The sequence below is a fragment of the Vulpes vulpes genome, chromosome 6, assembly GCF_048418805.1.
Source record: "Vulpes vulpes isolate BD-2025 chromosome 6, VulVul3, whole genome shotgun sequence".
Lineage (NCBI taxonomy): Eukaryota > Metazoa > Chordata > Mammalia > Carnivora > Canidae > Vulpes > Vulpes vulpes.
The window spans coordinates 1882567-1954655 of NC_132785.1; the positions used below are offsets into that span (position 1 = coordinate 1882567).

Genomic DNA, 72089 nt, shown 5'->3' on the forward strand with positions numbered 1-72089 from the left:
ATATTGCCCTGAACTGTATTACCTGCCCAGAGTAATCCAGGCTATTAATTAATTCAGGGCCAAGAATCAAACACAAGCATCCTGGCTTAGGGTCGAACCTGCTCCCCATTACACCACGATCTGAATTCCTCTGCGACTCGTTATTGCTGCATTCCATTGTCATAAACTGAACCCCCACAGTAGAGGGCTATATTAAAAATTGTGTTGGCTGTATTTCAAAACATCGCCTATTTGGAAGCTCTTGCCTCAGAAAAAGGCGTAGCAATAACTGCAGTGTATCTCTAGAGTCACTACATCTGAAGATCAGGGAAACATTCAGCTAAAACGTAACACATGACTTTTCTTTAGGGGCTGCACGAAACTCTGCTACTAATGGTTGCAATTCACTAAAATCAAAGTGTTAAATAAAGAGTGTTATTCAAGGCAGCCCAAAAGGTCACCTTTAGAGATCTGTGCTTAACACAAGGCTTTGAACCTCGGTCATTTTTTTTTTATTTAAATTTATTTTTTTATTGGTGTTCAATTTGCCAACATATAGAGTAACACCCAGTGCTCATCCCGTCAAGTGTCAACCTCGGTCATTTTAAACTCTATTGTATTTAAATTGCCATTTGTGGGGCGCCTGCGGGCTCAGTGGGTGAGCATCTACCTCGGGCCCAGGTCGTGTCCCCGGGGTCCCGGGATCCAGTCCTACACGGGTTCTCCCCCAGGGAGCTGCTTCTCCCTCTGCCTGTGTCTCTGTGTGTGTCTCTCTCTGTGTCTCTCATGAATAATAAAATCTTAAAAAAAAAACAAAAAACAAATTGCCATTTGTCACTTTGCATCTTCATTAGTCCGCTCTTCCCCCCTCCAACAGTGTCCCTTTCCCTAGGATAAGGCGCCCTGCACTCCAATCTTGGGCTCCCTACCCCTCCTCACTTAGGAGGATCTTTGGAAGCTCAACCAAACCAGACCCTAGTTACTGGAATATAAATGACAGTATTCTTTAACATGTTATCATTCCTAAAGGACTTTCTATTTTAACAGGAGAGGAAATCTACGCCAGCCAGTTTGAAAGTTTAAAGAAAAAAATATGTAAATTATTCATCTCTGAGCTCATCACACTAAATAAAAATATATGTGTTGTATAGTAGAACTTAAAATTCCCAAAGGTCCTTTACAAAGTTTCACCAAAGGAATTAAAGATGATCAAGGCACCAGATAATCTGAATTACGGTCAACCCTTGAACAACACGGGTTTGAACTGCAAAGGTCCACTTATACATGGATATTTTCAATAAATCCAGTACAGTACTATAAATATATTTTTTCTTATGACTTTCTTAATAACATCTTCTCTCGAGCTTACTTTAAGAATATAGTACACAGGGATCCCTGGGGGGCACAGCGGTTTAGCGCCTGCCTTTGGCCCAGGGCGCGATCCTGGAGACCCGGGATCGAATCCCACATCGGGCTTCCTGCATGGAGCCTGCTTCTCCCTCTGCCTGTGTCTCTGCCTCTCTCTCTCTCTCTCTCTGTGACTATCATAAATAAATAAAAATTTAAAAAAAAAGAATATAGTACACATAGAACATACAAAATACATCTTAATCAACTGTTTATGTTATCAGTAAAGCTTCTAGCCGACAGTAGGCCAGTAGTGCTAAGTTTGGGGGGGAGTCAAAGTTATACATGGATTTTTCACTATGTGGGGGGGTGGGGTCAGTGTCCCTAACCCCCTGTTCAAGGGTCAACTGCACTTTTCTGTGCTTTGAAATGAATGTCCTAAACTAGAACTGAGACAAAAATTAGTGCAATGATGATGAAAATTTCACCCTAAATTTTGACTAGTTCAAAGTTAGAAAAAGTCAGAAAAAAAATCTCTCATATGGGTTGGTGGAATGCAAAGCAGGCTGACCTTTCTGCAGGAAAATGTGCAGTACGTACCAAGAGTCACATGTATGTAACATTTGATCCAATCAATTTGCACCTAAAAATTTATCCTAGGAAAATAAACAAAGATGCACCCAAAGATCTGGACAAACTGTTTCTGCAACACATTTAAAAGCAAAATGAAATAATTTCTCATCAACCACAATGTCCAGCAGTAGGAGATGATTAAATAGAGACGGGCATCCAAAGATGGATGAGATGACGGTGTAGTCTCCGTGGTGAGGCAACTCTGTGTACACAGCCCAGAAAACACTCACCCAGTGATGCCACCTGAAAAATCCCAGAGTAGAAAGTGGCATGAATGAAATGGCCCTACTTAAAGGAAGAACTCTCACATATACAGATATTCATATATATTTACATACATTTTTTTAATGACCATAAGTATATAGCCCAAGCTTTAAGTGGACTCACTTCCAGGGAATGTGAATGACCAAGAATGAGTGAACTGGCAGTAGGGGGAAAGTTTAAATTTTTTTTTTTATTTATTTATGATAGTCACACACAGAGAGAGAGAGAGGCAGAGACACAGGCAGAGGGAGAAGCAGGCTCCATGCACCGGGAGCCCGACGCGGGACTTGATCCCGGGTCTCCAGGATCGCGCCCTGGGCCAAAGGCAGGCGCTAAACCGCTGCGCCACCCAGGGATCCCGAAAGTTTAATCTTCAACTTTATAAAACTTATTATTGCTTTAATATTTATACTTGGCAAGTATCTGCTTTATAGTTCAAAAATTTTTTTTAAAAATATAATTTTAAAAATCATGTTTCAGAATAAGGACATCAGAAGCAATTCATAGTATTTTCTCAAGAGAAAAAAAAACAAACAAGACACAAAATAGCTCAAACAATATGATCTTAACTCTGTAAAAAAGAATCATATATGGTGTAGAACATAAGAGAGATATAGAGTCAAAAGAAATGAAAATATATCCACTATTACTGGTTCGTTCTGAATAGTGAGACTAAAATTATTTTTTCTTTCTAAATTTCATGGATTTTCTGCGATGAAGACAGATTACTAGCATAAGAAAGAAGAACAGTAAATTTTGCTCTTAATACGTCTAATTTTTTCAATTGTCAGTTCAATAAGTTAATGGGATTTGCTTTTCTAACGTTATGACTTACACTTTCCACCAACACTGACATTCATTTTAAATTCACAGTGTTTCTCCGAAGCTTGAGATGTCAAATTTCTACAGATGAGTATCCGTGGAGCTCACTGGGATGTGCGTGTGCTAACAGACTTAAAATGTCAGATGGAAAGAAGGGACTTTATAGAGCAGACTGATGCAGCTGATGAAACTGAGGTCCGAAGAGTTAAAGTGGTTTTCCAAAAGTTCAAATCTTTTCATTTAACGGAAGAGCCGAGATGAGAATTGATTCTCCCGGTCCAGTGTTTTTCCATGACATGATGCTGCTATGTTTTGGAAGAGAATCAGCGAAACCACAACAAAAATAGCACTTTAAGAAATGTACAGCAAAATGGCAAATGCACAAAATTTGTATGTAGCTTCACAGAGAATTGTTAAATCCAGCAAAATACCAGATTCCACTCTCAAAAACCAATTGGCCTTTCGGAGAAACCTATCTAAAGAAATGGCTAGATTGTACCTAGAAGGAATCTTAAAGAAACTTGATTTTTATTTTAATAGTAACACAATTCAAAGCTTAAATGAAAACATCTGGTTTCACTTTCTTTACTGATTGTGATAGCTAGAGATTCTGAGACATCAAGCATGACTCTGTTATTTAATATGCAAATAAAATTTTTGGCTTGAGTGTAAATCTTATACTTTTCAGTTGTGCCCCTTGCATCTAATTATTTTTTTATATCCCCTCCTGGATCCAAAAATGCTTGAGGTAGAGTCATTCATTAAGAAATGCATCCTTCCCACAAAATGCCTACAGGCACAATTTCCCTTAAAAAGTAGGGGGGGAAAGTAGACCCTAATTAATTAGAATCTAGATCACTGGGATAATTGCCAATTCTGTCTTGTTGGGTTTTTTTTTTTTCACTCTTCCCTATAGGGTGTGACCCAAACTCAAGGATGAAAGACCAAATGGGGTTGGGAAGGAGGTGACCACAAGGCAAAGAGATCAATTTCTAAAGCAGCTATGAAGCAGACCCATTTATTATGAAAAAGGTGCTGTGCTCAAAGTGATCATCAGAGACTACCAGGTCAGATGAGAAAGTTGAACTGTTTGCAGTGGGAACAGACCCCCCAGAACTGTTCCCACACTGCCGGGCTCTCTCAAGCACCCTCTATACATACACACACACACACACACACGCACGCACCAAAATAAACAAACAAAAACATCCATAACTCTCAGTGCTCTCATTAATCAGATAAGTTTGATAGGACAGAGTTTTAGGCACTTTCACCCGCGCTAACAAAAACCTCGCTTTGGCTCAATGTTTCATGATACCAAACACGTAATTCTGGGTCTCAACAATGAACTACTTCTGGGACTTACTGCAACACATCCTCAAATTCGAGGGGCTTAGACCTATCTTTCCCTCGCAGGGCAGCCTCTCACAGTTGGGGACTACGAGAACACAGTCACTGATATTCACAGGGTCCCAGTGTGTGGTGCGTATTCATTCACGTTAGGCGGCGTGACATTTAAGAACGTGGGGGGGCAGCCCCGGTGGCTCAGCAGTTTAGCGCCGCCTTCAGCCCAGGGCCTGGGCCTGGAGACCTGGGATGGAGTCTGTGAGCATCTGTGCTTTATCTTGATTTGTCTCATGCATCCATTAGTAAGATGTGTCCTAAAGTATCAGAAAAATCTGAGAGAGGGGTGTCTGGGTGGCTCAGTGGTTGACCGTCTGCCTTCGGCTCAGGCCGTGACCCCAGGGTCCTGGGATTGAGTCCCCCGTCGGGCTCCCCACATGGAGCCTGCTTCTCCCTCTGCCTGTGTCTCTGCCTCTCTCTCTGTGTCTCTCATGAATAAATAAATAAAATCTTAAAAAATAAAAAAAGAAAAGAACATGTGGGACTGGGAGGCCCTTCTCCATCGGCGTTCATGCCACTGGGCCTGGAGGTAAAGTTGAGAACTCCATCTGAACCAGAAGGAGACACTAAGGAGAGAATCCAGGAAATGGGTACAGACAGGCAGCTTTCCACAGTCAAACGTCATAGTCTCACTTCACAGTACCCTACATTGGAAGTGGAGGAAAAAAAAATACAGACTATCCATTTATTTAAGCAAGTGGAGAATAAATCAAAGGGGGGAAAGAAATGAAACACAAATCACAATTAACTACTGCTTAGCTTTTTAGAAATAAGTAAATGAACCAACCAGTCCACATAGCTAGAATTTAAAATATATATATATATATATATATATATATGTTATGGGGCATCCTGTGTGGCTCAGTGGTTTAGCATCGCCTTCAGCCCAGGGTGTGATCCTGGAGTCCCGGGATCGGGTCCCACGTCGGGCTCCCTGTGTGGAGCCTGCTTCTCCCTCTGCTTGTGTCTCTGCGTCTCTCTCTGCCTCTCTCTATGTCTCTCAAGGATAAAGAAATAAAATCTTTAAAAAATATATATGTTGTGCAGCCTCCTTTAATAAGATGAGGGCAAATGAAGAACATTCAAAGTGGCAGCAGGAGAGTCAAACAGGCAACTGCCAAATTGCACCATTAAATTTGTCATCTACTAAGCCCAATCCCCACGGGTTCGTGTCTAATGCTCCATAGTCACAATTGTTATTTTTTAATCCACTGAAGGCCACGTGACTGTGATATCTTAAAATGCCTACCAAACAAACCAACCAGGTTAAGTTCTATTTAGTACAGTCACACTAACCAGTATATCTCCTATTTTTCTCATATTCTGATCGGTTGTAAACTGACAAGCCACATATGAAAACACAGTCCGGTGAGTCAAAAGATAGCCCAGTCCTGAACATTTAAAACCACACTTGCTCGACTTACTACGAGGGTGACAAGTAAAACAGAAACAGAGGCAGAGTTCACTGACGATCGAGGAAGCTAAAAACACTGCGCGGACTCGTCATCTGATATTAGATTGATATATTTAAGCAGGTCCGAATTTTTACATCAGTCCAGATCCTACATCTCTAAATAGACATAAATAGACATAAAGTATGTTCCAAGTTCAGAAATCACCTGCGTTTCTCTCATCCTAGCTTCCTAAATATTGACCACGGCCTACCACCACCTCCCTCCCCCACACGTACATTTTCATCCTCCTGAGACCATGAAGAGGGGGAGAAAGTGGGGAGAAAGAAAGAGAAGTCGCATGACTTCTGAAATTGGAAAGAGAAACTGAGTTTTGCAAAGAAGAAGGAAAATAACAGTTTTGCTTCAATTCCAGTTTTGAGGACTATTGCTTGGTTATTCCTCATGAGACATGCTAGATCATTTTAACCATTTCTTCCTTTCTTTAATTTATAAGAAATGAAATTCTAATGTAAAAAAAAAAAAAAACCTTCTTGACCGCACGCAGAAATCACTTTGCCCTTGGCACCTGACAATAGCTTGCATGGTAGTGCCCTACCTTGTGTGCTTAGATACCAAGCAACCTACATACTAAATAAAATGAGGAGCCTAACACAGCTGAGCGGGGGAAAACACAAAGTAGAAATTTATCCCCCTTAGAAAAATAAGTAAAATATATGTTAAGGAAATGGGTAATTCAGGGAACCAGAGTATTTAAACAAATTCCCAGATGTTTGTGCTGCTGTCTGAACATTTTAAAAAGGAAACAGCTTTTCATTACTTCATGAATCCTCTTTCATTGTGGAGACAATTTCAAAGCCCCCAGCACTCAAAAGAGAAAGCCTCAGGGTTGCCAGGGGTCCCACTGTGTCTTGGGCACCATGAATGTTCCAGAAACCCACAGAGAAAGCTCAGGCCCAAAAACATGTCTGATTTTGACCTCCCAACCCCCCAAGTCTGTGTTTATATAATTCATGATTAAGACGGATTTATGACGCTCAAGTAAAATCCCACTTCATCTTTCCCCAATCAATAGTCCAGAACAATTGGGCCAACAGTCGTCTTGACATAAATAGCACGAATAGGATGACCACAAATATCCCCACACCTTCCTCTGGACATCACGTGCCTTCGCTGGGCAGCTTTAGCTACGTCTGGCCGTGCCAATAAATGCGGTTAAAAATCAAGCAGGAAATGTCCGAATGTGCACACTCGGCTGCGTGATTTTCACCGTCTAAGACTCAAAAGAAATCCTCAAACAATTTTCACCCAATTTGGCTTGCCTTGCTTGCCTGTACGTTGCAATACTGCCAAGTGACAAATTAAACATTCTGCCAATTTTTCGATTTTGTGAGCAAAGAAAGAAAAAGTCAGCGTACTTCCCCTAAACGGATAGTGTGTGTGTGCACGCGTGTGTACGCTGACACTTGGTTGTGACAGTATGCTCTGACAACATATGGAACTCTTATTCTAATTTTCCAAAATAACACACACACACACACACACACACACACTGTATACAAATCATGAAAAAACATGTTAGACCCAGCGTGAACCGAGAGGGCCCAGGAGACAGTGCTGGGGCTCTGCCGGCCGCCACGACGAGGGCTGCGACCCAGGCAACTCACCGCACACTTCTAGACCTTCCCCCCGACGCGGCCCACGCCACGAGTGTGCTCAGGTGACTCGCTTCAGCCTCTGCACAGATGCGTGGAACTTCGATAAAAGCCCCCAAAGCAAATTTACAGCCCAAGAAAGACTCATCCCAGAAGTGGCGGTGGTCGCGGTGGCAGAGGTGCTTCTGGGGTGGTGTCTCACGTGGGCCCGGGAATGAGGCCTGCCCGCGGGAAGGAGTGCTCAAAGCCTCCCGCAGACACGGTGGCCGCCACGGAGCCCCCAGTCGGCGTCCTCAGACTTTGCCATTACAACAAAAATTATATATTTATAATTTTATATATTTATATATTTATAAATATCTTATATATTTATATATTTTATACATCATATCTATAGATTTGTAAATATTTTATATTTATAAATTTATATATTAGATTTATATATTTTAAACATATTTATATATTTTATACATCATATTTATATGTTTATAAATATTTTATATATTATATTTATATATTTTTATATTTTTTATATATTATATTTATATATTTTCTACATCATATTTATATATTTATATATTTTCTACATCATATTTATATATTTATATATTTTATACATCGTATTTATATGTTTATAAATATTTTATATTTATATATTTATAAATATTTTATATATTATTTTATATTTTATATATTATATTTATATATTTATATTTTATATATAATAGACACATATTGAGATAGACTTTTAATGGTACGTTCTGGAACACACCTACTCCCAAACCTCAAGCACCCGTCCTCCTCCCGGAGCCAGGAGGGCCGCAGGCTCCCCGGCAGCGGCTGGTCACAAACAGCCAGTGTCATCGGGACGGAAAGTAGCGCTCCCCCCGCGGAGAGGCAAGCCTGGCGTCCCCACGGCCATTCGGGAGGGCAGCGGGGCTACAGGTGTCCAGCCACAGGCTCCGGAGGCAGTGACATCCACTAATAGCTTTGAACGAGCTTGTGGGTACAACTGTTTGTCAAAATGCTCCCCATTTCGTGGGCTACACTTTACCCCACTCGCACCTGCCCGAAGACCCCCCACCTGCCCAGCCCCTGGTGTGGATCCCTAACATTCACTGGTGGAGTGTGACCTCATCCCTGTGCCCCATGTCAGGGGTTGGGGGGCTGGTTTTCTTGATGATTGTCAAGTGGCCTAGACCTTTTTCCCAAATGCCAATCTAGGCAGATTTTATAAGACCTTTTTTGGAAAATGTATTTAAAATGGAGACTAATGGGGGCACCTGACTAGCCCAGTCGGTAGAACATGGGGCTCTTGACCTTGGTGTGGTGAGTTCGAGCCCCACGTTGGACATAGAAATTAAGAAATATTTGAGGGGGGAGGGGCAGATGGGGGAGAGAGAGAGAGAGAGAGAGAATCGTAAGCGGGTTCCGTGCCCAGCGCAGAGCCCAACCGGGGGCTCAGTCTCACAACCCTGAGGTCATGACCTGAGCTGAAATCAGAAGTCAGACACAACGACAGAGCCACCCAGGCGCCCCAAATTTTTTAAGAGTTTTTAAAGGAAATAAAACAGAGAGTAAGGCCACGTCCCCAGAAAAATCTGACTCTACGAGAGAGAAGTATGATCCTACGTTTTTAACAAGCTGCTCAAGGGTTAGTCCTCGCTCGAGAAACAATGTTTAGGAGGCAAAGGGTCTGGCGTGGGCAGGGGAGGCTCAGAACGCTGTCGGCTCTCAGGGGACGCTGGGCATCTGCTATGGCACATTTTCATGCTTTACCTGTTTATGTGTCTCTTTCGCCCACTAGACTTGAAGCTCCTCTTGGCCAAAGAACTTCCCGTAACCTCTGAACCTACAGGCTCAGAACAAGTGTACCCCATCCAGCAAGCGTTTGGCACTGGATGAATCAATACAACACAGAACGATGAAAGTTCATCAAAATCTGATCCCACTGGACCACAAGGTTTTTTCCATCCATAGGTTATCGCAATAAACCCGTCATTAGAGTTATGCTGTTTATCCTGTGAGATTACGTTAAGCTAAACAACTAACTGCTTTTGGGTTTTGCTAGTGCTCCACGAGGTAAGCAGGGTAAGAATAATGATCTGCCTCAGGCGAGGAAACCGCATAGGACGGATAAAGTGAGTAGCAAGGACTCACAGCTGTGAGCGTCTGCATAATCAAGGATGCGTCGTGGGGCCAGGAAAAAGCATCAGAGTCTTTGTTGCTGGGTTGGAACTGGAGCTGTGCCATTCCCTAGTGTGATCTCGAACGAGGTATTTAGGTTTTCCGAGCCTCCCTTTTTGTGTATGTACCATATACGCAGGGGCAGACAGCAGCCTCGTCTGGAAGATTAAATGAGTCTAGAAGAGAGTTGGGCACGTTGTTTCGCTTCCTGCCTGATACACTGTCCACAGCCAGGACTCAGTTTATCTTGACCAACACTATATACTCAGTACCTGGCAAGTAGTATGGGTTCAACAGATACTTATGAAGTGATTGACTAATATAATCCTAGGATTTCAGGGACGCCTGGGTGGGCTCAGAGGTGAGTGTCTACCGTTGGCCGGGGGTGTGATCCCGGAGTCCTGGGATCGAGTCCCAGGGAGCCTGCTTCTCCCTCTGCCTGTGTCTCTGCCTCTCTCTCTCTCTCTGCGTCTCTCATGAATACATAGATGAAATCTTTAAAAAATAAAAACCTTTTCTTTACCTACCAAATACTATCGGTCTATAAACCTGTAATATTACCGTAATCTCCCCCGATCCCAAACCTCAGGGGGCCTACATGCTAATGACAAGCCTCCTCGGTCAAAGCCCAAGGGAAGTTACCTAGTGACTGCAGATGAGAAAACCAAAAAGAGAATTTCCATTTAAATGTAAGACTATACACACGTGTTTCTCTACATAATAAACTAAATTAACATATTAGCACACCTTTATCCTGAAATTTTTCTAGCAAGCAAAGGATGGTAAAGAGAGATTGGTCACATTTTTTTTTTAAGATTTTTTTATTTATTCATGAGAGACACAGAGAAAGAGAGAGACACAGACAGAGGGAGAAGCAGGCTCCATGCAGGGAGCCTGATGTGGGACTCGATCCCGGGACTCCAGGATCACGCCCTGGGCCTAAAGGCGCTAAACCGCTGAGCCACCCAGGGATCCCGAGATTGGTCACACTGTGCAAATTCAACTTGTGTAAAAACACTCCCGGTGTTCTTTCGGTGATCCCCTTAGTTTTAATATTGGCAACTCTAAAATATAATCTACAGGGATACTCTAAGTTCACCCAACCCTGTATTCTCCAGAAGGACTTAAAATCTCAAATGTGAATTCTCTTACTGTGATTTTCTTTTTTTAGGATCATCACCCTCTGGCTCAAAAGAGACTCCATGAGAAGAGTGAAGAGAACACAGACGTGCAGTCGGATGGTCCTGCCATTTACTTGCCAAGTGACCTTGCATAAATGCATCGAGCCTCAGTTTCCTAATCTATAAAATGGACATAAAAACACCTCCTTCATGGAGCTGTTATCAGAATTAGAGAAGGCAACATGTATGAACCTCGATGTCACACAGCAGGTGTTCAAAAACCGTTCCCTCCTGTCCCCACCGACAATACTACGAAGGGATTCAGCAGCTCTACTGAAAGCACCAGTCTAGGTGTTCTCATACTTAATAACTGTGACATCAAACTAACAGGTTTTTTTAAAAAAAATCTAATTAGTTGCAAGATCTAAGTAGTTTCTTTTGTTTCTCTGGAACAGAGTTACCAGCGGGCAGCACCCCTAAGACTCACAAATGCTGTGAAGACTCCACCATTTCCAGAGAAGATAAGAGCTGTGCTGTGTCAACCCACAAAGGCTTTCTCTCTTTCCTAGGAATGTTCTCTGGGATTTCCCCATGGGACTTCCCTGAGTTACCTTGAACTAAGTGCCCCACCCCCATGACCTGGCCTCCTGAGAGTTTAAAGCCTGCCTTGCCTGCAGCCCTTTATCTTCCAGGAGATGGTGAACTTCTCCTATGTATTTCCCCATGCCTTCCACTGGATTTTAAACTCCATGAGGACAGGGTAGCGTCTTCACTGTCTAAGGTTTGGTCTCAAATACAATTCTCTATTTGCAATATTTTCACAAAATTTTCTGCTAGATGCCTCTCTTAAAACTACTTTTTTATTTTTCCTCTTTTCAAGGTCTGAAGTGTCAATCGTGTAGGTATAACAGGGATAGATGTGTTTAAGGTATTGATATGCCTCAGTGGGCCTGGAATGGAAATACCGACTCCCTTTATAAAATGACAAGTGAGGGATCCCTGGGTGGCGCAGCGGTTTAGCGCCTGCCTTTGGCCCAGGGCGCGATCCTGGAGACCCGGGATCGAATCCCACATCAGGCTCCTGGTGCATGGAGCCTGCTTCTCCCTCTGCCTGTGTCTCTGCCTCTCTCTCTCTCTCTCTGTGACTATCATAAATAAATAAATAAAGATTAAAAAAGAAAAAGAAAAACATCCTCTTTAAAAAAAATAAAAAAAATAAAAATAAAAAAAATAAAATGACAAGTGAATCCTTCTTACCAGAAGAAAAACCTAGGGGGCATCTGCTCTACCGCAGCACCACAGCCTCCTCAGCTTTACTTTCTGGGCCACCCACCACCCTGAAGGCCCCATGAGGCACTGCTTAGCCTTTAGATTCCACTCTTGGATCCAAGAGAATCACCTGAGGCTGCCTCTCTACTCTCCCGCCCCTCCTCTGACCGCTGTGTTCCAGGGATGCTGACCTTGTAAACAGCCCCAAATAACCGGGCTCACTTCACCATGGAAACACAGTATTTAAAAAATGTTCCGCTTCTCACAGCGTATTTTAATTGCCGGGGGGTTGGTCCCCCCCCCCCCCCCCATAAAGAAAATCCGATTGTGAGGACAGGAACTGTCTTGTTCACTATCCCCTTCCTGTGCCTGACACACAGCAGGTTCTCAATAAATCTCTGTTAAGCGAATGACTTTCTTTTGCAACAGTTTCAAAATCACTAAAGAGTAAAGGAAAACAAATGGAAAGAATCTTAAAACACAGTACAAGAAACTCAGCCAGGAACATATAGGTTTCTAACACTAGCATAGTGTCTGGAAGCTTCAGTCTTGTCCTATTCACCTTTAGACTGGGCACATCCACCTTGTCTTTTCAGGCCAGACAACGAAATTCCCCAGGCCTCTGTGACATAGGAGAAAGCTCTCCTAACCAGGATCCTGGGTCCTGTCTCCTGGCCATTTTCCGGCCTTCCTGCAGCCCCTCCCAAACCACAGCCCTCATTCCCAGTCAGACCAGTCCTGCAGGGAAGCCCCCTCCTCAGCTCAGGGCAGGACCTCCCCTGGCAAGCCCAGGAGCCTGGAGAACACACAATGTCCCCAGAAGGAGGCCTGTACATGAACGGGGTGGGGGGTGAACTGTTCCTCAGCCTGTAACCCACCTTTTGTCTGTGTGACCAGCTCACTTGAGGGAAACAAGATTGTCCCCAAATTCATTTCTACAGGCCAAAGTACCTATGGGGTCCTAAGAAAATGGTCAGCCTTGAGTTCACTGATTGCAGACTTGGGAAACTTGTGCAGCACTTTCTTGGTGAAAGAAGAAACTGGACTCTGAGCTAGTTAACCCCTGCCCAGGGGCCCTGGGGCCTGCAAATACCCCAGGGGCTTCCAAGCCTCCAGGCCAGCCAGGGAGCTCCCTGCCCTCCGTTGGTGGCACAGGCCCACTGGGAGTGCTTGGCCAGGCCCCCGTGCCACCTGGGGCCAGGCTGTGCGGCACCCCCAGGCCAAGGTCCTACCACCCTGACCCCGAGAGTCCTGGGGGCTGCGGCTGGGCCCACCGTGGCTGCTCAGAGCAACCAGGCTCCTTGGCCGCCGCCCGGAGCGCCCCCACCCTCACCGTGGGCGCCCTGACCCTCGTGACTCTCAACTCAAGAGCCGGACCCTCGCCCCCAGCGCCCGGGTGTCCGCCTGCAGGCTGAGACCTCGAGAACCCCAACAACGAGCACAGTGAGTTCAGCCCCCCTTGGCCGCCACACTTGCCTGCGCCAGGAAGCCTGGAGGCGGTGCCCCCCACCCCGCGGCCCTGTCCCCCCCAGGCCCCGCTCCCCTGGGGCCCTCCTGTCCCACCAGGCCTTGCCCCCCAGCTACCCCAGGCCCTGCCCCCCCAGCTCTCCCGAGGCCCTGCCCCTGCAGGCCCTGCTCCCCCCAGGCCCCGACGCCCCCCAGCTCCCCCAGGCCCTGTCCTCCCCCAGGCCCTGTCCTCCCCCAGGCCCTGCTCCGTCCAGGCCCTGCCCTCCCTGCTCCCCCGAGGCCCCGCCCCTCAGGCCCTGCTCCCCCACCCCCAGGCCCTGCCCCCCAGGCCCTGCCCCCCCAGCTCCCCCTTCAGGCCCTGCCCCTACAGGCCCTGCTCCCCCACCCCCAGGCCCTGCCCCCCAGGCCCTGCCCCCCCAGCTCCCCCTTCAGGCCCTGCCCCTACAGGCCCTGCTCCCCCTCCCCCAGACCCTGCTCCCCGAGGTCCTGCCCCTGTCCAGGCCCTGCCCCCCAGGCCCTGCCCCCCCAACTCCCCCCCAGGCCCTGCCCCCCAGCTTGCCCCCCAGGCCCTGCCCCTCCAGGCCCTGCTCCCCCACCCCCAGGCCCTGCCCCCCCAGGCCCTGCTCCCCCACCCGCAGTCCCTGCTCCCCCAGGCGCGCTCCCCCAAGCCCCAAGCATCTCTGCCGCCGCCGCTCCGAGGGCCCCGGGCCGTCCGTTGGGGCCAGGCCCTGCGCCTGCACCTCCGAAAGCCCTGGGGTCACGCGGGGCCGCGGGGGCGGCCAGGCTGGGCGGCGCGGGGCAGGCGCGCGGTTCCGCGGGGAAGCAGCAGGCCGCGGCCCCGCCCGGGACCTCGGGACCCCGGGACCCCGGGACCGCGAGCCGCGGCGCCCACCGGCCGGACCCGGCGCCCCGCCTCGGAGGAGCGGCCCTCGCACCCGGGGCTCCCGAGGCAGGAGGAGGGCGCGGGGCGGGCGTGAGGTCGGGGCCGCACAGACTCCCCGAGGGATGCTCGTCCGACGAGGAGCCCGCGGGGCGAGGGGCGCGGTCGGGGCGCGGGGGCCGGGCCCGCAGCCTGGGCCCCGGAGGACGGAGGCCGCGGCACACGGACCCTGGGCGGCGCGGGGGCGCTCGGGGCGGCCGGGCCCGGGGATGCGGGGGCAGGTGCCGCCGGGAGCCGCTCCCCGGGCCCGCGACCGCGCCACGGCCACCAGGCGGGAGGGGCGCGCAGGTGGGTTTGGGCACCCGGGAGGCCGCAGACTCCCGCTCTGGGTTCCCATCTTATCTGTTAAAAGAAAAAGAAAAAAGGGGGAAAAAAAAGAAAAAAAGAGCCCCACTCTGCAATGTGGATAACTGAACAGGGTCCCGGTAAAATCCGCCCTGCGAAAAATGTGAAGTCGCGACAGGTCGGCCTGCGGGTGAAGGCTGCTCTAGCAGGAACGCGAGAAGTGAGCGGGAGCCCACAATTTTCGTTTTTACTGTAGAAGTCGGTCAACGAAATCAAATGGTAATGGTTACCTATTACAGCCGCTTTAAAGTTAGAAATAATTTAATGTATTTCGGATTTATATGTATGTAATCACCATACTTTTTATTTTGTCTAGCTATTTCCATTAAGTTTTAATAACCTAGTAAAGCTCCCTGGATAAATTTTGTGAGTTTTCTTTCTTTTTTTTTTTTTTTTTAAGTGAGTGGAGATTACATGAACCAGAAGCGAAGTTTGAGCATAATTTCCTTAACCACTGGGAAATCTGTACCGCCTGCCAAAACTTCCAGGGATGGGGAGAAGAAAGGAAGAGAAGGAGATTAAATATTCATGGAGTTCCCACTACGTGCACGCACCCTGTGGGCGCTAGCTTTACCCATTATATTCCATATTAGTCATTGTTTATAAAATAAGAGCTCTTTTTTTTAAAAAAACATGGATACCTCCTTCTTCTGCATCCGGACCTCAAATGGATAGCTTCCACAATTATATTTTATTCGCGAGAATTTCGTTTTTATTACTTCCTTCTTCGAAGTGACATAATTGCTGAGGCTAATGGAGAGATCCATGTGTAATGATATTAAAGTCTGTTTTTTTGTTTAACCGATTACATCGTTCAGTGTTCATCCTGGCTGGGGTGAAAGAAAAAAAAAAAAAGTGGAAGGTGAGTCAGCAAACGCTGAATTTCTGCTAACTCTTTAGGTCTCTGTAAAAATGAAGAAAGAGAAATCCCCGAACTGTTTGGGAGAAGAGGGAAGTTGTAGCTGGGAGGAGGGCACTGGCACTGAGCGCGCTGTGCCCTCCTCCCCACCCAAAGAAAGAAAGAAAGAAAGAAGAAAGAAAAGGAAAGAACGCGCAAAACAAAACTTTCCCGTCGCTGTGGATCAAAGGAACCGAAAACATGACCCACTTTGCGAGGGTTGTGCAAACACCGTGGCTTATATTGACCATTGATAAAGGCTGAGTGAGACCAGCCTCTGCGCGTGTCACAGTGGAGACAGTGGAACTGAGGGTACCCGCAGCTTAAGAAAAAGAGAAAGACAAAAAAAAAAAGAAAAAAAGAGTTGACAAGCAGATGAAGTGGGAGAGGAGGGGAGGAGCATAGCCCCAGGAGCCGCAGCAGGCAGGTAAACCCTCAAAACCTCAGCTCCAGCAGCTAATGAAAAAACCAAAGTCAGTCCAGTCCAGGGGAAATGGTTCTGACGCAGGCCTGATGGGGAGTCGTCGGTCGTGTTTCTTTTCCGGACTATCAGCAAAGAAAAAAAAAGGGGGGGGGGAAGGAATTTCGAGGTTCGGCCAAACGTTTGGACTGGGAGGCCGAGGACGGGACGGAGCGTTTCCTGCTGCGCCGCCCGGGCGGCCCCGCGCGCCCCAGCGCCCTGCGCTCCGGAGGGAGTCGGGGGCGCGCGCTCCGGCCCGGGCTGCCCGGCGGGGCGCGGAGGGAGGGAGGGATGGAGGGAGGGAGGGAGGGAGGGAGGGAGGGAGGGAGGGAGGGATGGAGGGAGGGAGGGAGGGATGGAGGGAGGGAGGGGCGAGCCCGGGCGGGCCCCACGTGCGCGGCCTGCGCCGGCCGGGAAACGCGGGATGCGCGGCCGCCCGACGGACGTGGGAACCGGGCGCTCCAGGCCGCGCTGCCGTCGCCGCGGAGGTGCCCCACGTGCACGCGGAGGCCGCGGTGGGTGGGGGTGGGGGTGGGGGTGGGGGTGGGGCGCCCGCAGAGGTCTCCCGCCCGCGTCCCGTCGGGGGCCCGGCGCGCCCCGGTGCCCGCGCCCCGGCCCTCCCCGGCGTCGCACCCTCCCCACCCGCGCCTGCGCCCGTCGGGGCTGACCCGGGCACCCCTGCGCACGCCCGCTGCGCCCCGGACCCCCTTGCAGCGCCGCGCACCCCGCCCCCACCCCCACCCCCGCGCCGCCTGGGGCCACCTGGAGGGAGGGGGCGGGACGCGCAGCCGCGGAGGGCACGGGTGGGGGAGGGGAGCAGGCTGCCGGTGCCTTCTCGAAACTTCGGCGACGCCTGGGGCGCTTGTGCTCCCCGCAGGACGGCTTTCCTGGCGTCGCGGGGAGCGCCCGAGTGGTGCCGGCGCTGCCTGCGAGGGGCCGCCCCCCTCCCGCAGCTCCTTTAAGGACATCCGATCTCAGCCCCGGGCCGGCGCTCCGCTCCCGAAGCCCGGTCCGCCGCCGCCGAGGGCGACCCCAGGCGAGGCCGAGGAGGGAGAGCGCCGGCGCGGGGCACGGGGCCCACCCACCCCAGGGCGCCCCGAGGCCGGCCGAGGCCTGCAGCGGGGAGGCAGGGAGGCCCCGGGGACCGCGCGGGGCTCGCTGCCACGCCTGAAGCAGGCGTTCCCTTTTCCAGATCGTATTCCCCATAAAATCTAAAGCCAGATGCATCGCTTGGGCAAGTTCCCATTTCACCGCGAAAAGCACAGATTTGTTTCCAAACTGGACTCCAAATCGAGGTTTCTGGTGCGGGTTCCAGGGGGAGTGCGCAAGGTTGGGCTTTCGATGGCTCAAGGGACTGCCCCGGGCTGGGAACGTTATTTAGGCGCTTTAGTTTCAGCCTAGACCGGGCGACGTATCATTTGCGTGTGCGGAGATTTAGGGGGGGTGGGGGGGAGGAGGAGGAGGAGGAGGAGGAGGGTGCGGAATAAAGACAACTATGGCTTTCAAACCCGTGCATGTACTTTTTTTTTTTTTTTTTAATTTAAGTGGGATGGAGAATAGACCAACTGCATGATTACAGACGCCCAGGTAAGCAAGATAACCTGAAGGAAAGTGGTTCACAACAGTAAGCTGCAGGGGGGAAAGCTTGCAAGAAAGTGAGAACGGCCGCCAGGTATGGAGCCAGAGGGCGAGCAGGGTGAAAGCAGGTATTTTATCAGTCTGCTGCGTCAAAAACCGCTTCTGCTGAATATATATATTATATATATATTTATTTATTTATTTTAAGAAATAGATGGTTTTCTACAAAAGGGTGGCTAGCCCAAGGGTCCCTAAGCCTAAGGGTCTGTTTCACCTGTAGCTCTCAACATTGCATAAAGAAATTTGGGTGGAGTGCGCAGGCTTTTTCACAGTTAGAACTTTCTGGAATTCGCAGTTGTGGTGGGAAGGGAAGGGATCTAAACGAACGACGCCAGCCTGGGATTGACTGGGGACCGTTAGCAGCAGAACGTTAGCAGGAAACCAAAACTGCCTTCCCAAGGCTCGCCCCAGCGAACTCCGTTTTTGCATCTTTTAGGATTACGGCTGTTTTAAAGTCACGTTGCTCAAGTGCACAGCCGGCAATGCGGGGCCGACACAGCGCACAACAAGCACACACAAAATCCCAATTTATTTGGAGAGCGAAGGCGCCTCTGACCTGCTAGAGCTGTACCAGCGGCGGGCGGCGCGGGGCAGTGGGTGCCAGCCTGAGAAAGCGCAGACCCCACGGCCCGCACAGAAAGCCGTGTTCCCACATTACACTCATTTAGGATCAAATGTTTTTTTTTTTAACACTTGCCACAGATACTGCTACAACCAATGTACCATTAAATGGAATAGAGTCAGTTGTTTATTGGGGTAAGGTGGTGCTTTCCCGGCGTGTGGCTTGAGGGACGTGCCCTGGCGTGACACAGCGAGCCTCTAGGCCAGCCTTCCAGGGGTGGGTCATTGCAGGGGTGCCTGGGGAAGCGAGGGCGCGGCTCGGGACTGGCCGCGGTGCCCCGAGGATGCTCCATGGTTGTGGGGAGGGTCCCTTCACCTCCTGAAGACATCCTCGAGCCTTCCCTTGGGTGAAACAGGCCGCCCACGCGGGGCCGCGCCTCCTCCCAGTCTGCGCAGGCCGCCTTTGTCCGCGCGCGGGGACAACCAGAGGATGTGCCACCAAAGTTTCCTGAAATCTTTAAAGCACGCGGCACTCTGGTGTTTGCGGGGAGCCCGGGGGCTTGTGCACCGCCCCCCTGGGCCTCTGCGGCCTCCGTGCGCCCTGGCGGGCCCAGGCCTCTGCCGGGCATCCGCCTCCAGGGGCCAGCGCTCGCCCCGCCACACTCCCCGGCCTCCGCGTCCCCTCGCACAGCCCTCGTCAGTCTCCGATTGCAACTCCAGACCCAGGCCAAACCTCCCCTTCGGGACTGGCGTCCGCTTCTCGCAGGGGGAGGCGGCGGGCTGGGGCCCTCGGGTGAGCACCGGGCGCCGCCTGCGCGCGGCTCCCGCGCCCGCCGTCGCCTCCCCACCCCGGGCCTGGCCTCCCGCGGCCGTGCTCGGGGAAGCCCGGGGAAGCCGCTGCGCCCGATGCGCCCGGGCGCTTTCGTTTTACTTTCGCTCCCTCCTCTCCGCAGCTGCAAAGACTGCGGGATGACAAAGTGGGGGTGGGGTGGGGGTGGGGGTGCGAGGCACGTGTCCCGACAGAGTGGCGGGGACACCGCGGCTTGGCCCGAAGCGGGAAGGGGGGAGGCAGGCGAAGGCTCAGGGCTCAGGCCTGGCCACCCCTGCCACTGGCAGGCGCGGGAGCACCAGGAGGCCCTGCTGGCTTTCTCCCTGCAGACCAACGTGGCTTGCAGGTAGGGATGCCACGGAATTGGCGCGGGAACGAACTGGCCTCCCTCGGCAGGCTGGGGCTTTCCCCCACGGAAGACGAGACGGAGGAGAGAGGCGGGGTGACAGGAGGCCTGGACCTTCCGCTGCGTTGGAACAGACACGGGAGGCACCGAAGCCCTAAGGCGTGGGGCGGCGCCCCCCACCAGACCCTGCGGCCCGTCAGGTGCCAGGGGACCGGCCGACGCGTCGTCCAACTTGCTGCGGGTCCGCTCGCCTCCGCGCTCTGCAAACCCGGCAGCCACGGCGCAGCTTTGCTTTATTTGTCCTTGCGTCCCTGCAGGGCGAGCGAGGCAGGCTGCTCGATTTTTAGACCCCTGGCCTAGGCTCTCCCCACCCTTGGAACAGACAGACAGACAAGGCCCAAACCTGCAACGGTTTGGCGAGCCCTGGCACCCTCCTCGGGGGCCCGTGCGGCCCGTGCGGCCGCGCTCCCGGGTCTGGGGCGAGCGCAGGGCAGCGCCTGGAAGCGCGGCTCGCGGGGCGGCCGGGGACAGAGGTCCCGCCCCCGCGCCCTGGGCCGCGCTGGGGCCCGGGCGAGGCTGCGCGCACGGGGACGGGCTCTGCGAACTCCTCGCAAGACGACACGAGCCTTCCAGGCTGTTTACCACCGCGCAGCTGCCCGGAAAGGTCCGACGCGTTTCCTGCGCTCGCCCCGCTCAGCCTGGGCTTCCCTGCACCCGGGAGCTCAGGGGCTGAGACGGTTTGCCCCCGCCTCGGGCAAGCTCAACGGCGATCTGAGTAAATCCAGACGAGGGGCCTTAGGGCGGGAGGGTAGAGCCGCCTGCAAGCAGCCCCTGGCAGCCGGGGTCGTCCTCAGCCAGGCCTCGCCCTCGTGTTTGCCTCCCTCTTGTTTACGCGGAGCTCGGGAGCGGCGGCTCCAGGCCGGCGGGGAGCTCGGTTTCACTTCGGGGTATGGCGGGGCCTATCAGCGGACCAGGTCTGGATGCAAAGTTCGGCCGCTTTGCTCCATCCCTAACTTCAACGACTCCCTAGGACGCCCCGCTCCGTCCGCCGCCGCCCGGGTCTGCGGCGCCCGGTCCCAGCCGCCCCGCGGGCGGGGAGGGAGTCGCGCAGCGCCTCGCTGCACCTGCGGAGCGCGTCTCCGCACGTCCCGAAGGGGCCGCACCGCGCTTCCCGCGCTCGGCGGGCCCGGGAGCCGCCGCGCCCCCCTCCGCGCGCCGCAGCCCCCGCCCTCCGGCGGCCGTGCAGGGGGCAGGGCGGCGGGCATCCCGGGGCGGCGGCCGCGCGGGGCACGAGTCGGGCCCCCGGCTCCGCGGCGAGGCCCGGGCGCGCGCGCCGGGCGGGGGAGGGCGCGGCCGCGGGGTCCCGGCCCTGCCCGGGGGGGGGGGGGGGGGGGGTGCCCACGCCGTGCGCGGTGCTCGGGCGGCCGCCGGGGCGCCGGGGCGCGGGTCCTGCCGGGCGGGCACGTGACGGGGTTGGCGGCGCTCGGGCCGGGCCGGGCCGCGGGGAGGGGGCGGCGGGCGGCGGGCGGCCGGGGGCGGGGGCGGCGGGCTCGCGGAGCACTCGGGTCGTGTGCTGGGGCTTTTCTCTCCCCGGAGCCGGCGGGGGGAGGGGGAGGGGCCGCCGCTCCGCCTTCTCCTTTTCGCAATGTTGACGCAATCTATAAATAGTGGAACAAAAGGACCAACTTCCTCGGAGCTTTGCTGAAACTGCACAAAAAATCGAGCCGGGGGGTTCCCTGGTCCCTGGCGACGGGGCGGGGAGCGCGGCGCGGGGGAGGGGCGGGCGCGGCGGCGCGGGCCCGAGGGGACACCTGGCCGAGCCGCCTCCTCCGCCGCCGCCGCCGCCGCCGCCTCGGGCCCCGCGCGCCCCGGTGCGCCCCGACCGGGGGTCTTGCTCCGCCGCCGCTGACAGGTCAGTGCGCACCGCCCCTTCCGCGCGGGGGCTCCTCGCCCTCCCCCGAGCCTCCACTTTTAGAAGGGAGCGGGGGGACGGGCCGCGAGGCAGTGACAGCCGCCGGCGCCAGCGCCAGCCCGGGGCTCCCGGCGCCTCGTCGTCCGGCCGGTCCCGCTGGCGGCCGCGGGGGCCGGGGCCGGGGCAGGGGCCGGGCAGCGCCAGGGGAGAGCGCGGGCGGCGGGGGGCGCTGCGGGGGCGCTGCGGGGCGCGGGGGGCGGGCTCCGGGTCGCCGCGCCCGCCCCGGCGGGGACCGCGAGGGCCTGGAGGCCGCCGGGCGCGCCTCGCCCCGCTCGGGGCTCGGACCGGGCGTCCCCGCCTCGTCCTGCGGCTGCCGCGCGAGGGCTGCGCGGAGGAGAGCGGGGCGCGCACCCCCGGCTGCGGGGCCCACGCAGCGGGCGCGGCGGGGGCGGGGCGGGGCGGGCGCGGGCGAGCCTCCTCCGGGCCGGGGCCGGGGCAGGGGCCGGGGCAGGGGCCGGGGCAGGGGCCGGGCCGGGCCGGTGCGCGAGCGGCCGCCGTGGCGGTTACTCGGGGCGCGGGGGAGGGGGCGGAGCTGGCGCTGTTGACAGCGGAGCCGGGCGGGAGGGCGGGGGAGGGGGAGTCGGCGCCGGGGGAGGGCGGCGCGCGCGGGCTCGGGCGGGGCGGGGCGTCACGTGACGGCCAGACGCCCCCGCGACGGGCGGCCGCGGGGTGACGTCAGCGCCCCGGCCGCAGGGCGGCACTTCCGCCCCCTCCCCCACGGCCGCCCGCCGCCCGCCCGCCCGCTCGCCGCGGCCGCAGCCCTCTCGGAGCGGGGAGCGGGGAGCGGGGAGCGGGGAGCGGGGAGCGGGGGCGCCGGCCCGGGCTCTCCTCGCCGCGCGGGGCCGCGGCCGCCTCCCGGCCACCCCGCCCCCCGCCGCGTCCCATTGTGCGAGCGCGCGGCGCGGCGCGGGGCGGGGGCTGGTGCCGGCCCCCCGCGGCTCCCGGCTGGGGGGAGGGGGCGGGGCGGGGAGGGCGGTCACGGCGGGGGGGGCGCGGCCGGCGCGGGGGGGCGGGGGGTCGCGCTCGGGCCGCCGCCGCCGTCCGCGCTATTCGGGGGAACTCGGGGTTTCGGTGACTCAGCGCCGCGCGCGCTATTTATAAGTCGGCGCGTTGCTGGAGGCGCGTCCCTCGGTGGGGCCCGGCCGCGGCGCGGCGAGCAGCCCGGGCTCCGCGACAGTTCAAAAGACCGTTCTTGTTGGGGTAAAAAGCAGGAAAGCCGCGGCGGCGAGAGCCCGTGCTGCGAGTGCAGCAGCCGGACGCGCCCTCACAGTCGCCGGGCCCTGCGGGGCAGGGGCAGGTGCGGGGCAGGTGCAGGTGCAAATGCAGGTGCGGGGCAGGTGCAGGTGCAAATGCAGGTGCGGGGCAGGTGCAGGTGCAGATGCGGGGCGAGACCCGGGAGCGGGAGGCGCCGTCGGCAGGACCCGCACCCAGCACCCAGCGCCCAGCGTTCTGCAGGCCCGAGGCGTGAACCCGGGGAAACCTGCCCGAGCTGCGGGTTCCCGAGGAGCCCTCTAACCGGAAGGGTGCGCGGCGCCCACCCAGCCTCAGAGCTCCCAACAAATCTGAATCACGCGTTCCTGCCCACAAAGTGCCATAAAAACGTACCCTCCAGCCCGGAGTTGTGCAGTGTGTAAGCGCTGCACACACACGATGGGCCATTGCTCGTTTTACAGGCTTTATGGGTTTTTTTTTTTTTTTTTTGGTTTTGTTTTGTTTTTTTTTTTGTTTTCTCCCATGCACCCCTCCCCCCACCCCAGTCGGGAAATCCGAGGGGTAAATGCTAAAAAGCAGCAGTCGCGAGGCTGGCTTCTTGGAGCCGTCGGTGCACACCCAGTGGGCCCGGCCCCACACAGTCTTCCGTAGGGAGTGCGACCTGGAGTGTTTCTTGAAAGGGAGAAGGCAAGGCGGTGTCCCGGACGGCGAAAAGTTAGGCCCCCTGGGAGAGGACGGGGCCTCCCAAGCTGAGAAAACGAAGCAGCAGTGACCAAGGCCTGGAACTAGAGAGGGAGAAGTGTGGGGGGGGAGAAGGGAGTGGAGGCAGGTGAGAAGCCAAGCCGGACAGAAGGCCACTCCGAACTTGACCCGGAGCCCTACAAGCTTTTAAACCTTTTCGTAGACAAATGGGGCCTCTCTCCAGAAACACGTACCTATAAATCTGGATTACAGTTTTGCACGCATTTTCAAGGAGTTTGTGAGTAAAGGACTACTGGGTCTCAGGATTAAACCTACACAGGAAAAGGAAAACCAAGAAAGGATTTTTTTTTTTTTTTTTTAATGGAAATGCATGGTCAGGTGTGAAAAGATTACAGGCCTTTGAAAAGATTTCATTGGTTGGGGGTCCTGGAGACTTGAAAATGGAATGTAAAACAGCCCGTAATCTAAGTAAGAATGGATTGGGACCACTGCTGTGTACCTAATGACAGTGGAGATAGAGGAGGAATTTGAGAAAAGTAATTACAATGAGCTGGTGGAATGGGAAACCGGTTGTGTGGGGCAAAGGCAGGAGATCCCCAGGTTCCCAATGCAGTGTGTGGACTAGGATGAGGAGTGGGCCTCAGGTCCAGGAGGAAGAACGTTCTTCTGTCCCTGTGGACTCTGAGCCATCAGGGAACTATCCCCAGGAGGGTTGGAAGTAAAGGCTGCCTCTCTGGAGTCATTACAATATAGACGGTAACTGAAATCATGGGGATGTATAAGATGGACCTGTGTCAAGTGAAGAGAGGCCTGCGAGGAGAACCCTGGGAAATGCCTATATTTAGGGGAAGGGGAGGAGCCAGACGAACCTTTCAAGGACAGGACACTGATGAGTGACTAAACACAGAATGGTGTCTTTAGTGTATAGTAACTTTGGTCAGTGAATCCTGCTTCCTTGGTAAGGAATGAAAGTACACGGTAGGTCTGGTCTCTTCATAGGATTTAAAAGTCTGTGTATTCTTTCAGTTTTGAAAAAGAAAGGAAAAAAGCACCTTTCCAAAGATTTGGATTCAGAAGAGAGATGAGGGCAGGAAATGATTAAATCTTGCTTTCCCTTCTTTTCTGAAACTAGGAATACCTTGGGGAGAAGAAAAGCAGAAACAGACTCAGCCTTTCTCTTTTCCCTGCTCACATACTAAGCCTTTAAGGAAAAGGAGTTTAGATAGGTCCCCATTATGGTATTTTTTTTTCTTCCTCACGGCACGTGAAAACCATACTCGATTGCCAACAATTAGTACTAGGAGGTGCTAAGGTCTCAGTCTGGCTAAGAAAACAAGGAAAAGTGGAGGGAAACCATTTTCTTTTGCTTCCTCCATCTCCCTCCTACTTGTTAGAGCTAACCTGAGCTAGAACTAGTCCCTACAAACAGGGACTCAAGCACAAAACAAACCACCCCAGAATTTACTACTTTACTTGGATATGCAATCTGGGGGAGGGTTCTGCAGGGGCAGCCTGTCTCTAATCCACTTGGCCTCATCTGGGACAGCTCATAGGCTGGAGGCTTGCATCATCCGAAGGCTTGTTCACTTGCGTGGCTGGTGATCAGTACTCACAGATGACTGGGACCTTAGCTGGCACTACAGGTCAGAACACCTGCACAATGTCCTCTCCTTCCGGTTTGGGCTTTCTCAGAGCAGGGTTGCTGGGTTCCCAGTGTCTCAAGATTGAGAGCCAGGTAAAGCTGTATCACCTCCTACAACCTATTCTTAGAAGTCATGCAGCATCATACCCATTGGATTCTGTTCGTTAGTGAAAAATCACTACTGCCATACACGTTCTAGAGAGGGGAATCTTATCTTTTAATGGAATCTTATCTTGTAATGGAAGGAGCATCAAAGAATTTGCAATGTGCTTAAAATCACCACACATATTATACAGATAAACAGATTTATAAACAATGTATTATGTATTAAAAATGTTTAAACATAAGAAACCAAATATCGTCTTTTGATATCAGAATGAGATACAAAATTGCAGACATTCCATTGTTACAGCAAAGCTAATTCTAAACCAACCCAAGTAGGCAGTTGGTCTCATAATCTTTCCTCCTCCTCCCTTCTGACCATTCTCCCCACTCCAGGCCAGGCCCCCTATACAAGATACCTCTCTCTCCCAATCCAGGCAGGACCCCCCCACAGTGGCTATACTTCCAAAGTGATGATCGGTCCTAAAAGTTTTGGCTGTTCCTTCCTTGAATTATCCCTGACTTTGTACCTCACTAGATCACTGGGAAGGCCATCTAGTGACATGTCTTTACTTCTCAGGGTTAACAAGCAAAATGCTATAGAGAGTATCCCAATAAAGAATTTTATAACAAATTCGTGTTACATAATTAAAACAAGATGACATTTCTTTAAAAGGGCTATGTTTTTAGGTATCAGGATCTTGACTTAGGCTTGTTTACTCATAAAACTCAGTAGTTCTAAAAGGGATGGTTGAGATTTTAGGTATCTTATAAGAATCTGCATGTTGCCTTGAAGGTGATAAGCCATTTGATGATTTTATGCAAAATTTAAATGACTCTTCTTCCATGTTTACAAGGCACAGTGCATTATTTTTCTTTAAAACCAGTACACATAATTATTTGCTTGGTAAAGAGGCTCAAGAGTTCTCTAAGGAAGTGAAAATACTACCTTTCTTTGAGTAATCAAAATAAAATAATCTTTTCTTATAACCCAGTATATTTTTAAATTCTCCTAAAGCTGATATTATAATTTATACATCTTTGATGTTCTCTTAGAAAGATTTCATTTACGACTTAGAAATAAATAGTGCTTTCTTGGCTTAGAAATAGAATTTTAATAATTCATGCTCTCCTGAAGGCTAATACCTCTACATGTTTTGGTCATTCTGCATAATTATTTATAGTTCTATTGAGTCAGAATCACATTGTGGGAATATATAGTATGGAATACAAATTTTAAAATAAGCACATCTAGATAATGAGCTAACATATATTTATGAACCCCTCTGTGTATGTAGATTTTTGAAGAAGCATACATGTTTTAAAAAGTAAAATGAATAAAATATGTCTTTGTTTTTAAAGGTTCTTATAGAGCAATGATAAAAAAGAAACTGACACAGCATTCAAATTAAACTAATAGACTTTGTTATCAGGCCCCAAACTGTTCCTAATTCTGTGACTTCATAGCTACCATGGAGGCAGCCCAAAGGAGCTTAAGTAAACATTTTTAAATTACGTAATGAGGTTCTGAGGGAGGAAGAACCCCAACCATACTGCGCCATATAGTTTTACAGATGCTATTTCCCTGCATGCCAGGATGCTTATTACCCTATCTATAGAATGACTTCATAGTAATGATAACATGAAAGAAAATTAATGTAGGCAAGCAAGTCTGTTTCTAAGGCATTGAGAATGAAAGCAAGGTTGAGGTAGTTATTTCAAAGTAGTTATCTAGTAAATGTTTTCCTTGACTATAAGCATTTAGGAAGCATTTTGGAAAGGGCTATAGTGAAAATGGCACATTAAGCAATAAATCCAATACGATTTCAATAAAAAAATAAATTCAATAAGTAAAATAGGATACTGCTAGCTTATAGTAATAATGCTCTATTTACCACTACATTAAGAATTAAATACAATCTCACCTTTTTTTTTACTAAGTAAAATAATTTGGATCCTTCCTTATACTATTTTTCTTCACCTTTGCATGTGTTCAAAATATAATTTATTTTAAAAGAAATATTGCCAAAGTCAATAAAAAATACATTTCTTCACCAGCTGAGTAAGCATCACAGAGAAGACAAAGAATATTAGATCTTTGGGGCAGTAAAGTTATTAATGTGAGTATATGAGCAAAAATGCAATTTTATCAAATTCAATTACACACGGAGTCTCCCCATCAGATTGACAAAGATTGAAGATAAGTGTTAGTAACCAGTGTTGCTAAGAAGGTGTTCAAATTTACAATCACGTTTATTACTATATTACCTTTCTTGGGTCTTAAAAATGTCCAAATCTTTGATACAGTAGTTCCACTTCCAGGAACCAATCCTAAAGAAATAAATACGAAGTCAAAGATTTATATATATTCACTACAGTATCTATATGGAGGAAACAATCTGAATATTCAAAAGTAACGGAGTGGTTAAATGAGACATGATGATCAATCTAATGGAATATTATGCAATAACTAAAACTACTTAGAGCCACAGAAAAATACTAATAGAGTAATTCAATGTATAGTTAAATTTTTTAGGTTATAAAACTACTTCTCATTTATTTGAAAATGCACTTATATGCATAGAAAAAGGATGGGGAAAATATATCAAAGTGTGATTATGGTAATTTTCCTTTTCCTTTTTAATTTTTTTTTTTTAATTTATGATAGTCACAGAGAGAGAGAGAGAGAGAGAGAGGCAGAGACATAGGCAGAGGGAGAAGCAGGCTCCATGCACCGGGAGCCTGATGTGGGATTCGATCCCGGGTCTCCAGGATCGCACCCCGGGCGAAAGGCAGGTGCTAAACTGCTGCGCCATCCAGGGATCCCTACTTTTCCTTTTTAGAAAATGAGCACAAATTATTTTTTAACAATCAGAAAAAGAAATCATTAAAATTAAAAGATCTCCTCCCAAATATGTAAATCAAATGACATACATTTATATTCTTATAACACTAGGATATTTAATAAAGTAACACATCGTATTAGTTACTCTTTATTAGTACTTTCTCATTTTGTATGTTTACAACAATGTCTACCAGTGAATAATCTCTGCTTTTTAAAATCAAATTAGAGGGGATCCCTGGGTGGCTCAGAGGTTTAGTGCCTACCTTTGGCCCAGGGCGTGATCCTGGAGTCCAGGGATCGAGTCCTGGGATCGAGTCCCACATCGGGCTCCCAGCATGGAGCCTGCTTCTCCCTCCTGCTGTGTCTCTGCCTCTCTTTCTCTCTATCATGAATAAATAAATAAATAAATCTTTAAAAAAATCAAATTAGATAACGTGTAGGCAAGTAGAGAGTATTACATGAATGGTATACTCTGAAAGGTAGCCTTTGGTGGAAAAGTTGATTTAAGAAAAATTTAGTATAGGGGAGCCTAGGTGGCTCAGTCAGTGAAGCTTCTGCATTGGGCTCGGGTCATGATCCCGGGGTCCTAGGATCGAGCCCCACATGGGGCTCCCTGCACAGCGGGGAGTCTGCTTCTCCCTCTACTGCTCTCCCTGCTTTGCTTTCTCTATATATATCAAATAAATTAAAATCTTTAAGAAAAAATAAAAATTTAGCATAGTCAAAATCCATCTGTAAAGCTATAATGGGTGGATCTATTTTATAAGTTTTATAACAGTATACTTAATATTTTTTATTCTAAATTGTGGTAAAAAACACATAGCATAAAATTTACCAACTTAACTACTTTTAAATGTACAGTTCAGTAACTAAGGAATTCACACTGTTGTGTATAAAAGTGTTTTTATAAAAATAATAAATGTTCATAAAAATAATACAGGTTCACTTATAAGTAATTTAAACAATAGAGAAAGTTAAAGGAACATTTAACAGATTTTACCATCAATTTTAAATGAATGTTGCTGTAGGCATATTTCTATGCATTTATACAAATATATTTAAGATCAAACATATACTATAAGTTAAAAAGTATTAAGTGTGAAGTAATTTGGTAGTGGTAAAATAAACTGAAGGAATTGCTGAACTTTTAGGAAAATGTTTCTTTACTACAAGAGATTTTATTTCCTAAAATATCTGAAGTTTTTTTTTTTTTTTAAATATCTGAAGTTTAAAAAAGAGTTTGGAGACCTTTTTTATCTATGTTTCAAGTTCAGAAATGCTAAAAGACTCTGCTATGAAAAATATATTTTTACATCATCCTTATTTTTACAAAGTCACGGTTTTAATGTTTATTAAACAAGGCTTAATGTTTATTTAATGTTTATTATGTTAATTATAATCCTAATTTCTTTGATGATTTGGTCTCGATCTGTATCTTAATCCAGTGCTTACAATCTGGCTTGATCCTCAATATCCTACTTAATTAATTTTGATTGATCAGTTATTTGCTCTTCACTAAGTAGTTGTTTTCTTTCTTTTTTTTTTTTTCCTACACAGATCCATGGATTCTGTGTTTGCCTTTTTCATCAATTCTCAAATGAACTTATTTAGAGGTAATGGTTTGGGGTCACGCTGCCTTTGCCTTGAAACTGCACAGACATTTTTCCTTTGTTTTCTGGCTTTGAATATTGCTTAGAGGAAGTCTAAGGCCAGCACGATTTCCTCCCTCTTGATAAGTTATTTAGCTTTCTGCCTGGAAGTCTGAAAAGTTTTTCCTTCATTCTTTATGGCTAGTAGCTTAACCAGGATATGCCACAATACTGAATACTACATGTCCATTATTTTTCTGCAGATTCAGTTCTTTCGTTATTTTGTGGAAATTCTCTTCTGTTGCATCTTTATGTGCTTTTTATGATTCACTTGTATTATGTACTCAGGGAGATGAATCAGGCTTATGTTATCTTTGTCTCACATATGATTTTCTTTGCAGTGACTTTGGTCTACTTTTCTCTTACATTCACTGCAATTTATTCAATTCATTTGTCAAGTGGAATTTATTGAGTGCTAGCACCAGTGGTAAATAAGATCATAATCCTGCCATGAATAAGCTTTCAGTTAAGGATTGGAGAGGGAGAAATAAACTTATAACAATGTCGAGTTAGTAATAAGAAGAACCCCTGGTAAGAAATTGGAAGGACAGGGGAAGGAATTGTGCACTTTAGATGGAACGTAAGAGCAGGCCTCTCTCTGTAAAATGACATCTGGGAAGAGCTCTAAATGAAGTGAGGCAGTAAGCCAGCGAAAGACCTGGGCAATCCAGATGCAGAAAAAGAGAAAGTACAAAGGTCCTATAGTGGGAAAGTGGTGTGTTCAATACAGAATCATTAGAACCAAATGAGTAACCAGAAAGTGGTGAGAGATGAGACAAAAGAAGTAGATAGGCCAGATCACAAAAGGGGTTGTCAGCCCTGGGGAGGAGGCTGAATTTTGTTCTAAGTGTGATGAGAAGCAGGGAAATGATGTATGCTTCAAAGGAGTTATTCTGGTTGCCGCTAAATATTTCAACAGCGATAACTGAGTATAAAGAATTGGTCAGATAGGTGCTGTAGAACTGAAAATGCAAAAAGGGAGCACTGAAATAAGAGCGTTAACTTCAGGAAGCAGCCACTACCCCTAGTACTGGATAAACACAAGGAAGACCTGAAGTTAATAGGGGAGACTCAGCAGAGCTGGAACCCTGGCCTCAGAAGACATAGGCTATGTTGGGGCTGGTTCTAGGAGAGTGTTGGAGCTGACTGCCACTGTGAGGGTGAAGGTCCATAACTAGGGCAACCTTGACAGGTGCAGAACGCCAACAAGAAGTAGTGAGTTCTTCTCCCTTCTCTTTTTGATTTTCAGTCTTTCTCTAACACACTTTATTACCAGAATGCGGCAAGAATTCAGCTGGCAAAATAGAAATGTAGTTGCAGAGTCCCATCCTAGCATCACAAAATGTATGAGTGTGGAAGGGTTTATTATTAAGAGATAACAGCTTAGTAGCTGGCACAGAAAGGAATTAAGGATGACTTCTAGATTTTTGTCTTGAGCAAAAGGATGAAAATATTGTCATTTATTGACCTATGGGAAGACTTGGAGAGAAATAAATTGAGGGGGAGAAGAAAATTAAGAGGTTTTGAGTGTATTAACTTTGACGTCCCTACTAGCCCTCTAAGTGCAGTTCCTAGGTAGGCAGTTGGACAGGAGTTCAGAGTTCAACAGTGATAAGAGGGATAGAGTATACATTTTAGGATTCCTAAGAACATCTGCATTTAAAAAAAAAAAAACTTGATGAGATGATCCAAGGAAAATAAATGTTGATGGGGAAGAAAAAAAGGGGTGAAGAATATGCTGGTGTCCCAAACACCTAAGAAAAAAATGATCTGGCAAGAACGTAATCAGTGATTTCAACAAGCGCGGTTAGGTGGGGTTGTGGAAACAGTACTTGTAATTGGAATGGACTGAAGGGATAATGTAAGGCGAGGAAGTGGAAACTACAAGCACGGTCTTTGAACAGTTTCGTTATAAAGGAGAATAGAAAAATGGGCTTAGTAAGGAGAGGGGGACATGAGGTGATGCTGTATTTAGAATGGGAAACATTACAGTATGTTTACTGGTTAGAATCATCCAGTAAGGAGAGAAAACGAGGATGCAGGAAATGGAGGAGATAATCACAGGACCACAACCATTGACTTTACAAGAAAACATGGAATGGGGGCATGGGGGGGGGCATGCCTTATTTAGGAACAGGGATAGTTAATCCTTTATAAAGGAAGACCGACTAAATACAGAGGAGAAGTTGGTAGACGGGGTTAGGAAAGAGGAGTTTCTTGTGACAGCTTCTATTTATCAATAAGAGTCTGAAGTCAAGAGCGGGGAGATGAGAGAGATTTAGAAGAGATGAGGCGTAATCATCTAGGAGAACAGAAGAATGAATGGACTAGGGGATTGTGCTGGGGTTGCCAGTCTTCCTTTATGTTGATAATTTGATTTCCAGCTATGTTTCATTTCTTGATATTCCAAGCATATTTGTTTTGTCTTTTTTTTTTTCGTATTTGTTTTGAAATAATAGTATTATTTTGGTCTTCATTGGCTTAGGTTGTGAACATTTTTTTTTTTTCAAAAGATTTTATTTACTTATTCATGAGAGACACAGACAGGCAGAGACACAGGCAGAGTGAGAAGCAGGCTCCATGCAGGGAGCCCGATGCGGGACTCGATCCCGGGACCCCAGGGTCATGACCTGAGCCAAAGGCAGACGCTCCACCTCTGAGCCACCCAGATGTCCTGAACATTTTTTGTTTTATTTATTTACTTTTTAAAGATTTATTTATTTATTCATGATAGACAGAGAGAGAGAGAGAGAGAGAGAGAGAGAGAGACAAGCAGAGGGAGAAGCAGGCTCCACGCCGGGAGCCCAACACGGGACTAGATCCCGGGACACCAGGATCGCGCCCTGGGCCAAAGGCAGGCGCTAAACCACTGAGCCACCCAGGGAGCCCCCATTTTTTGTTTTTAAAGGAATTTTTACTGTTTGCTTTTCTTGTATTATAAGATATTTGGAGAGGAAGATTTTGTGATCTGCTTTTATTCCCGATCTTTATCTGGAAGTCTAGAATAATATTTTTAAATAGATTGCACTTATTTTTTTCAGCTCACCCTATATATAAGAATGTAACAATAAGATGTCATGGTAGTATTAGATATCAACAGCCACAGTTTACTGAATGCCTATGTGCAATGAGTGCTAGGGACTTCACATACATGACTTCTAGAACTTATAGTAAGCCTACAAGGTAAGTACTATTGCCAGTTATTTCCACAAGAAACCTTTTTTATTAGTGATGTCAGATTACAGAATCTTACCTGAAGCTCACACTGACCAAAATAAACAAGGTAAGAACGAATTTTTCTCTTTTGTGTTTTTAAAAAATGAGCACATAAGAGACTATTCTTTTTAAAGTACCAAAAAAAAAAAAAAAAAGTTTGCAAAAGGGCACCACACAAATTAAGAGCAATTTTATGGACAGCTTTTTGACACTATATTATTAAGCTCTTGGTGGGAGAGGTGCTACTTAAGTGACGGATTCAAGGAACCTGGTAAATTAATTGAAGTGCCCTTCCTCTAACCATCTCCATCACCCGTGAAGAGAGCCTGCTATCTTAAAATCGTTACTAAATTATATTAAGCCATTATAATTTTACAACTCCTAGGAGATGTATCAGTATTCGCTTTGGAAACTCCATTATTTGAACTTAAGTAATATCAAACTTTTCTATTGGTCAGCAATATTTAAATTCATGTGATGACACTGAAAACATATCATTGGGATATAAACATATATCCATGACAAGTAATGGGTTTCTTTTTCTGATTATAAAAGTACATGTAAGTGAAGAAAATTTTGAAAATATGTAAATAAAGTAAACCTCTTTTTTAAAGGACAGCAAGAAAAAATAGCCAATAATTCTTTTATTTACAGGCAACTGACTATTGAGGTTGACATATTTCCATGCAATTAAGCTTAGGAAATTTAAAGTACTTGAGTATGCTGCTTTTTTTCATAGCAATATATCAGAAATATTTCCTGAAGTTATTTAAAACTCCTCAGAGACATTTTCAATGGCTGCATAACATTCCTTGAGTAGTATTTCCTTAAGCGCTCATTTAAGCAATTTTCCTTAGTTTCTTATAAGCAATGTTGCTATGAACTTTTTTTTTGCTATGAACTTTTTTTATGCTTAAATGTTTTAGCATTTCAGATTATTTCCTAAACTAGAATAAATTCCTAGAAATGAGCTTAAGAGGCCAATATTTTTAAGGTTCTTCATCTTGTAAAAAATTTTGCTATAAGAAATCTTTTATTTTCTACATACTTTTATACTGAAAATAAATCTAAAAGAAAAATTTATGTGGACTACCTTTTAAAATTAGGCTAATATTTAAGTTTAGGTTTAAATATTTTACCTTCCTTAAAGAAAGAAATTCATTCTTCAAAATATGTACTTTTGGCAGGTTCAAAACTTACACTTCATTTGAAGATGTAAGTTTAAATATATACTTATTTCAGCCTAATGTATCACCGTCTTTTTTCCTATTTTCAGATATGCTAACCCCACAGTGCCTTAGCCCAACTGATCACCAGTCTAATCTCACAAGTATACCACTATGATATAGATGCACACATTCATCTGTGGATAGAATCTAAATAAAATTGCAGGCCAAGGTCATTCCCAAACTAAGTAAATTTGGCACAAGAATTTTAAGAGTGCCTATATTAATGCTACAATTCTGTTGTTCTAGACTGAAATACATAGCCTGTGAACAGAGGAAGTTCACCTAATTTTAAATTAATTCAGCGGCACCTGGGTGGCTCAGTGGTTGGGCATCTGTCTGCCTTTGACTCAGGTCATGATCCAGGGGTCCTCGGATGAGTTCCATGTTGGGCTCCCCACAGGGAGCCTGCTTCTCCTCCCTGCTTATGTCTCTGCCTCTTCCTGTGTCTCTCTCATGAATAGATTTTTAATGAAATCTTTAAAAAATAAAATAAATAAATTTAGACTGGTGATGGAACTGCAAAACTTGAGAAAATATTAAGAAATCTAGCCTAATAAAAAATTATTGCTTTATAATAGCTATCATTTATTAATTCACTCACCAAATACTAATTGAACATCTTTTATGTGTCAAACACTTGTTAGGTGCTGGAGTCAACTGAAAAAAAGATATAGGCCTGTCCTCCTGGAAGATATAGTCTAGTGGGAGAGACAGAGAAAAGCAAATGAATAAATAGTCCTAAACTAAGCACTTCCCTTACTAATATTACTTATATGAGATAAAGAAATGATGTGGGTTCTACTCCAAGAGTTTTTGAAGTTGTATTACTGAGAAGAAAAAAGTTAGATTTAGAATTATTAGGAAGTATAGGTATCTCTACGTACATATAGGTATCTCTATAGATCTTTTATGACTAGTCATTAGCATCCCCTCCAAAAGAAAGGAGAGACCAGGATTCCTAGATTTCGGCCCTCCCTTCATTACTCTCTATACTCTGGTCTGACCCAATCTCCAACGTAGCATGTTGTAGTAGAAAGTAAAACATCCCAAATTTGGGAAATAAGAGAACCTGTTTTAGCAAGTGACGGTGCTAAAAGGATTGAAAACCTTAGGTGAGATATTTCATTTTCCAGAATATCAGTTTCCTTTGCAAAATGATGTATTTTGACTAAATGATCTCTAAAATCACATCAGGCTTTAAAATTCACTGTCTATGCATCTCTCTGTTAGACATCTCTTCCATGGGGTGCCTGCATGGCTCAGTTGGGTAAGCGTCTGCCTTTGGCTCAGGTCATGATCCCAGGGTGCTGAGACTGAACACCACATTGGGCTCCCTGCTCAGTGGGGAGTCTGCTTCTCCCTCTGCCCCCCACCTTGCCCGTGTTCTCTCTCTCTTTCTCTCTCTCTCTCTTGCTCACTCTCTCTCAAATAAATAAAATCTTAATCTTTTCCATTATGCTCCTATTTATGTTGGGGATGGAGAGAAATAGTTGGAAAGAATAAAGCTGATTCCTGTTCAATAGAGATAAAGGATTTATAGTTTTTAGTGACCATTTTTTCAAGTTATTGAATACTTTTTAAAATGTTAATATCTAAAATAAAATAAAATAAAATAAAATAAAATAAAATAAAATGTTAATATCTGCACAGCATCCCAACATAAGGATATACCAAAATGTATTTATCCATTTATCCATGCCTTCTTTCTGAAGATTTTTTCCCCAGTTTCTGCAATGTTGTAAAGGATATTTTAGAACCTATATTTGTCTACTAGTACTCAAAATACTAGTACAAGCTTTCTCTTTTGTATTATTCCTTTTGTTCGAAAAAAAAAATCCTTCTATCTACTCTTCTAAAAAAAATTCCTTCTATCTATTCCAGCCTTTACATGGCTTTCTGTTAATATAAAAACTCCACTTTGGACAATGTTATAGAGCCTATCCTTTCTCCTTCCAAAAATAGTATCATCCCAGACTGAGGGCCATATTTCTGCAGCTCTCCTGCAGTAAAAGAGAAGTAAAGCCAATTCCATGCCTGCAATCAAGTCTGGATAATGTATATTTTAGCTTTAACCAAAGTTGAAATCTGTAAGATTAAAGCCCCAACAGCAGACAGATAGGCAAAGGTTCATTTCTGTTAGCTATACCAAAAATGTGATTTAGTGTGTTAATTATGACAAAGATAACTATGAATTTTGGTGATTTTGCCATGATCCTGAACCTGCTATAATATTAGCTATTACTACATTGAAACATTAGAGCATAAACATACAAGTAGGAGAAATAAAATTTTAAGGTATAACTACTAAATTCAGTGAATTATATAATCTACTTTTTTTTATAATATGATACATTATTTCAATAGATATCACCTTATGCATTAGCATTGGTACTTTTCCACTCATGAGTAAAGAAATCAGAAATTTAAAATTACCCTAAAAAATATTCTGAGTTAAAAACCCTTTCAACTTAGTAATTATTGTTTAGGGAAAAAATGGAACCTCTGTTGTGCCTCTTGGATTGCCTCTTTGGTGCAAATATCTTTTTTAAAAACTTTAAGGACCTCTATAGAATCAATTTGGAATCCAAAGAACACTCACATTAACAAGTATTTCTACCAATAGCTCCATAGCTATTGACATTATATCAATTGTATCAAATGACATTATATCGACATTACAGTCATCAATAGGAGAATTTTAGTGACAGGATCTTTGAGGTCACATAGTCCAACGAGATCTCATCTTACATATGAGGAAAGTAAAGCCCAGAAAAGTTTTTATTAGTCATTAGCAGTAAGCTTGGAGTGGGCAGGGGCAGATGCGGGATCCTAACACTCTCTCTCAGCCTAATATATACCAGAGGGTATTATGTTATAAGTACAGTACAGCACGTAGCTAACAGATGAACAAATCTAAGAAAGAGATCTGATTTGTATCCTTCGTATATATTTTCCCCTTAAGATTCTTGTTGGATGATCCATTCCACCTTAATCTGTTAGCACAGACACAAAATTATACAAATTAATGCTTGTGTGAAATAAGACCCAAGAGAGTAGTTGGAGTTAATTTGCCAGAACTACATTGTTGCATAGGCCCTGGGGTGAAGATTTCTGTATATCCATATGTATACATACCTGGAGCTTCTTAATCCTGCTTCAGGAAATGCCATTTACATACATTACAATGTAAATAGTACCCAATGGAGTTGTGCATCATAGGGACACTGCAAATATAAGTTTTGTGTATTAATTTAGGGTAGGCTAATTGCCATACCAGATCAACCCCAAAATATATAATGGCTCAAATTATATCTGCCATAGTAAGAAAGTTTCTTGCTAAAAATAAACAAGTAGTTCAGTACTCAGTTTCCAAGGTGTTCTAGGACCTTGGCTTTCAGTACCAAGCTTCCAAAATCTCCTGATGGGGTCTTGTCTGTTCCGGGCCATTAGAAGGGGAGTTTTTTAGGAGACTCAAAAGTAGTGCATGTTATAACTGCCATTCTTATTCCATTGGCTCTAACTTGGTCACATGCCCACACCTGCCTACAAGGGAGGCTAGGAATAGTTTATCTGTGTGGCCAACAAGAAATGAGAACATAGATTTGTAAGGCTAGCTAAGAGTCATTTGTTCACTTGGGTGCTCTTTCTCTCTCTACACACACACCCCGACACACAAACTCTGAAGTGGACACCAAAAAATACACTCACATGATTATGCTTCAAATAGAAATAAACAGTGAAAGAAAGGGGCTTTTATTTAAGAAGTACATTCACCTCTACCCTTTCCTTCCTTCAGGTGGGACCCTAATTAATGCATAACAATAACCCAACTGGAAACTGAAATCTAAAAAGGAGGAAAAAAGGAAAATTTTTGCAACTATTACCCTTACGTGTGTGTGTGTGTGTGTGTGTGTGTGTGTGTGTGTGTGTGTGTGTATTTTAGGGACACAAGACCACCAAGTTCCCCTTTTTAACTACATTATTAGTAAATAATGTTTGAAAAATATTCAACTTCTTAAACAACAAAAATAGCAATTCCACAAACGAAGGTGGCAGTAAGTGTAGTGGGTTTTTTCCTTTGGATAAGTTGTCATTGTAATTCTCAAACTATTCTTAATCACTCACTTGTTAATAGAAGCACTGCATGGCCGCACTTCTGAAATCATAAACAGGAAGTGTGATATATAAATGTCAGTAAAACTAAAACTCAATTCTATGGCTTGATATTTTTCTTCTCCGTCATATTTTCATGTTAATACCTGATGTTGTATGTACTTAGAATGATGATATGAAGGCAAATAGTAATATTACCTGACAAGTTTTCTTTGACAACCTAACACTTTGGGGCTTGGGGGAAATATGCAGAGCAACCCATAAGTTGTAGATTTCCACAGAGGAAGAAATAGGAATGATCCAGAAATTGCTATTAGTTTGGCATCCTTAGAAACTGCTTTTTCGTTTAGGTTGCCCAACTTTATTATGGCCAGAAGATAGTACATATGGACAAAGAAGCTAGAGAGTACAGGACTCTTCATCTATTTAAAAATCCATTATAGAAAATAGTCTTATACTTTGTATATTCTTATTCTGACACCTCAACAGTTCCTTGAATGTGTTCTACTCCATTAATTCTTTCATGAGACAACTAAGGAGTACAGAAAAATCAGGATATTATCTCTGGTTCCTCTCTATGAAGAAATAAAGGATCTTTGTAGGATTGGTGATATTTTCTACATAACACTATTTCAGTTTCTTTGCTACATGAGCATCTCTATGGAAATCTCTTTATGTGAAGAGATTCAGTGCTCGCTTCAGCAGCACATACACTAAAACTGAAATAATACAGAGAACGTTGGCATGGCCCCTGCACAAGGATGACCTGAAATTCGTGAAGCATTCCATAACAAAAAAAGAAAAGAGATTCAAATTGACCAGTCTAGAACTTTTAAACTTTTACATTAACTATTTCTGGAGAAATGTACCAACATATAGATACTTCTGTAACTTTAAAATGTTTTTTCTTAGAAATGTTGGGAAATATCAGGAAGGGAGACAGAACATAAAGACACCTAACTCTGGGAAACGAACTAGGGGTGGTGGAAGGGGAGGAGGGCGGGTGTTGGAGGGGAATGGGTGATGGGCACTGAGGCGGACACTTGACGGGATGAGCACTGGGTGTTTTTCTGTATGTTGGTAAATTGAACACCAATAAAAATTAATTTAAAAAAAAATTATCAGTATGGGAAAAAAGTGAATAAAATAGAAGATTATTTTAAAGTAGTAAATTTAATAGCTGGCATTTATTACATAGCATGTATTATGTATTTTTATTGAGACCTAGGCACTGTGTTAAACACACAAAAACTCAAACTTGTTATAAGGTTTAGTGTCATCATTATACTATTTCTTTATTGTTATAAAAAGTCAGTAAATGTGAGCATGCAGCAGTGACAAACACAATAAAAATTAAGGCCAAAAAGGGGCAGAAAGAGAAAAAAAAAAAAAAAGGTTTTTTCTTTAGGCAACAGTTTCTTAACTTATTCTTAAACTAAGCACTGAAGAAAACGATTTTACTCAAAGTCACATAATATAAGAGTGAAATAGCAAAAAATAGTTCTATCTATGTATCCAAACTCCCTTTCAAGGCAGATCCCAATGTCCAGAGAATGTCTTAAAAGGAGGTAGCCTGCCCATCTATCATCTAGCTTTCTACAGCACGTGAGGCACTATTGAGCAGCATACCCAATATATAAAATTTGAGGTATTCTATTTTTTATTTATATTCTTATAGATTTATTTTAGAGAGAGAGCAAGCACAAACGGGGGTAGGGAGGTGGGTAGGGATAAAGGGACAGGGAGAGAATCTCCAGCAGATTCCCTGCTGAGCATGGAGCCTGACTTAGGGCTCAATCTCACCCTGAGATCATGACCTGAGACAAAATCAAGAATTGGATGCTCAACCAACTGAGCCACCCAGGCGCTCCAAGAATTTGAGGTATTTTCATTGAAAATTGAGCATGTGAAAAAAGGATTTGGAAGTGTTTGCAAAGTAACATAAGAGTATATTAATCAAATGCAAAGTATAAATAGTTGCTAATGGGAAGTGGAAAATGAACTGCTTTAAAACTAGACTGATAATAGATGGTTTACTGGAATAGACAAATTTTATGTAGATTTCTTTAAAGCAGTGATGGATTTTAATTGCCAGAGAGAAAAGATACCCATTGATCATTCACCAGATATTTATTGAGTGCTCACTATGTGCCATGTGCTATACACTGTTCAAGGCACTAGAGATAAGGCAAAACACAAAACTACTACAGAGCAGAAATAGATATTTCATTTCTCAGGCATGATAATTTGATAGGAACAGAGAACACAAATATGAGCATACAAAAATGAAATAGAAAGGAAAGGAACTAGTAATGGGCTTATAGTAGAAGGCCTTAAATACTAGGATGTTTCTAAATGGAAGAAAGATGTTTGGGTGTGAATTGAACAACTGAACTCCTTTGGTCACTGCAGTCAGAATAGGCAGCTTTTTTCCCCCTGTCGGTCAGCATAAACTTATAGTTAGCAAGATAACACAAACAAAATAAATACACACAGAAAAATTCCCATCTGAAGTGTATGGAAAGCAAAAAGAGAAAGAATGGGTAGCAAAAGTTGAATTTTATCTCTCCTTCTACCTCTAGTTCAATTTTAGGGATATAAGAACACATCTGTTTAATTCTACTTCTGAAGTGTGTAGATAAGTTACTGGGTTTAGTATTAGCCTGAAAAGATCCTCCAAGGTCGCATATTCAATTTCTTAGTTTCAGCAGACAGAGCTACACTATGAATATTGAAAACAGAATTGTCAAGACAAAACAACAAATAATTTTTGAGCTCTTAGTTGCTTATCGGTGCCGTACATATTCTAATCCATAGTCAACAAACATGCCAGACAGCATATTGAGCAGTCAAAGGCATAAGGAAAGTGTGGATCCCATAGTCTGAGCTCATAGTTATCAGTAGTATTACACTATCAGTCCTGCTACTGAACCACAAATCTAAATGGAGGCAATTTAGGATAGACGGGTAAATATTTTAGAGTAGAACAATTTGGGTTTAAGTCTTAACATTACTTATAAATTCTGTGATCTGGAAAAATTACTGCCTTTATGAATCACCGTTCTTTCGTTTTACAAACTGGAACTAAAACTCTGTAGCCTAATGGATGTCACAATGATCTGTTAAAAGAAGAGACTTCCCAGGTTCAAATCTCAACTCCCTTACGCAGAAATTGTGTGACTCCTTTTCCTCATCTGTAAAATGAAAGTAGTAATAGTCCCTGTATCTCAAAGTTATGAGGATTTAACACCTTAATATATTTAAAGTGCATGTAACAGAGCTTGGCACATAGAAAATGATATATTTACATAAATTATAATTCTTATTTAAAGCACCTACCTAGTACTTGCCCCTTAGTATGTTTCTAATAAATGTTAATTCCCTTTTATATTTCAATTGCAATTATTTTCCTTTCCTTTAAGATTTTATTTTTCAGGAATCTCTCTACCCTATGTGGGGCTCAAACTTAAAATCCTGAGATCAAGAGTCAGCAGGCTCTACTGACTGAGCCAGCCAGGCACCCAGCCCTCCTTTATTTCCTAGATACATTTTTAAATGTAGCAAGCTAAGGTATGACTGATACTCAATAAATGGCATATACATAAGGTATACAATTGATAACTTTTAACATGTATAGAATTGATAAGTATATAACTGATAAATTTTAATATGCAAATCCCTGTGAAACAACTATCACCAGAATAAGACACTGAACATATATCCATCAACCCTAAGAATTTCCCTGGCCTTTTTATAATCCCTCCCTCCTAGCACCTCTCTCCTCAGGCAACCACTGGTCTGTCTGCCCTTTGTCCCAATAGATTACTTTGCATTTTCTAGAAATTTATGTTTTCTTTCTTCACTCAGAACATTGTTTTCAAATTAACCCACGCTGTTGCACATAACAATAGTTCATTACCTTTTATTGCTGAGTAGTATTCCATTATATGAATATATCACAATTTATCCATTAATCTGTTGGTGGACATTTGGGTTGTTTCACATTGGAGACTTAAAAATATGAATATTCATGTACACATCTCTGTAGGAGATATGCTGTCTTTCCTTGTGGAAATACCTAAAATGAAATGGATCATATATTGGTGTATGTTTGACTTTTCAAGAAACTGCCAAACTGCTTCCAAACCAATTATATCATTTTACACTCCTATTAGGAGTGTATCAAAGTTCTAATTCCTTCACATCCTTAATAACACTTTTCATTTTAGCTGTTCTAGTAGATGTGTATACATTTTTTGTATATGGATATCCACTTATTCCATCGTGGTTTTACTCTTATGTTTCCCTAAAGACTAATGAGGTTAATAAAGCTGAACATCTTTTCATGTGCTTATTTGCTATATGGCTTATCTTCTTGTGAAGTTATTATTCGAGTCTTTTGCCTATTTTTTGAGACTTCTGTTTTCTCATTATTGGGTTTTAAGGGTTACATTCTTTTTTAAAAAAAAAAAACTTCCTTTACTTATTTTTAAGTGATCTCTATACCCAATGTGGGGCTTAAACTTATGACCCGTGAGATCAAGAGTCATATATTCTACTGAGCTAGCCAGGCACCCAGGGAATATGTTACATTCTTGATACAAATCCTTTATTATATGCTTTGCAAATATTTCTCTCAGGCTGGAGCCTGTCTTCTTTAGCAGTGTATTTTAAAGAACAGAAGTTTGTAAAAACTTGATTAAGTCCAATTTTTCAATTTGTTCATTTATGGATTGTACTTTTGGTGTCATATCTAAGAAATCTTTGTCTCAGAGTCACAAAAATATTTTTACAAAAAAAAATTTTTTTTTACATTTTCTTCTAGAAGTTTAATAGTAATTTCAGGTTTTATGTTTAGGTCTATGATAAATTTTGAGTAAATTTTTGTACATGGTGTTAGATATGAATCAAATTCCTATTTTTATATATGGATATCCAATTTTTCCAAGCACAATGTGTTTTAAAAAAAACAAAACTTTTTTTTCACTGAATTACCTTCGGACTTTGTAAAAAATCTGTTCTCCTTATATATGTAGTTCTGTGTCTGGACTCTGTATTGTTACATTAATCTATTTGTCTATTTTTACACTAATACCACTCTGTTTTGATTACTATAGATATTTAATAAGTCTTGAAATCAGGTAGTGTCAGCCCTCCAACTTTGTTCCTTTTATTGAAGTAAATTATTTTGGCTATTCTAGATCTTAGCATTTCTATAGAAGTTTAGAATCAGCTTGTCAGTTTCTTTTTTTTTTTTTTTAACTTAGTGGGATTTTGATTTGGTTTGTGTTGAACAATTTAAGATCAATAGATCAATTTAAGGAGAGCTGACACACTCACAATATGAACCCACTGAGCCGGTAAATCTCTCCCAACTATTTGTCTTTACTTCCTCTCAACAGTATTTGCTATTGTTAGTATACAGATCTTTTATGCCTTTTATCAGGTTTATTCCTAAACATTTCATATTTTTATGCTATTGTAAATGCTATATATTTTTTGCATTTTCATTTTCAGTTGTTTGTTGCAAGAATATAGAAATATAGAGGTCTTATATCCTGCAATTTTGCTGCATTCTTCTATTAGTTCTTATATCCTGCAATTTTGCTGCATTCTTTTATTAGTTCTAGTAGCTTTTTGTAGATTCCAGCAGACGAAATAGATGGATAATTGTGTCAGTTTTATTTCTTCCTTTCTAATCTGAACGTATTTTTTTTTTCTTGCCTGATTGCACTGGCAAACCTTTCAATGTTAAATAAAAGTGGTAAGAGCAGGGGCCCGTGGGTGACTTGGTCAGTTGAGCGTCCAACTCTTGATTTCGGCTCAGATCATGATCTCAGGGTCATGGGACCCAGCCTCCTGCTCAGCATGGAGTCTCCTTGTGATTCTCTCTCCCTGTGCCCCTCCTCCCAATCAAGCTCTAAATAAATAAATGAATAAATAAAATCTTTTTTTAAAAAGGTGTAAAAGCAGACATCCTGGTGGTGTTCATGATCTTAAGGGGCAAGCACACAGTTTTTCACCAGTAGGTATGAGATTATCTGTAGGTTTTCTGTAGATACACTTTATCTGGTTGAAGAAGTACCCTTCTATTCCTAGTTTGCTGAGTTTTTAAATAGGAAATGAATATTGGATTTTATCAGATGATTTTTCTCCATCTATTGAGATGATCAGTTTTTCTTTTTTAATTTGGTGAGTTACAATGATTTTTTATTTTTTTATTATTTTTTTAAAGATTTTTATTTATTCATGGGAGACACACAGAAAGAGAGAGAGAGGCAGAGACACAGGCAGAGGGAGAAGCAGGCTCCATGCAGGGAGCCCAATGTGGGACTTGATCCCGGGACTCCAGGATCACGCCCTGAGCCAAAGGCAGCCGTTAAACTGCTGAGCTACCCAAGCGTCCCACAATGATCAATTTTTTAAATGTTAAACTAATCCTGTATTCTTGGGATAAATACCACCCAATAAATAATATATTTTTTATATATTGTTGGATTTGATTTGATAAAATTTGTCTAGAATTTTTTACATCTGTGTTCATGAGGGAAATTGGCCTGAGTTTTCTTTTCTTGTAATGCCTTTGTGTAGCTTGGGTATCAGGATAATGCTGGCCTCAAAGAACAAGCTTGGAAGTATTCCTTTCTCTTTACTTTTCTGAAAGAGTTTGTGTATGATTGTTATTTTTTTTCTCTAAATGTTGGAAGGATTCACCAGTAAAGTCCTATGGAATATAACTTTATGGGAATGTTTTAAACTAAAAATTCAATTTTTTGGAAATGGATATGTGACCAGATTATCTGTTTCTTCTTGAGTCAGGTTTGGTAGCTTACCTCTTTCAGGGAATTTAGTCATTTGATCTAAGTTGTTAAATTTTTTGTCTAAAGTAGTTCATAATATTCCTATTATCCTTTCTTTTCCTCCAACCAGTCTGGCTAAAGATTTATCAATTCTACTGATCTCAAACAATCAGATTTTGATTACATAGATTTTTTATATATATATATTTATGATAGTCACACAGAGAGAGAGAGAGAGAGAGAGAGAGAGAGGCAGAAACATAGGCAGAGGGAGAAGCAGGCTCCATGCACCGGGAGCCCAACGTGGGATTCGATCCTGGGTCTCCAGGATCGCGCCCTGGGCCAAAGGCAGGCACCAAACCGCTGCGCCACCCAGGGATCCCAGATATTCTCTCTTGATCTTTGTTTTCTATTTCATTGATTTCCACTTTGACCTTTATTATTTCACTTCTTTTGCTTGTGCTTAATTTGCTCCTTTTTTTTTTTTTAAAAGATTTTATTTATTTATGAGAGACAGAAAGAAGAGAGAGAGGCAGAAACACAGGCAGAGGGAAAAGCAGGCTCAATGCAGGGAGCCTGAAAGGGGACTGGATCCTGGGTCTCCAGGATCACACCCTTGGCTGAAGGCAGCACTAAACCGCTGGGCCACCTGGGCTGCCCCTTTTCTAGTTTGTTAAGGTGGAAGTTGAGATCATTGCTTTGAGACGTTTTATATTTTTTAATGTAGGTATTTCATTTATATAAATTCTGATATAGTGTATTTTTATTTTCCCTCAGGTCAAAACAATTTTGAATTTCACTTTGAATTGCTTCTTGAATCAGTAGGTTATGTAGAAGCATGTGATTTTGTTTCCAAATATTCAGGGATATTCCAGTTAGCTTTCTGTTACTGATTTCTAATTTAATTCCACTGTGGTCAGAGGACATACTTTGCATGACTTAAATCCTCTAAAATGAATTGAGATGTATTTTATAGTAAAACAGATTGACAAACCTTTTCTTTTTTTTTTTTTTTTTAAAGATTTTATTTTATTTACTCATGAGAGACACAGAGAAAGGCAGAGACACAGGCAGAGGGAGAAGCAGGCTCCATGCAGGGAGCCTGACGTGGGACTCGATCCCGGGACTCCAGGATCATATCCCAGGCTGAAGGCGGCGCTAAACCGCTGAGCCACTGGAGCTGCCCCACAAACCTTTTCTACAAAGATTCAGACAGAAATATTTTAAGCTTTGTGAGTCACGTACAGTTTCTCCTGTCACTTATTTTTTCAGAAATCTTTCAAAATGCAAAACTATCCTTAGCTCATAGGCCATACAAAAGCAGGCTAGACTTGGCCCCACAGTCATAGTTTGATAACAGCTGGCCAGGAATATGATCTCTGTGGGTAAATGTTTCATGTACTCTTTAAAGAGAATGTATATTCTGTTAGTGGAATATTCTAGAAAAGTCAATTGGGTAATAATGGTGGATAGTGTTGAGTTTACTATATCCTTGCTATGCTTCAACTTGTCCTAGCAATTACTGAAGGGGAAGTACTGAAATCTCTGACTATAATTATAGATTTGTCTGTTTGTCCTTGCAGTCCTGTTAGATTTTGCTTTACATATTTGAACCTCTTTTTATTTGGGGCATAAACATTTATGATTGTTATATTTTCCTAATTAATGGACTCCTTTACTATTATAAAATGACCTTCTTTAACTAATATTCTTCACTATGAAATCTTACTTTGTTTCTACCACATTAATACCACCCCACCAGTTTCTCTTGACTAATATGAACATTAGCATGGTATAACTTTTTCCCTCCTTTTATTCTTAACATTTTTATTTCTTCGTATATAAAGTGTGTTGAGTCTTGTTCTATCTAATCTGACAATCTCTACCCTTTGATTAAGATTTTTAGGTCATTTACATTTAATGTGGTTATTGATATAATTAGATTTAATTCTATCGTCTTGCTATTTTTTATTTGTTCCATTTGTTCTGTATTCCATCTGTTCATTGTTTTTTTCCGTTTTATGCCTTCTTTTGGATTGAGTACTTCTTCATTATTCCATTTTTTTCTCCTTTGTTGGCTTATTACCTATAATAGTTTTGTTATTATTCTACTAGTTGTTTTAGGGTTCATAGTCTACATATTTATCACAGTCTACTTTCAAGTGAATTTATACCACTTGACATATACTAAAAGAACTTATCTTATTTCTATTTTTCTACTCCTGGTCTTAATGTTACTATTGACATATATTTATTAACACATGTTATAAACCCCATAATATATTGCTATTATTTTTGTTTAAACAGTTGGTCATCTTAAAAGAGAATTAAATGTAAAAATAACTTACATTTACCCATCTAATTACCTTTTCCAGTGTTCATCATTCCTTTGTGTAGATCTCTGTTTCCATCTGATATCATTTCCCTTCCATCTGAAAGAGTTTAACATTTCTTGTAGTGGAGTCTGTTGGCAATGATATTAAATTTTCATTCTGTGAATTTTTAGTCTTTGAAACACTCTCAGGTTCAAAATAAGTAATCATCAATTAATCTCCCTATCACACACTACTATAAATAGCGTGGGCTAAAGTGTAAAAGAGAAAACTAAAACAGATCTATTGTACAACCATGAAATAACCTAAAACCTTGCTTCTAAAAGGACAGTTTGAGGCAAAGGAAACTCCTAGTATGCCAGGATGCTAAAAGCCACTGAATAAACATGAGGCATCTTCTTAGATATCAATTTTACTAAGGGACTTTGAAAAAATTTTTAAACATTATACTAAACATAGACTATTATGGTATATAATATAACATCTCATGTTAAATTTAAGATAAAACAAGAGACTAAAGGAAATTCTAGTTGGGGATCAAACTTCTAAGGCACTTTTTTCACTTTTCTCTACTATTAACCATACTTTTGTGAAAAAGTTCGAGAAGCTGTGAACTTGATGATTAATCATGATTTATTGAAACCTCTCCTAAAATTGGATGCTGTCAACAAATGTACGTTATTCATTGAAGTTTTTATTTAATTTGAATATGCATTTCTGAATTGACCACTATATCCTGTTATTCAGCTCATGAATCATTTCTTATTATGCTCATGAAAAGTACACTTAATTCCAAGTTTTTAAAATACCCATCATTATTCCTGTAAAAGACTTTTACTTACCAATTATCACTTTTGTGGCTATCAGCATGTTTACATCATTCAGTACCTGCAACACTGTTCAATTTTCTGATTCCAATCCAGGATAGAATAAGAATACACATATAAACAAGCCTATTAGAAATAAGCCTAAAACAAAGAAGAACAGGCTGGCTATGAAGACCTTACTGGAAAATCCACTTCTAAGACTGCATCCTAAGGAAATAAAGCAAAAAATTTAACTATTAGATTGTCCCTTTTACAAATAGAGAAACACATAAATATAATACCCTCAAATAAGAAATTGCCAAAATTATAGTACATCCTTATTCCATATGGAATATTTACTCAGCCATTAAAGGATATTATAGCTAAATATTCATTTCTAGGATGAACAACAAACAAGTATAAAAATTTGAAAACGGAGTTAACAGCTGTTATTTCTGGGTTAGGATTATTAGGATTATTAATTTTTTTCTATATCTTGCTCATCTTGTTGTATATTCTTGAGTAGCAACTACTTGTAGTAAGAAACACTCAGTTTCCAAAAACACTAATTCAACATGAATATTCAAAATGATGAGGTCATCATTTGTTTATCCATTAATCAACAAATATTTGCAGTATTAAATAAGACATAGTCCTTGCCCTCATGACTCTTAATTTGTGAGGGCAAGAAAAAGGGCATAATCAATACTCTTGACTCTTTTCCTGAATCCTCTCTCCCACTGTATTCTACAACACTGAGCTCTGTTGATGTTCCCTTCCATCCTATTTATTCTTAATTTTTTTGCTGCCTTATCTTACTTTGCCCATTTACTAATTTGTTTCTTATTTCCTCACTATATTCAGTTTCCATAAGCAAGGACATCCAGTTCCCCCAAAATTTCAACTAATACCTATTAAGTGACATTCTCTTCCAGCTCCAACATTTCTCCTAAGCTTCAGAGGCACATGCTGAGCTCCCTACTGAACTTCTCTCTATGGATATCCCAGGGACAATCTTTGATATTCAATATGTCTTCAATGAGTTTCTCATCTCCTTCCCCTTCCCCAGTTTTTTATTCCATATCCTATACACACATACACATAAGCAAAAATCCCCCTTCCTCTATTTGCCTCTATCCTAGTTAACTATACCACTGTTATACTCTAGAGTCAAGCCAGGAACTAGGAAGTCATTCTAGATTCTCCCCGCCTCTATCTCAACCATTACTATCTATCCTAGTCCAAAATCTTATTCTTTCCCCTCATGACTGTAAAACCACATAAAACTACTTCCATTTACCTAATAATAATTATTGCAATAGTAATATGTAATAATAGAGTACATTTTACATTTCCCCTAGTATTTCAATTATGATATTGCAACTATGTTACCTTATTCGCAAACCACGAAGACTTATACAGAAGCAAAAATAGCTTCCACTATTCCCAGACATCAGCAACCTTGTTTATACCCCTGTATCTAAGTTTTTATGACATAGCATTTGTTGCTTTACTATATGTTTACTTTTGAATAAAGCAAACATGGCAAAAGATGATCATAATAATTATTAAGCTGCTGATGGGATGAGCACTGGGTGTTATACTATATGCTGGCAAATTGAATTCAAATAAAATATTTTTTAAAAAGAAAAAAACATAAATAAATCACATGTTCCCCCCAAAATAATTATTAAGCTGCATGTTAAAAGTTCAAATAATAGGATTTATATTAAGTTTATATAACAAAATATAATGTTTTACTATGTTAGTTCACCAGTATTTCTTTCAAACACATACCAAACACATACCTATACACATATACCACATTAGGAATTAGATAAACTAAAAAATTGAGTTTTTTCTATAAACTGAGCTTCCTTTCATTCCTATTCTGTCGTCATTGACAGCACTCAACCTATCTATGCTTCCAAAATGATGAAAGTGAATGCACCCCCACAGCTATCCTTGCCTAGGAGGGTCAGAGGGTCCAACTGTTTCCCCAAGTCTTTTCTAATTTGCTCTCTGATGTCCAAAAGATGGAACCATCTATTCCACAAGATACAAATTTTCCTGAAGAGGAAAGACAAAGTATAGTATTTAGTAATAATAAAATGAATGAATTCAATAATACCAAAATACAAAAGACAAATACAGAGTTTTCCTTTGTCAGTTGGGAAAGAGGAAAATGGTTTATTTTTAAGGAGCTTTCAGAAGCAATGCCTTCCAAATCATTCCTGATTTTTTTCAATATTCTTTAATGCAGATGTATTTTATAATTGGGTGGGGGGGAATGTTCAAAAGTGAGTCCATAAACCTAGTGTCAAGGGCATATAAAAGTATTTTTACATCAAGTGATTTACAAGAAGCTTTAAACCTTATCATAATTAACAACTGTATTACTAATTTTTTTATATCTAAAGGGTTAAACTTTAGGAACTTTCAATTTTTATATTCCTTTCCTTTCAAAGAATATATGAGTATAAATAAAGGTAGATGAGAGAATCATTAGATTTAGTCATATGCCACAAGAATTTCTTGTCAAGGAAAAGTTTTGTATACACCATATTATATCAGCAGTTTTGCAGTTTATTAAAAATATTGCAGTTAAGTCACATGAGCTTTGGGTTGTTTTGACAATGGCATAAACATCTAATTGTTAAAGAAAACCCTATGCTTAAAAACTACATCCTCCAAAAAGGAGGGAAAATTAATATGAATGATACTTTGAACCACTTTTCTTTAAGAGTTTCCTTAAAAGTAGGTATATACCATCCTGGGTTTACTGGGTCAAAAGTTAACAGTATAGGGTCATCAAGTAAATTAAATGTTAACAGCAAAAATTAGAGGACTTAAATTAAAAACATAGGACTTAATCCTATGATGAATAAAAGTGAGGAAAAAGTATTCCCACAAGAGCTGTAAACTGTTCACCTATTTAAAATAAATTACTTCTTCAGAACCACCTTAAAAGGTTAATTTGTTTTAAACACATAAACATTTCTTTGCCAAGAATGTGCTATATTTTTTATTCTCATTTCCCTATAGATTTATGCTACATGAAAGAAATATTTTTTTTACATGTCATAGGGAACTCATCACAATTCTGAGTCATATCTCCTAGAGACCAGAGGGTCTCAATTTTACTTCTGTTTACCAAAAATAAATAAGAAATGAATGATAATAGATTCCTGGTTTCCTGTCCTTCTCAACTTCCAAGACAAGGCTCACCCCAAGTTAAGAAGGTCTCTGAGTATAGATCATGAGTTATAATTTTTCAAAGTTTTTACTCAATGTGAAGTTTATTTTATTAAAATCCTTCAATTTTCTTTTGATAAAGGATCAACAACAGATCCATTTCTATTATTTACCAATCCTTTATATTATCTTAAACTGTTCCCCTGATATAGACATTTTAATGGCTAGAACAAAAAGTTAACTAACACTTGGTATATTTTGGACCATATATGGTATACAATTCACTGTTCTGGGTGTGTCAGTTTTTGAGAGGGGTGATGTTAAACTGGAGCATAATGAGAAGGAAGCCAAGATGGTGACAGGTTTAAAATCATAAACCAACCAAGGAAACTAAAGATATTTGGAGGGCAGGGGATTCAGTTGTCTTCAAGTTTGAAAATAATAGTGATCATATTTTATTTATTTTTTTTAGTAATCTCTATACCCAACATGTGGAATTCATGACCCTGAGATCAAGAGTCTCATACTCTTCCAACTGAGCCAGCCAGGTGCCCCAATAGTGGTCATATTTAAAAGGTCACCACCCATAGGTGAGAATGAATTAATTCTCAACAGCTGCAGGGGGCACTTTGACATATTTTAACTATTAAGATTCTATAACTCCAATCCTATTATTTCAAAAACAATATCCTAAAACATTGTATTTAATATTTCATCAAAAGGCAGCATGTTTACATGAATTTTTTGGAAAGTAGATAACTGAAGTAAGTGGGTTTATCCTTTTCCAGGTATCCTTATTGGTAAAGGGGGTGGGGAGAGCTTATATTTATTCAGTAAATATTAACCACTATTAATTGTAAATGAATTTTAGATCAGTCTCATAATCTGTGCTCAAGATATGGAAGCAAAACAATTCTTGACATGGGTGGGGTGGGGAGGAACCCTTATACTTCTATAACCTTAAATCAAAGTTGAAAATACTATGTATGAATCTGTTCTACTTCCATAATACCCATAATACTATTTTTTAATTGAAATAAACTGATCCTTACCTAATTTTCTTAAACATTACAAGAACTTGAAACAGATCACTCCTATGCTATAAGGATATGCTTGATTTACTAAAGCATTCTACATTTAATTTATATCTTTATATCTTATATCCTGGGGTTAAAACTATGACTTACTGGTAAAAACTGTCATCTCAAGCAAGTTAGGGTTACCATCGCAGGCAATGAAGTTAATTATCAGAGCCCCCCAAAAGAGGTGATCTTACCGATGTATATCACCCAGATTCAAACTATAGATAACTTAATTCTACCAACAACCACTAACATTGTAGCTAACTCTCATCACTATTTAAAATAGCTCATTTTGCATATCTTTGGACACCTTAAGATCATCCATTTGGATTCTCTATCTCTCTTAAGTTCTGTGACTGCGGTCACAACACTAAGGTAATGCTAACAAGTGGGATCTAATTTTTTAGGAAGAAGAGAAGCAAATGCTTTAAAAATAGATTTGTAAGACTTATGATCCATCAGTCCATCAGCACCCCCCAGTCTCTTAACAACGCCCTCAATTATTGATTTTAAAAAGTAATCCAGGGATCCCTGGGTGGCGCAGCGGTTTAGCGCCTGCCTTTGGCCCAGGGCGCGATCCTGGAGACCCAGGATCGAATCCCACGTCGGGCTCCCGGTGCATGGAGCCTGCTTCACCCTCTGCCTATGTCTCTGCCTCTCTCTCTCTCTCTCTCTGTGACTATCATAAGTAAATAAAAATTAAAAAAATAAAAAAATAAAAAAAATAAAAAGTAATCCAATAGCAATGAGATAGATGGTGAAAACTTACAAATGTCTTTACTTTCACTTTCAGGTCTTGCTTTTTCAACTTTTCATAATTTTTTTTGTATTTGTTTTCCTTCTTTTGTTTACTGTGTATTTGATAACTATTCTATTTTTCTTATAGACTTATCTCTTTGTACATCAAGGATATTAACCCATTATCTGCTTTATAAGTTAAAAATATTTTTGTTTTTCATGTCTTTAGTATATAGTGAATTATTTCCTGTGTATTTATTTTTGTGTAGGTACCAAACATTGTTCTCTGAGATTCTATATATCTTCACGACCTCATCCAATCCCATAAACTACCACCTGTAATTGGTCAACTAGTAAATCTATAGACAACATATAAACCAGACCTTTACCCTAAATTCCAGACTTCTAAATCAAAATCCAATCCTAATACCTAGCTATCTGTAAAGTGAGGATGGGAAGATACACTTGACTCACAGGCATCTCAAAATCAATACTTCATGTATCAAAATCCATCACCTCTGTTCTCCTTTCCTTATCTCAGGAAATGGCCCACAGCCATTCAGTTGCCCACACCAGAAACCTCGGAGTCCTGTGACAGATCTCCTCCTCTCACTTCTCCATAAACAAAGCCTCCTAAACCTCCTCTTTACGTCCTAACCTTACAGCTTTCACCATTCTTACTTACTCTGTTCTAGCCAGATGGGCATTGAATTTACCGGCCCTTCCTGCTCAGTATGTTAACTTACACTCTTCCTTTGCTTAGAATGTTCTTCCCCTCTTTTTGGCCTAGCTAATTCCAAAGCCTCGGCATAACTGTCTCACCTTGGGAAGGCCTTACTTAAACTTCAAGTGTTAGGTCTCCATGGTGGTATATGCTTTCACTGCATCTGTATTTTTGTTATAGCACTTATCTCGGTTGTAATTTGTAAGACTATTAACTTAAACATTGTTTCTCTCACTAGACTGCACAAGGTGAGGAACTGTGACTATAATATTTTTAGTACCTTGCACAATACATGACACAGAGTAGGTGATAATTATCTGGAAATACCTACATGTTGATACTGAATAAACAAATTCAGTCCCTTTTGTACTTAATGTCACCCCCATTTCTACTTCTTTAGTTCAATTACTCTTTTATTGCTTGCCTGGATTCTACAATAGCATCTGAAGGACTCAACCACCGCTCTCACACTTTCGAATCTGTTTTCCAGTATCCTTGTTAAAGCGAGTTTCTAAAATATATATCTGATCATATTCCTCGCTGGCTTGAGATTTTTCAATTGCATTTTATAAAGGTGACATGCAAGGCCCTTCATGGTTTAACCTCTATCCACTCGATCAGGCTAAACTTTCTCAACTCCTCCAAAGCCATGCAACAAATCAAACTACCTGAATTTTCTTGAACATGCAAGTTCTTCCTGATTTCTGTCTTCTTACACTCCAACAGTTATGTTTAAAATGCTTTCTATGGCCTATTTCTACTCTCTTTCACACTGGAATAATCCCAATCCTTTAAGGCTCCGTTGATGTATCCCTCAAGATACAGCTCTACTCCTGAAAAGCTTTCCTGAATCATTTATTTCTAACCTGGTTTACTCTTTGTCTATATTTATTTGTCATTTTTAGAGAATTTATCTATCTTCCATTAGACTTTCAGTTCCTTCCTATCAGGGACTACATATTTTTCAATCTTTATATATCCAACCCCAATGTGGACTTTGGTAAATGTTTGATTAAATCTGTGTGCCAGGGGATCCCTGGGTGGCGCAGCGGTTTGGCGCCTGCCTTTGGCCCAGGGCGTGATCCTGGAGACCCGGGATCGAATCCCACGTCGGGCTCCCGGTGCATGGAGCCTGCTTCTCCCTCTGCCTGTGTCTATGGCTCTGTCTCTTCCTGTGTCTCTGGCTCTGTCTCTCCTTCTATCTCTCAAGAATAAATAAATAAAATCTTTAAAAAAAAATAAAAAATAAATCTGTGTGCCAAAACACATCAAGGAGGACATACCTACCTATGGGAACTGGTATTCCCACTTCTGGGAAGTCTTCCAATAAATAAGCAAATAAATAGGAAAATCAATCAGCAACAATATATGCATAAAAATGTTCACATCAGGATTATTTATAAAGTGCTAGAAACAATCTAAATGTCCAGCAATAGAAGAATGTTAGAATCTGCTAAATGACAATGTAGCAGAGCAATTTAGAATGAAACTTATGATATAGTAACGCACAGATGCTAACGACATGTTAAGTGGAAAAAGACAAAACTGATTTCACACTGTGACCCTTTAAAATTATATGTATAGATATTGACTAAAAGGGAACATGAAAATTGTATGAGTGGTTTATGTGAATTGTGATTTCGTTGCCTTTATTCAGAACTTTATAAATGGTTGCTACGGTATCTTCTCAATTATAATGAAGGTAATTTAAAAATAAACCGACATCATTAATATACGTATGTACATAAGTATACACATTCGGTTGTATGTACATTTTTGCTTGTGTATATATTTTGTATACATGTATATATTTCCCGGTTCAGTCTTATGAAAGATCCAAGCAGCAGAGACACCTCATTAGTATGAGCATACCTAGCATTGGTCTCTAATACTATTCTGTACTAACAGGAAACAGGGCTCCTTAGAGAAAAGGCTAATTCCAGGGTTGGGGTGGAGTAAAGATAAACATGGAACATCTTATTATACCAGAAAGTAAGAAAGTGCTCAAAAAAAAAAAAAAAAAAATGTAGGCATATCATAAAGGCATAGTACCCATACTAAAGGTGCTCCTATTACCTTAATCTGGATACAGACTTAAGATATTTAGAGGTGAAAGGTCATGATATAACTAAACTTACCTTCAAGTGAGTCATAAAAAACCTGACCCCAGACTGGCTCCTATACTGGAGGGGGAAATGCTCCAAGGTCAAGCTACAAAATTGGAACATGGTGGTAGATTGAAGTATTATTTCAATATAAATTTGTGAATTGATAGGAAATACACGCAAGTATTCATGGGTGGCAGGCCAAGATGTATATAACTTCAAAAGGTTCAGAAAAAAAGTTATATGTAAATTTACATGTATGTGGTGAGAGAGAGACCCTGCACAAGAGCAAGCAAATGATAAGGATGCTCTTTGACCTATTTTTATTTTTGTAACTTTCTGTAAATTTTAAATTATTTCCTTTCTTAAAAGATTTATTTATTTGAGGAGAGGGAGGGACAAAGGGAAAGAATCTCAAGTAGACTCCTCCCTGGCTCCCAGGACCCAAGAGATCATGACCTGAGCCAAAATCATAAATGGTACTCTTAACTGACTGAGCCACCAGAGTGACCCAATTTTAGATTATTTCTAACTAAGAAGATTTTTATTTTTATTTTTTTAAAATTTTTATTTATTTATGATAGTCACACACAGAGAGAGAGAGAGAGAGAGGCAGAGACACAGGCAGAGGGAGAAGCAGGCTCCATGCACCGGGAGCCCGACGTGGGATTCGATCCTGGGTCTCCAGGATCGCGCCCTGGGCCAAAGGCAGGCGCCAAACCGCTGCGCCACCCAGGGATCCCTAAAAAAATTTTTTAAAAATTAAGTCCACCTTAGAGAAACAAGATCAACAGGAAAATAAAAGTTACTTTAAAAACCCATCTAAGGGCAGCCCAGGTAGCTCAGTGGTTTAACACCGCCTTCAGCCTAGGGTGTGATCCTGGAGACCTGGGATCGAGTCCCACATCAGGCACCCTGCATGGAGCCTGCTTCTCCCTCTGCCTGTGTCTCTGCCTCTCTCTCTCTCTCTCTCATGAATAAATAAATCTTAAAAAAAAAAAATCTAAAAGGGGCATCTGGGTGGCTCAGTAGGTTAATAAGCATCGGCCTTTAGCTCGGGTCATGGAGCCCTGTATCAGGCTTCCTGTTCACAGGTGAGTCTGCTCCTCCTTCTCCCTTTCCCTCCTGCTCTCTCTCAAATAAATAAAATCTGTAAAAAAAAAAAAAAAAAAAAAAAAAAATCTAAGCAAATTGTCTTTAAAACATTCTCCAGTATATACTAAGTTGTCAAGCTACAGTTCAAAATGTTTTCTTCAAAGGTCTTCATTCTTGCGTAAAAGATGAACAGATCTATAGCTTTCATAGTTTTATCTAAATAAGTTAATATGTTGAAGCCAACATTCCATCAGTTGTAGCTTACTCATTAGAAACAGCAGGAGGGAACGAAAGCATTGAAATTATAAAACCTCTGTTCTCCACACTACCCATATTTACCATTCGTTTGCTGGTGATTGCATTCGTTTCCAAGTAAAACCTCAGATTTTAAATTATGACTTCAGTTCTACTGTTATGACAAGTAAAGAGTATGCAGAGACAAAAATGGGGTGGGTGGAAACCAGTGGGGGTAGGGCTGTTCACTCTTCACCATATTTAAGATAAAGAAAGCTGAAAAATTCTGCCCTAATTGAGTTCCTAAATAATTGAGTTCTTTTTTCCCATAAAGCACACAACTATGTGGACTATTAAAGTTTGGCTGAAGTATTCTCACTGGTTTTTACCTGTGAATTTGATATTCTGAAGTTAAAGCACTCTTTTTCCCCTTAAAATTCAACTCAATTATTTGCACCCCCTTGTGGCCAAACATAAACTTCTTGGTTTTCAAAACATTTTTTTTCCAATTGGGCTTTTTGTTCAGGCATAGGAACCATGTTACCCAATTTTGTTTTCTCCCATTTTGGTGAATCGAGAAGACTTATGAAGGGTTTTTGGTTTATCGAATTATCTTAAACAAAACAGGGCTCAAATCTTCTTAAAGTAACCTCCCTATAAACTTACTCTGTGCAAAATGGAGATAATTGCACCAGCCTCACATGTTATTTCAATTCAAGGGGGAAATGCATAGACATGCTTAGATGACACACAGTAGGAACTCAGTAAATGTTATTTCCCCACAACATCATCACTTTAGAATTCTCTAGCCACGATATATCTAAAAGGAGGCTTAAATCAAACATTTACCAGTTCACCAAGTTCAACTGTGTAAATAGGCTCCCCATATATACCACTTATCCAGACTACCTCAAGCCGATTCTCACCACAGATACATTTTTAAAGAAAAAAGAATATGTATTTATCTCTGGATGATAGAAATTTGGATAGGTTCTACTTTATATTTTAGACGTCTGATTTTCCCCCTTCCCCTCCCCCTTAATTTTAATAATTAGAAAAAGCAACAAAACTATTCCATTTCCATATGATGCTCTTATGAAACAATGAAACAAATTAACATCCTTCTTCATCTGGCAGAAACCATTACTCCTGTTCGGCAAGAATAATTTGTCAGGCTGATTTATCATCTTAAGGGGCTTTTTGAACACAAATGGCGTTAACTTAAAACTTTTTAAAACACAAGAAGCTCTTTTACAAGATGAGTGTTAATGACTGACTCACAACAGCAGCTAACATTTACTAATATACCAGACGCTATTCAAATGCTTTTACTATATTCCTCATTTACATCCTTACAACAACCCAATGAAATAGTGACATTACTCCTTTTACAAAAGAGCAAACTGAGAGAGAAAAAAAAAAAACTTACATAGTGTCACAAAGCTAGTAAGTAACAGAGTTGGGATCCAAATCCAGGCAGTTTGGATTCAGAGTCCACGCATTTAACCAGTGCTCCAAAGTACCAGAGAGATATAAGGCAAACGTACCACTCTGCAATGTTATTTCTCGATGACCTCAGATTATTAAAATAGTTTCTTTTCTAATTGCAACTCAATAATGCCAATCACGCAAGCCTTCTCCCATTTCGTCAGGCACTTTCAATATCCACCGTCTCCTTTAACCCTCGCAACGATGTATATTTTTGTATGCTCCGACAGTGATGCTCCATCACAAGTTGTTTTGCAACAAAAACCGGGGGTGGGGGGGGATTGTGACAATGCCCCCCCAGAGTTTAAACTGTTAAGATTCTTTAGAAAATTCATTATCACTTGGGATCAGGGAGAGAGAGAGAGAAAAAAAAGTAACCAGTCAAAAAATAATCTTAAAACGTGGTAATTCACAATCAATGGCAGTGGTTTTGTTTTCATTTTCATTTTAACCAGCCTGGTGGCGGAGGGGCTAACTCTCCCAAGCCCATGAATGACAAAAAGAGGTTTTTTTTTAAGGAAAGTTTGCTAAGATACCACCTTATCATCCCTGATTGTCCTATCCTAGCTCCCAGTTTTTTTAACGGTGAGCACAGATTTGCCTAGGGCTCGTGCTGGCTGTGCTTCTACTTGGTGCTCGTTAAGATTCGGGGGCGAATTTCTCAATCTGAGCCTCGGGTGTCCTCAAGTGTAAAATGACAGTGGAGTGTTCCTCACTGCGCTGTGCTGAGCGTCCGCGGAGCGTTCGTTGCTCGGGGCCCAGCCCGAGAGCCGCGGGGCCGGGTGTCCAGCGACGGGGGCTCTAACCAACGGGTTTGCCGGTTTCAGGTCCCTTCCCACCCTTTACGGGGAAAATCCTCGTCGTCGTCGTCGTCGTCGTCATCACACCAAGCGACGGCCCAGGAGCGCCCGTTCAGCTCCCCAAGACGGAGCCGTTCCAGGACGAGCGGGGCCGTAGGACGAGGACGAGGACGGCAGCGGGCGGCCCGGAGCCGGGGTTAGGGCGCCCCGCCTCCCGCGCGCGCTCAGCCCGCCCCGCACAGCCCGACGCACGCGGCCGGCGCTCCCGCTCGGTCCGACAGCTGCGCGCCTGCACGTGCCCCTTCCCACCTGCGCGCCTGCACGTGCCCCTTCCCACCTGCGCGGGGGGGGGGGGGGGGGGGCGAGTCCCGCCGAGTCCGTCCGCCCAGACCGGGAGCGACGACGGGACCTACCTCGTCCGGCTCCGCTGAGGCTCAGCGAGCAGCCGCGCCCGCTCCCGCTCCCGCAAAGCGCTGGCGCTCGGCAGGCGCTGGGCGCCCGGGCGGGGCTGCCCTAAGCACACGTGTAGCGCCCGCCGGGTGTTAGAGACCCGCGCCGCGCTCGGGAGGCCAGCCCCTGCCCGCCGAGCGGTTTTCCTTTCCGCGCGAGCTGCACCCCGTTTTGCCTTCCCCGGACAGTAGGGTCAGCGCATCGGCTGACGGGCCCCCCGCGGCCCCGGGTCCCCGCAGCCCGCGGCCGGCTCTTCCACGTCCGCCGCGGAGCCCGGGCGCTGCACGCACGCGCGGGAGAGGAGGTCGGAGGCGTGAGACGGAGGAAGCGGAGCGAGCGGGCGAGCGGCCGGCAGCGACGGCTCTGCGCATGTCCGAGGCGCGGAGCTGGGCGGGGGGGACGCGCGGGGGGCCGGGGGGGAGTGTGCGCGTGCGCAGAAGTGCCGGGAAAGCCGGAGCGCGGCGCGGAGGCGGCCTTGACAGCTGTGGAGGCAGCCCGCGTTCCCGGCATGCCCCGCGGCGGCGGGGTTGGCTCTAACGAATTTGAATGAGGAGCCTCAGCGCTTTCGGCGCCATTTTCGAGTGATGCCTGGTCTCCTCCATCCAGCGGGAGAGACGGGGCGACCTGTGCGACATCGGAGCGCTCCTGGGACTCCGCAGGGGGGAAAAAAATCACCAAAAAAAAATCACCCCAAATTCCTGGGAGCCGAGGGCCGTCCGCGGGGCGCCGCCACGGTAAGAGCCTGAAGAAGTAACGGCGGGAGCGCTGGGCGGCGGCGGGCGCGGGGGCCGGGGCCGGGGCCGCCCGCCTCGTCCCGTCCCGGCCGCGGGCGCGCGGCGCTGGGCTCGGGGGCGCCCCGGCGAGTGCGGGCGGCGGCGGCGGCGGAATGTGGCGGGAGCGCGGGGCGCGGGCGGGGGCGGGGGAGGGGGCGCGGGCGCTGCGACGGGGCGGCCGCCGCCCCGCCGCCCCGCCGCCCCGTCAGCCGGGCCGCCGTCCCCTCCCCTCCCCCACGCCCCGCGGAGCCGCCCGGGGCCGCTGTCTTCCCGTGACAGGAGCACTTGAGGCCGGCGGAGAAGTGAGCGCGCGGCGCGGCGGCTGCGGCTGCGGCGACCCCGGCCCGGCCCGGGGCTGGACGTCGGCTCCCGGCTCCGGTGGCTCCCTCAGGGGGCGCGGGCCGCGGCGTCCCTCAGCCGCCCGCGCGCTCCTCAGAGCGCTCCTCGGGGTCTCCGCGGGGTCCCCGGCGCGCGCCGCCCAACGGCCCGATGCCCCCACCTGGGCTGCCGCCGCCGCCCCCTCGGGGCCCGCGCGCTCGAGGCGGAGGGCGAGGGCCCGCCGTGTGCGTGTCGCCCGCGGGGGCCGCGCGGGGCGGGGGCGCCGAGGTCCGCGGGCGCCCGGGACGCGCCGAGCCCGTGCCCCCGGGGCGGCCCACCTGCCCCCGGGCTCCCCCCGGCTCCCCCCGCAGCCGACGGCGCGGCCGACGGGTCCGTTTCTGCGGAGCCCCGAGGACCCGCCCTCGCCGAGAGCCCGTCCCCGAGGAGAATGGGAGAGCGCGCGGCCGTGGTTTTCAAACTGCATCTAACGGAGCTCCCCGAACCCCGGCCTCGTGACCCCCGATTGGCTGCCGGCGGCGGGCCCGGGTCTGACGGCGAACGCCGCCGAGGACGCTCCGCTCTCCAAAAATTGCACTTTGAGAGAACCGCGGAAATGGGAAACGTTCGGACGGGGAGTTGGGGGGGAGCTGGAGTGTTCTGTTTTTTTTCTTCCATAAAGGACTTTCGAATGGTTCCAAAATGTGTATTAAAACTCAAACCGGAGAGGCAGTTTTCTCAAAAATTGCGATTCTTCGGGGCTGAAATGGCAAGACTTTTTGTGTGTTTGCCCCTGTTCTCTACTGGTTGAAAACTGACTGTAGGATCTAGGTTTTTTGTTTTGTTTTGTTTTTTTGTTTTTTAATTTTAACAGAAATTTTTCAGCTTCAGCTACATGTTTGTTCGATGCAGATGACCGGAGAACTGTTTCTTTTATTTTGATGAAGAGAAACTTTGATTTTTCTTAAGGATGAGCTCCTCCGCATTGTCCATAAAAATTGGATGTATTTAAATTTTTATTCACATCTAACTTCAGACACATAGGTTTTGGTAATTCAGCCATTGTTGTAGATTTAAAACTTGATTTACAAGAAATTTACGTTGCTTAATTTAGGCAGTACAACAGGTAAGTATGCGCAGGTGCCTATGTATGATTCCTTGATAAATTCACTGTGAAGAAATATATTGCGTGCGGCAGAGTGGGTGTGTTGTGTCTTACGTGGTGGGTTTTCAGTTGGTTTTTGTTTAATGTTGCTTGAGACAGCCGTCAATATATTTCTGTTTATTACCAAACTTGTCATTCCGTTTAATTGCATCTTGATAAAAGGCGGGTGTGGTTTCCAAAAGAAAATCACTAAACTCAGTGATAAACAAGATAGCTGAGGATACTTTTTAAAATATTTTTAATTTAATAGAAATTTTCTTTTATGAATAGCGGTTGAAATTTTGAAACTTAAGAGTTTGTAGTCTCACATTAGGTTAAATATGCATTGTTAGAAAATATTCAAATGAAAAGATCCCATGACTTTTATAAATCTCTGTAGGGCTATAAATAAAATTTATATTGAGTGGAATAGCTGAGTTTATAAATCATAGTATTTTGTATTGCCTTTGTAATAGGAATTGCAATTACAGAATCTTTGTCCATTTCCTTTTTTCAAAGCTGTTTATTTTGCATCGTCTCATGAAAATTTCATGAAAGGTGCTAATTATCCTCTCTATAAAATTTGACTTAATGAAGTTGTAGGAGACCCCATTTCTATTGTAAATGTGATTTTACCTATGATACCAGAACTAGTGGGTTTTTGTGGGGGTTTTTTTTTTTTTTTTGACTGTTGTTATTTGGGTTTTTGTATTTTAATTTTCATTTAAATTACTATGTGACTTACGGAGTTTTGAGGATGGGGTGGGGAAAGGCTTTAAAATTCACCAGGCTGGTTAAATTTAACCATATTTTTTAGTGCTTTGGTTTATGGGTCTTTTTGTTTGTTTTGAGGGGTGAGGGTGAAGGATTGTTTTGTTTCATAAGCCATTTTTAAAAAGAAGTGAAGGCTTTCTTTATTTAAAATACTACACTTAAAGCTGGAGAATGCACTAGCACCTAAATAAAATCCATAGCATTCAAAATATTTTTCCTTTATGTGATGCTAGATAAGAGGAAGATTCGGGTTTTTACATTTGTGGGCATGTAGGTTATAAGTTCGAAGAGATGTATATTATTTGTACTATCCATGTTACTCTGTGGAAATTGATAATTCATTTTCCATTGCAAGAGCTAGGAAAGTGCTTTATTATCACTGGAAAACAATGGTAGGGAAAGGTGTTGCCCCAGCCGCTCTACTCCTTTTAAAAGATGTGTTTATATAATATTGGGGAGAGGGCACTAGAGAGAAGGTGTAAGGTGTTATGTTAGTCTTCCTAGCAGCATTGATTTTCATTTGTTTGCCTTTCATAGTATTTTTAAAATTCCAAGTAAAAGTGCAATTTTAGACTGCTTGAATGCTCTTGTCTTAGTTGTACATTTACAAAATGTAGCCTCAGGTGTTTGCTGTATGTAACACTGCATTTTTTGTGATCAGATTAATACCCCTTTTTAGGTTATCAAGAACCGGAACTAGGGATAAAAATTTCAAAATAGCTTTCGTATTCTGGATCCCATGTTTCATCATACTTTGTGTACTGCATTTTTGTTTTTTGTTTTGTGAGGACGTGTATAAATATACATATTTGTTTATTGATATGCAGTAACTATTCGAAATGTCACGATATACTTCAATATTGGTCAGTTAATTTGGCTTACAAAAAGAAAAAGATAAATGCTCAGAGATTGTATTAGATATTTCTTCTACATGATACATGAGTTTTCTCCAATTAAAAATAAATCAATTAGACACACGATTTTGAAATTTTATTCTATAATTTTTTCTCTCATTTCAGAAATTACTGCCCTAAAATTTGCTCTTGTCTTTTCTCCCTTTTGTTTAGTGAAGCTTAATAATTCCCACACTGATTTTTTTTAACCCTTTTTTAGAAGAAACAGATTATAGGTCTGAGTATAACTAGAAAACACTTCTCAGAATTGTCATACCAGAGTATTCATGTACATGTCGTCTTGTTATTTCTTATTATTATTAGTTTTTACTCAGCAAACTTAGAAACACTGTGGCGAGACAACTAATTTTGGCATGTAATTAGACTCAAACTATGACTTGCTGAAATTTGCTGGTCCTAAATTTCTTTAAGACCAAAGGAAATCAGTAATAACCACCACTTTCTTTCAAATAAGTGTCAAAAATTAGATTAAACCATTTTGCTTTAAATTTTTACAAGTGATAGTATTAGAACTTTAAAGTCGTGATTGTCTTAACATTCTAAAAGTAACATCAATTTTAGAATATTATGTTACCAATACATGTTTATATATTTGTCTATTTGCATTGACAAGTAACTGTAGAGCCTTTCTATAAATATTGATTTCTTTTAAGGAAATGATTTTGTTTTGCCACCCCCCACCCCCGCTTTGTCTTTCTCCTTTTAGGATCTTTTAGAAAGACAAGTTTCAAATATTGGAATTGATATTAAATATATGTATGAATTTTATTCTCAACAATTTTTATCAAATTGTGAGTTTAGTATACTTTTGTTTATTCATGTCTTATTTCACTAAAAAAATCTTTGAACTGGAAAGACTTTGCCCTGGGTTCGAAGTATAAATATTAAACTGTATTTTGTAATAGATTTGGTATTGAGTTGTACTATTTTAGAGATTTTTTTTTTTACGTATTTTTGCCTTATACACATTTGGTTTAATATTTGTCTTATATCCGAACCTCTTTTGTTCTTTATTATCTAGTATTTGTTGTTTCCCTCCTATTAAAAAAGTTTACACTTGGCATGGAGTACATACTGGTTTCTACTATTTTCCTTCTGTGATTTTTAAAGTTACAATACCTTAATTTTCAGAGTGCTCAAATACAGAAAACATTGTCTATATCTTTTGAAGAAGACTATGTAGAAATGATTTTAATTTTTCAAAGTGTCATGGTATTTGGATTGGTGTTTGTGAGTTATATATGTGTTACATGTATACATGTGTATACATGAGTTACACAAGTGTTACAGTTATACATGTGTATACATGAGTTATACATGTTTTTGTCATTAAACAATCAAATATTTGGCGGCAGAGGAATAAAGGTTTTTTGGCTTTTATTTCTTTTCCTAAGCTATTCTTAAATAAAAGTAGAAAACCATGAGCATTATGGTTAACATATAGTATGTTATAAACCTTTGTAGTTTAACAACCTTATATTTTTATACAGTTGATTACCACTAAATCATTAAGATTCAGGTGAAACAAATGAAGCCACTCGTACACATTTGATTACACCACATCTCTTTGTGGTGTAATCTATTTTAAATATTTTAAAAACCATTGGCCCAATAGTTGTTACTTATAAATATTTCAATTTGTTTAAAAAGTTAATTGTAAATTTTGTTCTGTTAGAATTGCAATGTCTTACAATATTTGGAAATATCAGTATGATTTGTTCACTCGGGCATGGCAAAAGATTAAACATAAGAATAACGGTAATTTCTGTCATCATTAAAATATTTGATTTGGGGAGAAAGATAGTTAAAAATCTATCTCTGTCCTTTGAGTAGTTTTTTTTTTTTTTAACAGTGGGATTTTATGAGTTTTAGAAGTACGAACTATATTTCTGGTATATTCCTTATGGAGTCCCCTTTAACAGTCCTCCAGCACTTACCTACTACTACTACTACTACTACTACTACACACACACACACACACACACACACACAATACTTTGAAAACGAATGCCCTAAAGAGAAATGAAAGCAGAAACATATTAATCTGATTTGTTTGAAGAGGCTTCAGATGATAAAGCATATCACAGGTGTTTCTAATCAAGTTATTTCTATTTAAAAAACATTTTCAAGTTACGGTTTCTTTGAACACAGGCAACATTGGGGTCATTTGAAGATTTTACCTCAGTGTTTAGGGATCAACTGTGGAACTGCAGGAGGCGGAAATCTGTTGAGTGTCTTCATGCTATAATACATGACATTTTTATTGCAGGTTTTGACCTTTAGGAGAGAGCCAATTCTGGAGAACAACCTAACTTCTTTGATTGAACATTCACATAATGCATTGGAACATGATAGGAGATTAAGGTATACTAATGAATTTTAAAAGTGTGCTATTTTATTTCTTTGCAATATAATTGAACTAGACAGTAAAGCTAGAACTTTTAAGTGAGCTAAAATCAATAAAGATTTATTCACAGAAATCTGTGAAGTGGCCATGGTGGACTTCTCTTTCTTATTAAAAACTCCAGATTTTTAAAATATAATTGATATTCTCATCACGTTTTAATTAGGTCCAATTCCAACTGAATTTATTCTAAAAATAAGTACATATTTAGTGATTTTTCTTAACATTATTACACTTCTGTATAGAAGAATTACATAGTGATTTTTTTTTTCTTAATATTATTACACTTCTATATAGAAGAATTACATAGTGGACTTTTCATCTCAAAATGGAGGGTTTAAATCAAGTAGAATTTGGTGCTTGGCTGTTTGACAGATATAGTGATAGGTAGAGCCTACAAGATTAGATAAGATTAATAAAACTATTTTAAGAGAATTTAAAGTATTCCAAATACCATCCTAACCAAGGGTGGCATTTTGGTTGAAACTGAAAAACCCACTTTCTTAAGCAGAAACTAGTGTCTTACTCATAGATACTCTGAGTAAAATATTTAAACTGTTCATATCAAAAATTGCAAACTCTAAAAATGTAGAATGTTCCAGTGACTTATCTTTACCTCGAAAATACTTTATCAGAGGGCCACTTTCCTAGTATATTTATTTTCTTTGATTTTTTTACAGTTTTAGTTGAAAGTTTCAGATACTTACCTAGTAAAACTTTTGGCTGTTTTCTAAGTAATGATCTGGTATAATGTAAATGAACTTATTGAGCAGTATTGCTAAATATTGGTTAATTTTTGCATGCTGAAAATATTAGTCACATGATAAAGTAATAACCATAGTGTTGTTTTATAAAGTGTATGCTAAAGTGAGCTCTACTAAAATAAAGCATACTACAATTTTTTCTTTAAATTTTTTTTCCTAAAAATATTTATTTTATATAGAGGATATGGTAGATAACAAAGATTTGTTTTCATAAGAAAAATGTAGTCTTAAGAGTGAAGTGTAATTGTGGTCATAGAACTGCTTGTATCTTTAAACAATGTTCAGTTTTTTTTTTCCAGACAAATTCTCCAATGTATGTTTGAACATGAAAATACAGATCAAAATATTTAAAAGCTAATATTCGATATTTATTAATAGGTAGATAATCCAGGAATGTGAATCCATTAACAGTTAAAGTTAAATAAAATGTTAATATTTAATAGAAATCAGTTTAAGGGTGAAGTTCAGATATTGGTCTCATTATTTTGTAAAGTGTCACTATAATACTATTGGAGATAAATACAAGGTTATAGAATGTTTTCATACTTAGATTTGACAGTGTTATGAAAAAAACAGCTTAGTTTGAAGGGGATGAAAATGAATACAAGTTTTCCCCCTCTAATTTAACCAGTGATTTTTCAGACTAGGTAATATTAAGACAGAAAGTGAAAAATAAGGTTTCTGAGTGTCTGGGGGGAAAAAAACTAGATTCAATTTCTCACTTTTAATCCAGATATCTTTTACACATAGCCTACTGTTAAATGGAGGGAGAGAGATAGCTTTTGAGTTCATATTTTGAGTAAAGACATAAATCCACAGAGTTGTTTCTAATTTGGGGTGTTTATGATTTGTGATCTTTGAAATTGTCAAAACTTACTGTTTGGACACAAATTATTAACATCCTAAAGTCATCCCTCTATAGCTATATTCTGACTTAGAAACTTCCATATATTTAGCTATACTAAATAATTTAACATCTAAGAGACTAGATGCAAATATTAATAGTTTTCTTGTATTTGGGCAGCTCTTACAGGGTAAGAAACTTTAACCTAATTAGTAGTATGTGTTATTTTAGAAGACAGGTTAATAAAGGCCTTTACTACTGTGTGCAGTTGGCTAGCCTTTACCCTTTAAAGGACATTTTCTAAGGATTTAGAGTGTTTTAAATTTGCAAACCTGATTATCTATATCTGACTAATCCTTGATAAGTAGTTTGTTATGTCAAGATTTGGAGGAAAGGATTTACTATGTTTTTTTCTTTTTTTTTTTTTTTTTTTTTTTTTTTTTCACTGATAGACTTCTTATTCAGTGTTTATATTTTTGGTTAAATGCACTTTGCAGGTTAAATAACATTCATTTTCAGGAAAAATTCTTAATTCCTAAAATGCAGTTATACTGTCAGTGTTCCTGTATTGTTGAAATAGTCATTCCTAAGGGGGAAAGAATATTTTGGATAAACTAAAATAGAAGTAATTTAACATGTCCGCATGTGAAGGGACTTCAAATTATTATTTGTCATTGATGTGTAATTTTAGTTTATAGGAACAACATATCTTAAGCAACTTTTCAGCTGCAAACAGCTTCCTTTATTGAGATTTTTGTCATGTTGCTGAGCATTCATTAAAGAATAGGCAATTAACTTTCTTAAAAATTTTTTAGATGTTTGTTTAAAACAATTCTGTGTGTATTTTGTGTTGTTTCTTGGCCAACAAATAAAATATATACTTAACCTATTTTTTTCTTTTCAGAATTATATTTTATAAGCACTTTCAAAAGGTTTATTCAATTAATGAGAAGATTTAAATTTTTCATAAAATATTTTGAAATAGAATTTCAGTTCTTAGCACCTACAAACCTACACTTTTGCTATTTCATTAACATATACGATTTCACTTAGTTTTACTTTCCTGTTTCATGACTAGAGTCACTTGGAAGAAAAACTTTTAGCATGTTTCAAAATGTAGTTCCTGAGACTGATCAAATCCACTGGTTAATAGTTTGTTACTGTTTTGTAAATGTCTTCATTTTTAAAAATCCTTTTTTGATATTTGCTGTCAGGTTTTTTTTTTTTTTTTTCATTGTATGGCTTTCATAATGTTTTTAGTAATTTTGTTATCCTGTGATTCTCAGAATTACTTCTTTTATTTTTAGTAGCATTATTTGGTTTTGGACTGCTGCTAAGCAGAACAATTGTTTTTGCAATTTTGAGAAAAATAAAAGATTGGGGTTTTTTTCTCCTTTTTTTCCAAAATATTTTGATCTGATTTTTGATATTACTGTATTTTATACTTTTATTTTAATCCCAAATCCAGCCTCCTTGACTAAATAATATTTAGACTTGTCAGCCAGTTCTAGCATTTTAAAAAATAGTTTATAGATGTCCTAAGTTTTCTTTTTATCAGAATCAAAAATTGCTTACGGTATTAAAAGTTAAGGATTGCATTTGAAATTGAAGTTCTAGGTCCGTATATAGCATCACATTTAAATTAAAAGATAATTTGACAGAATAAACAATTCTATTTGTTACTCATCATTGATAGTGTGTACTTACTAAGTTTTTAGCTTTGTAGTACACATTTAAAGTAGATAAATTACACGTGGGAATTTTTTTTTAATAGTTGGAGTTTTTGTTTAAAAAATTTTATGGGCAAAAATCTTATTTCTTTGTTAATAGAGTCTGATGTCAAACATATGGTGATGATTAGATATGTGGAACTTGGGAGCCTGGAACCTTTTATAAGCAAAATATAATTTCATTTCTTGATTAAAGTTTTTAGGTACTTGTTTTCCAGGAGAATGGATAGGAAAGATAATATGAATTAATGAATTCATGCCAAACTTGGTTAAAACTCTTCTGAGAGAATTTGGGTAATTGAGTTAAATCTAAACTAGGAGCTGAAGATCATTACATGTGTCATTAATTTTTTTCCTTGGATACATTATAGGTTCCCTTTCTAATCAAAACACTAATTTTGTCTTAAATCTCTTCTTCCCACCCTACTTTTTAAAGAAAAAATTTCTTCTTAAGTAATTTTATCATAGTAGAGTGATGTAAGCTGACCTGCTAGGTAGATGGGATGTGGAACCATTTTTGTCTTCTGTGTCAATTGCATATGCTTTTCTTAGCTTGCTGCTTCAGCAGCAACAACAATGAATAAACAAGTATCACCACAGCCCTTGTTCTTGTCCCTTACAGCTGGGGGAGCAGGGGCTGGGAGATTGCTGCTGCTTGTCAGCTGTTGTACAGAATAGCATCAATATGCAATAATGGTGGCCAAAGGAGCCTGCACCCACCAGCTTTCACAGACCAGGTAGGAAGGGCCCAACTGTCATTAAAATCCGTATTTAGTATAATGAATACATTCTTTGACAAAAAGGTACTTTCTTCCGAAAGCTGCATGAAAAGAACAGTAGTTGCTTATAGTTCTTAGAGCTATATTATTTTTCTATTATTTACTCTACAGTTTTAGTTCATTTAATTTTTAATCTGTTAATTCCATCTGTTTGAATGGAAAACCATTTTCTAAAAGTATATATGGTTTCATGCTTTTTACTTTTAAACTGGTAGATGGAAAAAATATTATTAGTTACTGATAACACAAGTTAGGTATTTTATTAAGGAAAGAAAAGTTGACTGTGGCCACACCGGAGTGTTCCTTTCACTTTGGGACCATATTCTGAGCCCCGTCTAAACAAGACCAAAATCTTATTGATTTCACTATAACTAAAAAGAATGCCCCATACTGCTTAGTGTTGTATTAACTAAAGAAAATCAGGCTGCACTTGGAAATTTACTCTTTACTTTTTCTAGTAAAATAATGTTTTATATCTGGAAGTTCGGATTATTTTAAATCTTTGGGAAATAGGGCTTTATAATATCAAATGATACAGAAGGATGTTTTTTATCTTTGCAATTTGAATTTTCACACATCTGCATAACCTAGATATCTGTGCATTTTTTTTCTTTTGTATCTAAATAAGATTCTAATAGGTTGTAGTTACAGGGAAGTGAATATTAGATCGCTATTAAAGTTCTGATTTCAAAAAAAAAGTTCTGATTTCATTTGTAGCCATCTAGATAGAAAACTACAAATGACATTTCATTTTAGTATATAAGTCTAATGTCCCCAATTTAAAGTCTGACATTTGTAGTAACATTTTTTTAAAAAGGTAATCATAGTTTTTCCTTGGTCACCTTCATTTAAATCACAGTCACTCCCAGTCTTAATGTTGTCCCTTACAATCGTGGTGAACTCCGAATATGAATACTATCAAAACAAACTTTGTTTTAGTGTGCTTAGGTATCTGAAATCATAATCTGAAATAATAAATGAGCCCAAAACCTGGTCTAACATGAAGTCAGACATACTCAACCATAAATGGAAATTACTTTTTTTTTTTTTGCTAAGATATTTTCTTTAATATGTTGATGTAATTAACAGATAACATTTTAATTAGTTACCTGCTTTTAAGCAAAAAGTGAGTTGCAAAATCCTTCATACTTAAAACACCTTGTTTTACTATGAATTACTACATAAAATGTCTATGGACCACCTGTACCAGAATAACTTTGAATAAAGCATTTTACCAGATCTGCTGAATCAGATCCTTTGGAGCTAGGATTCAGGAATTTGTATTTTTTACAAGTTCCAAGTGAATTTTTTTAGAAGCACCACATGAGAGGAGCACTGCCCAAAATGAAATGGGGGAGGATTCTTCACACTAATAAACCATTTATATTTTCTGCTCCCTCTTCTCCACTGTCCTTTGGTCATTGTGGATCTAAGCTCAGTAACTAATTCTGAATCTTATCATTTCTACCACAGTAGTTCTAAATTAAGTCTTGGTATTTCTTTAATCATATAAGGAAAATCTGTATTATGAGAGCTTTA

The 72089-nt window shown here is 42.2% G+C and overlaps 1 long non-coding RNA gene and 1 other non-coding gene across 15 annotated transcripts; one reads left to right on the forward strand and one right to left on the reverse strand.

Moving 5' to 3' along the window:
* Positions 1-15569: 15569 nt before the first annotated feature.
* Positions 15570-60126, reverse strand: LOC112933897 (uncharacterized). 14 transcript variants are annotated; one of them, XR_003237765.2, is made up of 7 exons: positions 58801-59688; positions 48235-48426; positions 47426-47523; positions 42179-42337; positions 37282-37370; positions 28316-28434; positions 25299-27538 (listed from the first exon to the last, which is right to left on the reverse strand). It is a non-coding gene; the product is annotated as an uncharacterized lncRNA (long non-coding RNA). The 14 variants fall into 14 exon arrangements; XR_012001952.1 differs by lacking the exon at positions 58801-59688 and adding an exon at positions 15570-15675 and having other exon boundaries at positions 27476-27538; positions 47426-57217; XR_012001956.1 differs by lacking the exon at positions 58801-59688 and adding an exon at positions 60073-60126 and having other exon boundaries at positions 47426-50268.
* Positions 38949-39054, forward strand: LOC112933960 (U6 spliceosomal RNA). Its single transcript, XR_003237789.1, has one exon. It is a non-coding gene; the product is annotated as a U6 spliceosomal RNA (small nuclear RNA).
* Positions 60127-72089: the final 11963 nt, after the last annotated feature.